Below are 71,595 nucleotides of genomic sequence, written 5' to 3'. Positions count from 1 at the left end.
CACGCAAACCCGAGAGCATTCTGTTATGTAGTTCTACTGGGGTACCGCTACCCCTCTTTAGTACCAATACTTAAAACTGAAATTCTGCACTTTGCGGATTTCACTGTCAGAACTCCACTCTCGCCTCGCGTTGAGTCCATTTTGCGTCTATTTCGCCTCAAAACAACTCCAACTTGTCCCTACACTCTCTAGATGTGTCGATAAGTCTTAAATGCTGAAAACTCAAAGACAACCAAACATTAGGGACACTACACCAACCTTTCAATTTATTTGACTTAAATAATTTGATGGCTCTAAGGACACAAAACTTAAGATAATTGCTTATTTTAATCAATTTATAATTATATAAATTGCGTAAAATATACTAACTAATCTCGTAAAGTTAAATGATACATTTAAATTCTAAAATTAAAAAGTCACTAATTAACCCAAATCAAATATATTAAAATATCAGATAATAAAATTAATATTTTTATAGTAAAATCAATAAATTAAAGGGACAATTGCTTATATACTCCTGAAAAGTTCCCGACTTTCCAATTTACCCCTCTTAGAAGGCTAATATTGAAAATACCCATCCTACGTTCCAACCTATTTCTAATATACCCTTAGAGTTAAAATCTGTTAAGTAACTCTGTTATCTCTGTAAAATTACTATTTTGCCCTTTCAAATATACCCTTCCACCATCACTGTCTTTCTTATTTGCCCTTAAAGTCAGGGGCACAAAAAATGTTTTGACTTTTGGTCTTTTTCAATATACCCTTCTATCGTCACCAGCCTTTCTTATTTGCCCTTAAGTTAAGGGCAAAATTAGCATTTTAATTTTTTTTAACTGTGGTAGATATTTAACTCACGTTTAACTCAGATTAACTTAACAGGAGATAACTGCGGGGGTATTTTGCAATAACGATGGAACATGTGAGGGGTATTTTAGAAAGAAAAAAAAATAAAGTAGGGATAAATCGGATATTTCGAAACGTACGAGGGGTATATAGACAATTATCCCTAAATTAAAATGTCAAATCTAGATAAGTGATAGTTGAGGTGAGTTTTATATATGTTTATCTAAAATAAAAGGTGAGAGATCAACTTGAAAAATAGATAAAGGTTAGGAGTAATGCTACAACTACACTCTAAACTCTAAAGTCGGGTGTGCATCTTGTATCCACTCCATTCTAAAGTCATTTTTGTCACATCAATTTTTTAAATTTTTCACTAAAATCTAATTTGATTTTTATCAATCCTAGAATTAAGGGTGTAAGATCTATATCTTCTTTTGGTGTGTACCACGAGCATTTTTTAAAGGATTAATTTCATACAGGTCTTTATAAATATAATGAATGACAAACATATTTCTATAAAATTTAACATTTATATATTATCTCTACAAAAGTTCTAATATTTTCAAATATATCTCTCTAGTTTGTTACCGTTAGAGAACCGTTTATATTTTTAATTTTACCATGACAAATATGTCTCTCCAAAAGTCATAACAGTATAATATATAAGAGATGAAAATATCAAAAACTAATCATAGTTAAGTATTTAACTTATGGATAACTAAATTTTTCTATCGAATTCTAACGACATGAATATATTTAAAAATATCAAAATTTTTATAAAGATAATATATAAAAATTAAATTTTATAAAAATATATCTATCATTCACTATATTTATAAAAATTTATATCAAATTAGCCCTAATTTAAAAGTGTTTTAAAATATTTTTTTTTTTAAAAAAGGGAAAACTTCAAAAACCCCCCTGTGGTTTCGTAGTTTCTCACTTTGCCCCCTTGTGGTTTAAAATGTATCAATTTGCCCCACTGTGGTTTTATTTTTCTCTTTTTCTTATCAATTTCATTATTTTTTTTCCTTAAATCAGTAATAAAGTTAAAATTAAAGGGTACTAAAGTAAATATTTGATAAATCTAGATGGATATCTGAAGTTTTTTGTATATAATTTAACGAAATATTAACGAAAAAGCTACTGAAAAGATAAAAATGAAATCACAGGGGGACAAATTAATACACTTTAAACCACAGGAGGACAAAGTAAAAAAACTACGAAATCACAGGAGAGTTTTTAAAGTTTTCCCAAAAAAAAAGAAAGAGCAGAGACAGGGCAGGGTCCACAAAATAATATTCTCCGTAGGAGGGCAGTGAGTGAGTGAGTGGGCGTGGCAGGCAGCTCACATGCTCGAAACACTCCAAGATCGCTCTGACAGACAAGACGACGCCAATGCCGAGGGAGGGAATCTCCGCAGTCTGCCTTCCACCATCTGCCCCCACGCCCCCCGTCTTCATTCACCACCCATGCTACTCCCTGCACCCCGTGCATACTTTTTCACCCATAAGCTTCTCTCTCAGTTCCGCTCGCGTAGCGAAAACGAACGAACGAACGAACGACCCCCTCTCTGCTCACGCGCATAATAGATATCAAGTAAAACCTAATAAATTATACCACATACACTAACTAAGAAGATACATATATATATACTTTTACAGGACCACAAATACAGATTTAAAAAATAGTAAAAAAATAATATAGTGAATATCAGATGAATTATACACTATGGATTGTGCTTAGAACCTTTTGAAACGGATGGGCTTCAGACTAACTCTTCTAATACAATATTAGTAAATGACCGGTTTAATAAGTAACAATGCAGAATTAGTTTTAACTAAGACAAAATTTCTCTACGATTTCATGCGCGTCTGGCGATTTCGCCGCTCATTTTCAGTAAGACGCATTATAGGGTCATCAGTGTTAGATCGCTCGAATTTAATCACGCAACGCGTAGAAAAATTTGCTGACAATTTCATAAGAAACAAATGCTACTATTTATATGACCAGCGAAAATTACTACCTTGTTAGCTAATATCTTGTTTAAGTTAAGATTCACGAATAAGAATGAGATGTTAACAGAGCCGAACTCTCAGTAAAACATGGTGCATGAGATGAACGAATGCACCGGGTGCATGGTTAAAACTTTTTAGACATGTAGTGGGTGACACTCACATGCCAACCTTTCACTTTCCCTTCGCCATGAAAAATGTTCCACTTTTTTATTTTTCTTTTTTTTTATTTTTTCACTTTTATACCTCCAAGGGCTCTCAAACCTCTCTCTTTGTCTTTTTCTCTTTTTTTTTTTTGGGGGAAAACTTCAAAAACCCCCCAGTGGTTCTGTTATTTCTCACTTTGCCCCCCTGTGGTTTAAAGTGTATCAATTTGCCCCACTGTGGTTTCGTTTTTATCTTTTCGGTAGTTTTTTCATTAATATTTCGTTAAATTATATACAAAAAATTTCAGATACCCATCTATATTTATCAAATATTCACTTTAGTACCCTTTAATTTTAACTTTATTACTAATTTAAAGAAAAAAAAAAATAAAATTGATAAGAAAAAGAGAAAAACAAAACCACAGGGGGGGCAAATTGATACATTTTAAACCACAGGACGTTAAAATGAGAAATTACGAAACTACAGAGGGTTTGTTTAAAGTTTTCCTTTTTTTAATCGGCCTCGTTCTTCGTGCACTAAATTCAAACTCTACACTGTGGTTGGGTGAAGGGTTTCGTATGTAGGAAAAATTCTAGAATGCAACGGGTATATTAGTGACGTGGCGTAACAAACCAATCAAATTAATCTTTTTAAGAATATATGTTCCATCATGATTGTAAAAAAGTATTTTTATTATACTTTTGTTTAAAAAGAAGGAATGTGATTGACTTGTTATTGATGACGTGGTGCAAGTGTGACAGTGTAGACCCCAAACTATTATGGGGAAAAGCGGTAAAAGAATAATAATATATGCTCATTTTATATATGAGAAAAGTACATGAATGTTTGACTTCTTTGGATGATGTATGTAATCCACTGTTTTGTGACTGATGTTTAATATAATTATTATTTATATATATATAATTTATTATATTTTTATAAGTAAAATTTTTTTCATAATTTATACCAATAATAAACATAATTTTGAACGATTTAAATTAAAAATACGAACAGTTCATATATACTTGTCACTTCCATACCATCAGAATAAGTCCGTTGTATTCGTTCTATTCATAAATAACAGAATGCTACATTCCTCTAAACTCTCTCTTGCACTCGAAGGTTCGAACTAGCCAGTAGAGAGATGGACTTGCTCACTTCGAGGCTGTTTGGTTTGACGTAAAATTTAAAAAAAAAAAAAATTCTGTGGAAAAAAAATTTTTTATGTAGTTTAGTTGTTTGTTTGTAGGAAAAAAAAATAGTTTCATAATAGTTATTTGATTGAAAGGAAAAGAAAAATTTGATGAAAAATTATTTAATATATTTTTTATTATATATATTATTTATAATAATAATTATATTATATATATATATATATAAATATATATATTATATTATAATTTTTATATATAAATTAAAATATTTAAATTATAATAATATTTACGTAATATATAAGAGTTATATATTTAAAAATATTAATAAATAATTACAAATTTATAAATAAAATATTATATAATAATATTCTATATAAAATAAATGAATATATATATATATAATGAATATATATATTATATATATATATAATATATATATATTATATATATATATATATATATATATATATATATATATAATGAGTCCGGCTGCTATGCTATTGATAGCATCAAGCACTTAGTCCTATCAGGTTTTCTGCCGTTAGATTACCCCTTTGATTATTTTTATCCGTTAGATTATACTATTCAACCAACCACCCACTCAACCCTAGGGGGCCCATATCATCCTAACCGCACATCTTTTAATCTAAGGGCGGAAAACTTAATAGCATCAAGTTATTGATGCTATTAATAGTATTTCAGCCTAGTTCTATATATATATATGTAATGAGAGGGAGGTCCATTGTGGACCTCCTTGTAACGCGGTCCACGAGGCCGAAGTGGCCTTGTCGACCGCGCCATCCTGTTGCTCCCCTTCACGCGGTCCACGAGGCCGAAGTGGCCTTGTGGACCGCACCATCCCGTTGCTCCCCTTCGCGCCAAACGCCACGCTATTTTCTTGTAGCTTTTCGTTTTCCGAGGACGGCAAGCGGAAAACAAAAAGTCGAATTTTTTCGAGAAATCTGTAAAATAATTTTTTCAAAAAAAATTTTACAGACAACCAAATAAGGGAAAAAAAAATTTTCAACCGAAATTTTTTTTTTCAAAAGGATTTTACAGGGATCCAAACACACCCTTCGTGAAATAAGACTAGCACTGTTCAGGCTTGACAAGTAATTTTGCTTAAGTCCGTGACAATCTAGACGATTACTATGCTTAATTTTTACCATTGTTTCCATATTATTCCCTCACCAAACTCTTTTTACTCTGTTGAACGCTGCAAAAGAAATTCAAAGAACATGTGGGGCCACCGACCGTCCTTAGAGCAAGTGGTAAAGGGCTTGGTGGTTGGTATCCGAGACCTAAGTTCGAATCCTAGTTGATTCACATTTCTAGTTAAGTTTATTTCTAAATGAAATAAACGAAGCGAGTAGCGTGCTCCGTGCTCCCTATCTCTCAAAAAAAAAAATATTTTTCCCGAATTTTCTTCAGATCTTTCTACAATTAAACTTGCTCAAAAAAGAACATGTGGGGCCTCCATAAGTTTGATAGATGTGTTAGAGACACACACACAACCTTCAGACTTAAGAACATGGAAGTTTATGGCTAATTATAGTAGTTTATTCAAGAAACTGAGATTAGATTGCAACAAATATAAAATGTGGAAGCTTAGCTCAACTCTGGACCCTCTTTTTAATTTTATCTTGTGCCTGATGCCCTACACCCAGATAACCTTTTCTGAAACCTATATATATATATATATATATATATATATATATATATATATATATATATANCTCTCTCTCTCTCTCTCTCTCTCTCTCTATATATATATATATATATATAACTAAACTATAATACTATCAATAGCACCAAGCTATTGATGTTATTACTTTTAACCTTTGGATTGAGAAATGTGTGGTTAGGATGATATGGGCCCCCTAGGGATGAGTGAGTGATTGGTTGAATGGTATAACATAACAGATAAAAATAATTAAAGAGTTATATCTAACGGTGGAAAACTCGATAGCACCAAATCCTTTGTGCTATCGATAGTACCCCAGTCGGACTATATATATATATATATATATAGTAGGGCTAGTATACTTTTATGAGTATAGAGTCCTTCGTATTCATAAGTTGTTTTCGATGTTGGGACTTCCGAATCGACGATCCACACCGTTTTTTTTTTTTTGAGAAATGATGATCCACACTGTTAAACATGATCTAGAGTATTTGAAACTTTTAAAAAATAAATTTTGTAATTTTTCGAAATCATTATAAAATCCATCAATCAAATATAAAATAAACGGTCAAAATCGAACGGCGTCCTAAAAATGGATGATCGGATCCTTCAATTTAAAGATCGAGGTCATTAATCTTTATCTAGGTAGTGAATAGAATTTTTTATCAAAAATTAAAGCTATTCCAGTTCTTTTACACCGTTAAACTAGTAAGTATCACATACCGACCGTTAAAAATTATCAATTACGAAGTGATGATGAGGTGGATTTTCAAATCCCACATTTTAAAAAATTATAAAATTCTATAAAATTTTTATTACCTGTCACTTCAAATATTTTTAATAAAAAAAATACAAAGTTTCACAAATTTGAATTAATGTTTCATAGGCATTTAGAAAAAATACTGTAAACCAAACATACCCCTAAGAATTTGATTTGTTTAAGTAGCTATTACTCGCTTAATTATTTTCCTGGTTAATGAGGTTCTACTTAATACTGTTTCATAGGCATTTAGAAAAAATACTGTAAACCAAACATACCCCTAAGAATTTGATTTGTTTAAGTAGCTATTACTCGCTTAATTATTTTCCTGGTTAATGAGGTTCTCCTTATATAACCAAAATTTTCGAATAAAACAGTATTAAGTAACACACACACAAAAAAAAAAAAAAAAAATCAGCTCCAATAGAATCAAATAATATTAATATTTACAAGGAGACCCCACAAACTTTAAACATGCTTAATAGTACAAAATATTTTATTCTTAGCTAAACTGCACTGGTGGTCCTCAAACTTAGGCACCGTATATTTTGGTCCCCAAAGTTTAATTTGTTACGATTACTAACTCAAATTTTCTAAATTATTACAATCATCTCGCATGGTCCAATTTAATTGGTTAGGCAGTGATGTGACGATAATATAATACTAATATGATAGTATTATAATCGATGATATTGTAGAACTAAAAAACTGTTCATTACTATCGTATTAACAAAATATCAGTATCTAGTTAGTTAAGTTGGACCGCAGGACTTAATTGCAATAAATTTAAATTTTGATACTAAAAATCATGACAAATTAAAGCTTGAGTATCAAAATAGCATGATAGTTAAAGTTTAAGGACCAAAGTTGAAATTTAGCTTTTATTTTTGAGAAATGCTACCTATGCACACTATAGAAAGGTATAAAGTTTACCCCCATATGCTTTTTATGTTCCATATTTTTTCACTTATCTTGTCAAATTTTTTAACCTAAACTTCATAATAAATTTATCAATTTTTGAATCCAAGGATATAAAATTTCACCACTATAAGGAGGGTACAAATAACATTTTTTTTATTTTTTAGATAAATTACACTTTTGGATCTCAAATTATGAGACGAATGATACTTTCGTCTTCAAACTTTAATTCGTTGTAATTTTTATCTCAAATTTTATAAATTACTATAATTGAATTTTAAAATTTAATTCAATTGACTAAATATCGACGAATAGTTAATATAATTGCATACAGATCTTTATAAATATAGTAAATTATAAATATATTCCTGTGAAGTTCAACATTAATAAGTTATTCCTTCAAAAGTCCTAATATTTTCACATATGTCCCTCTGGTTGGTTACCGTTAGAGAACTGTTAGAAAACTGTTTATATTTCTGATTTTGTCGTCGCAAATACGTCCCTCCAAAAGTTATAACATTACAATATAAGGGATAAAAATATCAAAAATTAACCACGATAAAATATTTAACTTATAGTTAAATAAACTTTTCTAACGGATTTTAACGGTAGGGACATATATGAAAATAATAGGACATTTATAAAAATAACTTATAAAAGTTTAACTTTATAGAGATATATTTATAATTTACTATATTTACGAGAACTTATATACAATTAATTTTTTTTAATTATTATCGCATCATCAATTACAGATTTTATCCTCGCTGTACAATCCCTACACCACAATAATTGCAAGGACTTCTCCTGTTTAGCCTTTGACTTTTTCCCTCTCTCTTTCAAATTTTTTTTATTAATAAATTTAAAATATTATAATTATAAAAATAATTTATTAAAAATTTATTTATAAAATCAGCCTTATGCAGTAAATGAATCGCCCGTTTTTTAAATATAATAAATTATTACTCATCATTTTTCAATGTATTTTAGAATCTAACATTTCATAAATATAAATATTTAATAAAATCTATGAATAATTTTTTATTTAAAACTAAATAAAAATATCGAATATCTATCCTAAGAATTAAAAAAATTCTATTGGCCTAATTGCCCAAACCCTCCCCTCCCTTCTCTCTCTTCTCTCTCTTTGATTATGTGCCCATCTAGAAATATCTTCTTAAATACATATTTTTATTTACTTAAACATTTATAATATTTTTAAAATGTATTATTTTATTAGTTAAATATTATATTATGTCAAACTATATATATTATTATATTCTAGAAACTTAAAAAATTAGTAAATTTCCCGTCTTATCCTAAAATTATAATTCTCGTAAAATTTCAGTACTCAAACTTTAATTTATTATAATTTTTAGCTTAAATCTGTAGAGTTATTACAACTAAGTAATATAACCTAATTTAGTTGACTAAATATTAATATATATAGCTATTGTACTGGTTATACAATAGTATTACAAGTGATAATACGTAAATAATTAAGATGCTATAATATTTTTATATTAAAAATGTGTTAAAATTTAGTCACCTAAATTAGATTATAAAAATTCACTAAAATAATTTTGAAAGTTCGAGTCAAAAATTATAATAAATTAAAATTTTAGAACTAAAGTAGTGTAATTTATTCTAATGTATATGATGAATGATACATTAATAAATTTATTCTTATGTTGGAAACTGTCCCTACCAAATTAAGTAGACCAAGTCAAATTAATTAATTACTTCATTTACTTTTACTCAACCATACCACCAACTACAAACGCTCCATGGTAATAAAGTTATTTCCTTTTTTTTTTATTTTTTTTTTGAAACCTGGGAAACTGTTGCGTGGATCAGGTCCATAGACCGGGACCTTCAATTATTGTTGTTCGTTGTGTGAGTACAAAATAAGGTTTGTACCATTAATGAGTTTTAATACATAGATCTCTTTCATTGGTCTTATTTAAGTGGTATTAATTAATCACATTTGAGAATTTACATTTTTAGGTTAGGGGATAGGGATAGGAATAGACACTTATCCCCCTTTTATACCCAAACATTAATTTTTTATCCGAGAATAGTAGTTCTCGGTTATTCCCGTCAACACCTCCATTTTCTATATAAAACTGCCTAAAATTGTTCTTATACTCGGGAACAACCTAATTTTCACCCAAACACTATTTTTCTTATCCCCATACTTGTACCTATTCCTGTAATAGCTAGTTCTTGCTTATACCCAAACTAAACGGTACCTATGAGTGTGAATATACTAGCAATTATATTTATTGTAAACATTAATTATTTGATGCACTTTGTTTCAAAATACTAACAATAATTTTTTCTGTGGGAGATATTTGAAACATTATTATTTTTAATATTAAAGATTTACTTTATATTATTAATTTGATATTTGTACTAACTTTTTCAATTTGCTTGATTTGGTTTAATCATCGGCACTTTGATTTTAAAATTTGAATTCACTGTTTATCTTTATAGATTTAGTTATATATTTTATATTATTGTTGCAAAATTTTAAAATTAAAGTATTATCGACTGATTCAAATTAAATACAATGAAAGAGTAGATACTAAAATTAAAATTTTGAAAAATTAGATAATCAATTCAAGATGATTTACTGTTCAAATAAGTTCTATATATTTTCAACAATAATTTATTTATTTTGATTGTACCTATAATATCCTAGTTCCAACCTTCTAAACTAGTCTTATTATATTAAAAAAATATGAATTTAGTATTAAGAACCCTAAATTTAAACCCCTTAACCTCATGATACTACGGTGTATACACCGCGGTCCATGCAATAAACTTCTCCAGTGTCATCATTGAGGAAGCCTACATTTGTAGCAGCTATAACACTGGTCCACAACATTTATGTTCAACCAAAGAGTTTAAGTATATATCGGCACAGACTATATCTACAGTACGATATTGTGTCAACAAAATATCGGTACGATATAACTCATGTGCCAATAGCACAACTTAAAATTATCTTTTCTTTAAATTAGTAAAAAAAAAATTTCAATAAAATTCAAAAGACTTATTAATACATAGACATAAAAAAGTAATTATAATATTTTATTGCTAAAGAAGATAAATTTTTCATGCAATTGTATGTTGGCATATATATATTTCTTATGACGAACACGCAAAGTATCATATTATACCTGCAAATTTTTGGTATAATTTGGCATTAGAGCACTTAAATTCTTAGTTCAACCAATCATAGGGGCGTTTGGTCTAACTTTTAAAAAACGCTTTCGGGCTGAAAAATAATTTTCGGCTCAATAGAACGTTTGGGAACTTCCTTTTAAAATCTGATTATGTTTTTTAGAATCAGAAAACTGATTTTGAATGCCCAAAATCAGAAGCAGAAAAAAGTTACTTTTTGAAATCTGATTCTGATTTTGAATTTAAACTTCAATTTTTTATTTTTATTTTAATTTCAATATTTAAATTTAAATTTAATATTTAAATTTAAATTTAAATGATTTATTTTTGAATTTTTAAATTTTAACTTTTAAATTTTAAAAAATAGATTTCAAATTTTAAATTTTAATTTTGAATATTTAAGATTTAAATTTTAGTTTTTCAAAATCACTTTAGAAAAATCACTTTTATCTAAACTCTGTCAAATGCTCTATAGTTTTTAACCAAAATTATTTTTCCAAACTAAAATCACTTTTTCAAAAATTACTTTTTCAGAAGCTAGCCCTATATATTCTCTTTGAAAATTATTTCATTGAAAATTAAGATAGAATAAGTGAATTTCAGCAGATCAATCTAATCGATTAGATTTTGAAAAACGTACAATAAATTATTTTACTGAAAATTAGGATAAAATTATTGGTGGGAGACATTATATCACCTAGGATTAGCGTAGGCGTTTTAGATTTTTTTTTTTTTTTTCCGTCAAGGACAACAGTAAGCCAGCTCAGCAACAACCCTCCTGCAAATTATTTTTAAAAAGAAAAAATGAAAAAAAAAAAAAACTTCAAAAACAAAAAACCCTGTGGTTTTACTTTTCTCACTTTAGTACCCTATGATTTAAAGTGTATCAAATTTGTACCATTTGGTTTCGCACTTTCTCACTTTAGTATCATGTGGTTTAAAATGTATCAAGTCAGTACACTGTGGTTTAACACTCTCTCACTTTAGTACCCTGCGGTTTAATATTTAATTCGGAGAAAAATAAAATTACAGGGTACTAACTTAATACAAAAATAAAACTACAGGGTACTGACTTGATACACTTGAAACCACATGGTACTAAAATAAAAAAGTACAAAACTATAGGGTACTAATTTAATACACTGTAAATTATATAGTACTAAAATAAAAAAGTGCGAAACTACCGGAGGAGTTTTGAAGTTTTCTCAAAAAAAACAACCAAACCAAACAGTCCTCCCCACTCCTTCCCCACAACTTTTGTCCTTCCCTCCTCCCTCTACTACAAATACACACTCCCCCACCTCAAGAAGGGAGAAGAAGAACAAGACCAGCAGCAGGTGAGGGGAAAAAAAAGGAAGGAAGGAAGGAAGGAAGGAAGGCAGATATCATTATAGAACAACAATGTCGGTGGGGCTGACAGCAGCGACAATGCCGCCGGTGGTGAAGAAAGTGGTGATGTTGTTGACGATGGTGACGGCGGGGGTGGTGCTGAGCGGGGGCGTGGGTGAGGGGGCGACGCTGGCGATGTACAACAAGTGCAGGGAGACGGTGTGGCCGGGGATACAGCCGGGGGCGGGGAAGGCGGTCGTGGCCAGAGGCGGGATGCGCCTGCAGCCGGGCACGGCCACCTCGGTGCGCTGCGCGCGGCCTGGTCGGACGGGTCTGGGGCCGCAGGGCTGCGCTCGACCCCGCACCGGCCGGGCGGCCTGCGCCACCGGCGACTGCGGCGGCTCCCTCTTCTGCGACGGCGCGGCGGCTCCCCCCCGCACCCTCGCGAGGATCCCCTCGCCCAGACCCCGCCAGTCCCAGGTACCGTCCCTTACCCGCCTCTCTTCTCTCTCTCTCTCTTGTGCTCTACGTAGTTGTGATTTTTTAGTTTTTGAACTTTCTGAAATATGGCGGAGGGATGGCGATGCACAGCTCGCTGTTTGTGAGCCGGCTCGTATTCACTCGAAAGTGCCTCAAGATTGATCGCGTTTTAATAAACAACCGCGGCGAATACAAGCTGAATATCCGAGTTGAATTTTGCAGCTGGTTTTTACATAAACGAGTGAACATATTGAGGTCAGCTCATCTCATCTGTTTCAGTTGCGGCCCGCGGTAACACGATCGAATACGTATATTATTAATTTATATTATATATGCAATGATTAATTTTTAGCTTAAATATAATATAAAGTCCAACTTAATCATAAACTTTTTATTTATATGTAAAATTTTAACTACTAGATCAAAGTCAAATTGATAAAATCTTATAAATTTATTTTTACACGTATTTTTAATAATTTTTTTAATTTATTATTCACGAGGCAACTCATGTTCGGCTTGACACGAGTTTAATTTTTTTGGCTCCATACACCTTAAGCAAAAAGTGTCTATTTTCTAAAATAATATTAAAAATGTTAAAGATATTTTAAGTTCTTATAGATTCTTAGATTGAGAAGACATAAGTTATACACCCAGCAAAAAAAAAAAAAAAAAAAAAAAAAATTTCAGTGTGGAGCTCTCCAACAACACACCTTTTTAAAGAGCCTCTATCTACCGTAACATGGAACATTTATTTTTGGAGCAATTGCTTATATACTTCTGAAAAGTTTTCGACTTTCTAATTTATCCATCTTAGAAGGCTAATATTAAAAATATTCTTTTTATGTTCCAATTTATTTCAAATATATTTCTAAAGTTAAAATCTGTTAATAAATTCTGTTATTTCTATGAAATTACTATTTAACCCTTTTAAATATATCCTTCTATCAGTACCGATTTTTCTTATTTGTCCTTAAGTTAGGAGCACAAAAAGTATTTTACTTTTTGATTTTTTTAAATGTACTCTCTACTATCAATAATATTTCTTATTTGTCCTTAAATTAAGGATAAAATTAGTATTTTAATTTTTATTTAACTTATGTTTAATTCAAGTTAACTTAACAAGTGATAACTGTAGGTATATTTTGGAATAACGGAAGAACATATGAAGGGTATATTGGTAATAAAAAAAAAATAGAGATAAATAAGATATTTCTGAAGTTTTGAAGGGCATATAGGCAATTATTCCTTTATCTTTATCTAAGGATTATAATCCTTTTCTCTAATTTTTTCTTGCGTACTAAAAATACTCAATGAATCATTGTATGAAAGTAAAACTAACATGCAGCCCTGAATCAGGGCTCCCCGTTGAGGCGTTGTTTGGGAGCTCTTCACTGAAGTTTTATCCACATAGCATTCTTTTTCTTAGCCCCATTTTGAAAATGACTCAATGAACTTATTCTTTTTGATTTACACTCTCTTTACATACTAATTGTTTTTACATACTAATTATTGTTAGAACAATTATCGCACAGAAAATCTGATTGTGATTAAAATCTAACTAATTTTAAGATGAAAATAAATAAATCAACTTACAGATGATCGCTAAATCCAAATAAATATTTAATTGATCCGGAAGCGTGCGAGGCACTGCCCTAAGACGTATTCCCGTCCTTACGTGCGGGATTAATCGGAAACACCGCCCCAAGATACGATCGGAACTCCTCCTTCTACGAGCACGATCGCGGAAGAGGTTGACGAAGACTCTTTCAAACCCAGAAAGAACTAAAAAAAAACCTCTCTTTTCCACTTGTTGTTTTTAACCACTGTTCATGTTACCCTATGGACAGTAGACCAAACATATATATACACAGAGGGGAATGGGAAAAGTTAATGCCAACATTAACTTTTCCTTAATTAGGCCCTTTAAGTGGAATAAAGAAGGAATAAATTAAAATTAAATTCATCTAATTAATTAACATAATAAAAGACAATTAATGAGAACAAAATAATTATTAAATTAAATAATATTTAGAGATTTTGGATTTTATTCCAACAATTATTAGATTTACACTCACTCTACTTACAATTGTTTAATTTAGCTTCTATTTTTGAGTTATTTTGGATATTTTGTTAAATTCAAAATAAGCGCCGACAAAAAATGCACGTGATCAAGAATTACTTTAGCTAAAAGGGTGATCATGTGCATCTCTGGTGGGTGTTTCATTCAATCAAAATTTTTAAAATTACTAATAAAATGAGCAAAATCAAACTATTAATTAGTAGAGGGGTTTTAATAAAATAAAAAAAATTAGGAAATTAGGGGGTTAATTTAGAAACAGATTAAAGTTCAGAAGGTGCATGTATATTATAGCCTAATTTTGATACTCCCTTATTGTAGATTTAGACAATCGATCTTTGTAAATTTTTTATATCAAAGAGATTAATAAAATTTCTGTGAAAATATTTTTTTTTTGGATGAATAAAATATAAAGTTTATTTTTCAATTTTTGGGTGTGTTAGGAGCATTAATCTTAAAATAAAAAAAAAAGAGAAGTGCTTATTGTACCCTTATATGTAAGGTGTAAACTATACATCTCACTCATTTTATGGATCAAAAAACCTTTTTGAGCTTTTAATGCTAAGAAAAAAGTTGATGCGATTAGTGAAAAATAGTGATGTTTGGATGAGTATGGTGTAAAATTTATATCTAGTTTATAAATAAATGTACATATCACATTGCTCCCTAAAATATGGTATAATTTTCTAAAATAATACTATCTATATTTAGATTCTACTTATCTAAGAGTTAATATGAAAAAATTAAACGAAATGTTTAAACACTTTGATGGGTGGGTGTAAGATTTATATATTTTTTTATTTTTAACTTGAATAGTAGTGTGTGATTAAATATGAAATTGTCGGCTTAAGTTTTTAGAGTAATCGGTTGTTAATTTTTGCGTGGACGGCGGGGGCAGGACTTTTACGACGTGAGCCTCGTCGACGGCTACAACATCCCGATGTCGATGACGCCGTTCCGGGGGACGGGGGGCCGGTGCGCGTCGGCGGGGTGCGTCAGCGACCTCAACGAGGTGTGCCCCGCGGGGCTCGCGGTGCGCGGCGGCGCCGACAACCGGGTGGTGGCGTGCAAGAGCGCGTGCTCGGCGTTCGGGGCGCCGCAGTACTGCTGCACGGGCAGCTACGGCAGCCCGCAGCAGTGCAAGCCGACCGCGTACTCGCGGCTGTTCAAGACCGCCTGCCCGAAGGCCTACTCCTACGCCTACGACGACCCCACCAGCATCCAAACCTGCGGCGCCGGCGCCAGCTACATCGTCACATTCTGCCCCCATTACCGCTGAGCGCGAACAATTACTATTTAGGTCTAGTTTGGAATTGCGTTGCCGAAAGGTGCCCATTTTTATATTTCGAATGACCAACACAATCAAAATGCTATAAAATGGTAGTAGGAACTCCCACCACAGATGAAGCAAGCGGTTAACATTTTGTTGGTCTTTTGAAATATAAAAGCGGATACTTTTGACGACGACCTAGTTTCAAACTAGGCCTTAGATCTAGTTTGAAAATGTGTTCTCTCGACGCAACGACCTTAATACTTTATTAGAGCACAAAAAAAAAAAAAAAAAAATCATAGATACTTTATATTTTCTATGCTTTTTAATGGATAATATTGCAAAAATGTTATAAAATGGCTGCGAAAATATCTACTAGAGTCATGTTTTATTGTCAAATTAATGCTTCTTTAGTCTTAGATTTTTGTAGCCATGAGGTTTTTAAGTCTAAGTAAACTTTAGAGCGTAATTTAAGAGGTTTTTTCGAAAAAACTCTATTGCTCTAAAGTATTAAAGTAGTTGCGTAGGGAGAATACATTTACAAACTATGTCTTAGTATTGGTAATTTGTAGTAAATTATAGTGTTAATTAGCATTGTAGTTTTAATTACTATATACTGAGAAATGTTAGAACTTGTTTACTATGGACCTGATCTTATCTACTACCACTGGTAGGCCTTAATATCTTTGATTAATTTTATGGTGTTGTGTTTAATTCCTCTTGAATCTTCTTTTATGAAGTTTCTACTTGCTCTTTCTTTGGTAAAAGTATATGGGATTTTCCTAACCTATATCCATTCTAAATGGACTAATCCAATGTTTGATAGTTTTGATTAAGGTACTTAAAAACCTTTTTACTTTATTTGATATGAACCATTTGGTGGTTCTTCAACTTCAAAAGTTTGTTTTGGCATTTATTTTAGGGATAATTTTATACAGTTTTCTGTAAATATACTGAATAGTATATATATCATCACTGTAAAGTTCAAGTTTTTATATTTATTACTTAAAAAGTTTAGTGTTGTTTATATTTGTCTTTTTAATTTGTTACCGTTAGTTTACTGTTTATTTTTTAACAGAAGGTAAGTAAAATGTTAATTTCGTCATCACAAATTTATTCCTCCAAAAGTTTTAACCGTTAGAATCATACAGAAATATCTTTCTAAAAAATTTAAAACTAAGTTATTCCATCATTATTGTGACCTCTTCGCTACCTCTTATCTCACTTTTTTTTTCTTTTATTTATCTACTACTAATTTTCCGGTGCTCAACATGGGCCGGCGAAGTAACATGCGATGTGAATGAATAGGGACCAAGAAATTACGATTTAGGGCCGAGAAATTACGATTTAGAAACTAGTGTAAGGAAGAGGGAGAAAAGAAAAAAAGGAAGAGGGAGAAAAGAAAAAAAAAAAAAAAAGTTTTCATTACTAAGGTCTTGATCGAACTAAGATTTTGATTCAAGAAAGAAGGTATAATATTATAGAGGTAAAAAGGTTAATTTACCTCACTCATTAATTAAGATTAAGTATTTTATCTATAGTTAACTATATTTTTCTAACAGACACTAGCAACAGGAGTATATTTGAAATAGTTAGAATTTTTTTAGGAACAAATATGAAAAATTGAATTTTGTAAAAGTATATTTACTATTCGATATGTTTACAATATGCTGTATAAAATTATCCCTTTATTTCAACAGGTTTAGTGTACATCACATAATTTATGTTGCTATATTTTTTGACTCTGCTTAGGATTGCGAGGAGATTTGCGACACTTAAAATGAAAATGTGTGATGTTTTCATACATAATATCATATTTCATATATTGTAATAAATCAGTTTTATGGTTAAATTTGTTTAATTATGTTTTATTTACTAGCGTTGAAGGACGTGTTCATAGTTGCAACAGAAGAATTGTTGGGTTACTCAAACTAACAGAATTAGTAAATATTGAAATGAAATTTGTAAAATGTTTTATACAATTTTTTTTTTAAATAATTTAATATTTGAACTAGTTCTAAATCTTTTCTATTTCAAGAGGCCACGAGTTTGATACATGTACCCTTCATTTTTACTATATATATTTTTGTTGAGCAATATTATTGATATATTTCAAAGTAGAGTGTATATCTTAGTACATCATTTTTATTCAAGAGTTATCATCCATTATTTTCCACATTAATTTTTTTAAAAAAAAATTTATTTATATTTTTATAAATTTTAGAATGAAGGATATAAGATTCGTATTTTGTTTGGAGTGTACAAATAAAATTTTTATGCTTGTTTATTATTATTGTTTTTGGGTAACAACTTTTATGCTTCTTTTTTTTTTTGAAAAAAAGATAGCATGTTACCCACTTCATTCGTTAGGAGTAGGAACTAGACTATATAGGTGAGCTAATAGACCTCAGTCGAGATGAAAAAAAAAAAAGAAAAAAAACAAAAAAACAAAAAAAAGGAGTGGAGGCGTTAAAGCTACTTTGCCCCGATAAATTTTTCTCATAATTTCTTCAAGTATTTGATCTTATTGGCCGCTGCAAATGAGTCCGCATTAGCCTTTCTAAAGATCGCATTGTTTCTAGCAAGCCAAATAATTCACCAGCAGACTATCAGGCCGATCAGCCTAGAATAATTAAGCTAAGTTCTATATCTAGACATTCAATTATTCCAAACGACCGTCATACCATCCTCCAAATTCATAAACTGAATCTCTTCCGAGACTGTCACTGTTTATATATTTTTCATATTTACTTTTCTAGGTTTTTTCTTAAACACAAAAAAAAAAAAAAAAAAAAAAAAAAAAAAAAAAAAAAAACTCATCCAACTTCTAATTTTCTGTCTCTGTCATTTTCCTTGGTAAAATATCTTTATGCAGACCAGCAATATCATCAGAATCTCTAAAAGATTGNTAGAAAAATATAACCCGCCCCGAATCCGCCCCGATCCGCCAAGTAAATGGAGCGGGAGGCGGGAGACTCTTTTCTTCCTTCAATCTATCCCGATCCGTTAAAAATCCGCTCCCGCCCCGCTCCCGCCCCGATCCGCCCCGAATGGAGGGGTAAGTGGAAGCCGAAAATAAAATGAAAAGTAACCCGCCCCGAATCCGCCCCGCCCAGATAAGAAATGGAGCGGGAGGTGGGGGAACTCTCCCGCCCCCGGATTCATCCCGTTTGCATCCCTAACTAGCCCCTAGATTCTTTGAAAAAGATGAAACATTAAATTATGTTTGGTGATGTTTCCAACTTTTTCTCATTGTTTGTTTTCATTAATTAAAATCAATCAAAGGGTGGGTGGGTGGCTCATTCCCAGGAGAACTGTTTGAGGGTGTCAATTAATTACATTACATTACATTGGGACTGTGCTCACTTTATAGTGCTGTGCTTTCTTTTTTCTCAGGACTTTTTTTTGCATTTAGATTTCTGGTAAATTTTTATTTTAACAATAATTCTGTCAAAATTTAATTTGCAAAAATGGCCATGGGCATATCACGCAGGCGCCACGTGGACAGGGCCGGGCCCGTGTGTTAAGTTGAACACGGTGAACCATTCACCGTGTTTGAACACGGTGAATGATTCACTGTATTTAGTACGTATTTTTTATATATTGAAAAGATGAATAAGAAATAGGAATGTCAATAGATATGGATATCCGAAATATTATCCGAATTTAAATCCGAATAAATTTTATATATATATATATATATATATACACTTAATTTATTTTTACTTATTTATACAATATATAAAATATTTAATAATTTTTATTCCTTAGATCTTCATCCAATCTAGCGGGTTTTAAAAATCTATACCGTTGGATGAAGATCTAAGAAATAAAAATTATTAAATATTTTATATATTATATAAATAAACAAAAATAAATTACGTATATATATATAATTTATTCGGGTTTGGATTCGGATAATATTTCGTTGACATCCCTACTTATTTCACTTTTCAATATACAAAAAATACGTACTAAACACGATAAACCATTCACCGTGACACGGTGAATGGTTCACCGTGTTTAGACACGGTGAAACCCTGGCTCCAGTCCTGTCCACGTGGCGCTGACGTGGCACCTCCGTGGCAGAGACATGACCATTTTTATAATTTTAAGTTTGATAGGACTATTTTTAAAATAAAAATTGCTCGGGGGGCTATTTGCAGAAAAAACCCTTTTCCTCACCAAGAAAAACAGCTTTTTGTCTTCGAAAAAAGAGTGCTTGGTTGGGAACAAAAGTCAACAGGACATGGCCATGCTCTCACAATAAAATAAACTAAAATGGGTTAATTTTATACAGCTTCCAATAAACATATAGAGTATTAAATATATTTTTATAAAATTTAATTTTTTATATTTATTTTTATAAAAATTTAATTATTATACTTAATTAAGAAATAAATGTTGTCAAATTTATTTCTTAGTTATTAATCGTAAGTTTTTTTGCTTAATTAAGAATAAATTTTTATTTAATTTTGTGCCGAGATTTTAATCTCGGTTCCATTTATGTCCTTAAAATCACAAATTTATATTCGCGCAAAACTAATATCAAGGACCGAGTTATTATTAGGTTCAATCACACTGTACTACGTAGCATTTTTCTTTTTGTTTTTTCATTTGCTCTTTTTAAAACAATTGAACTATTTTTTTCTCACTAATCACCACACTAATCTTTAGGATTATTTTCATTTCCTATGCTGTACAATTTTTGTTTTCTCAAAAACTGAGGTGCAATCAAACTTTATTATTATTATTAAAGTTATGGTGGACAACACTAAAAAACGGGATCAAACTTCACGGATTATGTAAAAAGAATATGTTCACATTGCAAAAAACAATCAAAATAAGAACAAAGTAGAAAACGAAACCAAATGAGTTATTGCAGATCATATAAACATCACATGATAATCATCATCTCAACTTATAGTTCTTCAGAGAAAATTTCCTTGGGGGGGTGGACACGGTTCCCCACCAGCTGTTTAGTAACCGAACTATACCTACCGTCGCATACCCACGAATGAACAAATTGTTCGCTCGCAGGCTCCGAACAGAATATCCGACAACAAATCGGCAACAATACATGAGCGAAAATGCTCGGCTATACATACATCCCCCTGTTGTTGTAGTCTCTCTCTCTCTCTCTCTCTCTCTCTCCTACTACTGATGAGGAGAATTTTAGTTGTGAACCCTTTCGATTCACTCGTAGGGGTTTCTGAAGCTCCGTAGAAGTTCCGGTATGTCGTATCCCAGCATATCGTCCACAGTTTGTATCATCTTCGGCTTGAGCTTCTCAAACTTGTCGATATTGTAGCCGCCCAACACCTCTCTGAAGTGATCGACATTGGGGAAATCCCCGGCAGGCAGATGATATTCCCTCTGAACCTGATTAAACATTCAGAATGCATATCAACTACGAGTTAAAAACTTTATCAATCAATAGTATACCATGAATGAAAATTTGATCACAATGTACACATATTGCAATGACTGTATTTTAGCTACCACCTGGGTGGTACAACAATAAGTAAATGATATTCATGTACGAGCAACAAGAGAAAAACAGTGTGATGCTATGGGCCGACAGGTACAGAAAACTTGTACACGATAAACAACGGAAGGTGCTCTTACTTGAACTCGAGCTATTATAAACTAATATCATGTGCTACAGTATCGGATTTATATCCTTCACGTGAATGAAAGAGCAGAGTAACTCAAGTAGTACAAGCTACAGAAATATCATTTTGCACCGTAGACTTTGGAAGAAAGGTAAGAACTTAAAACTCGAGAAGAATATAAAAGTTGGTTAAATGATTTAGAATACGGTATGGTACTTTTGGACCACGATTATCACTTCATAGCAGCAAAATTTCCAAGAAGTAGCAAGAAATAGAAGGCTGTGGATATTCACACAATTGCACAGATATCCTAATGATTAGTTCGAAGGGAGTGTCTAGCATAATACTTCAAATAGTTTAATACCTTCGCGAATTCATCTTCTAGGTTATCTATGAGTCGCTGTTGAGCCTTAGCCTTGCCCATCATGGCTGGCATCTCCTTCCTTAGGTGGCTGACTATGTAAGCATGAATCTTGGCTGCTCTTGCACGTTTGACAAATTCATTTATCTGCAATCAAATGAAATGAGTTACCAATCTGTAATACCCCTAGTAATAATAACTAGGCTTGAGCATTTTGGGCCAGTGGTTTTTAGCCTAACGAGTTATTATTATTAGTGAGTCGGATCATTACATTTGGTATTAGAGATGAATAAAAGCCGGAAGTGTAAGAGCGAAATGCTATGCCAGACAAAGTGTTACACTATGGGGTTGATAGGAGTCACACCTCTTGAACCCGTAGGAGCCACCCCCAGAATCTCACATTGCTTGATAATTCTAATTTATATGTATGATTGGATTTGGATCTGACGAGGACATCAAGATCTAAACGAGAGGGACTTGTAACACCCCTAGTAATAATAACTAGACTTGAGCATTTTGGACTAGTAGTTTTGAGTCCAACAAGTTATTATTACTATTAGGTCAGGTCGTTATATAATCCACATTCAACTGGTAGTTAAATGAATTTTCTAAAACTAGATAAGATGGAAAGTTACCCGGCGGTCACAAGCCTTCTTGGGAATGTCTTTCAAATCCGAAAGGAGATCATCTTGTTCTCTCTCAAACAGCTCCTTCCCAATTGGACCGACAGCTGCTTCGTTTACTGGTTTGTCATTGAACGATCTGTAAATCAAGTATTTAAAAAAATTGATAAGTTGACAACAAGAAAATATTTTAGTGTAACAAAGAAACTAATGAATTGTATGGAAACCTGCGGTTCTAATCATCTTTTGTGAATATATGATGTGAAGCGCAACAAAAAATGGTTAAGATGACCTAGTGCAATGCCGAGCACTTCTAAACATCTTTTAGCTGGACAAAGTTTGCTATACAGCCCAAAGGATAGAGGCACTCTCACAGATGAGAAAATAACAACGAAAAGAGGAACAAAAAGAAAACTAGAAGATGATAATAGAGCTATCAATTCTACATACCCAATGTAAACACGCACAACTTCTGGGGTATTTAGAACTTTACCCAGCGACCACATTAATGCACCATATACTCTCATAAGCTGTAAGATGAAGACAAAGAATCATCACTTAACTGATAAAGAAAAATAACTATGTACATCAGTACATGACTACTAAAATATACACAAGACGGTGCAAAGTTATGTTTTGATTATGCAAATTTGTACCTGCTGAGTATCAACCTGATCTGCCTTATTTAAAACCACACGTATCTTGTCATCATGACCACGCAGAGATCCGATGACACGTTTGAACTCATCACTGATATCAAGCTTATGTGGATCAAAGAGAAGAAGAATAAGGTCGCACTTAGCAGCAAACCATGATGTAACACCAGTAAAATCATAGCTACGTTGTGTGCGTTGCTTTTCTCCGGAGAGTACGCCAGGAGTATCAACAAATGTGATGTGTTCCAGTAGCTTCAGAAATAAATACAGGGCAATGGTTGGTTTCCAATTTCCATATTAATTGATTTTTCTACATGTAACCAAGACTAGACCTTACCGCATGTGGCATCTGGGAACACTCAAACTTTGATAGAAATGCAGTTCCAAATGTCGTAAGACCACTGAAAGGCATGTCTGCTTGAACAGCAATAGTATTCCCAGGAATACTCCTTTCATCAGGTCCAGACTGAAAAGGACAGTAAAATTACTTAATTTAGTTACAATAAGAAGTTTCCTTGTGACAGAGAGAGTACAATAGTACAATTAAGTTAAAATTCTTCTGAAAACTGGTAGTCATGGAAGTAGAAGCTACAAAGAAAAAAAAGGGACTAATTATAGTATCAAATACATGGTCACTTGTATGAAGAAAACAATGGTCGAACATAAACAAAACATCTAATATTAATCACAACACTCCTAATTTGAGAATGAGAATCCATTCCATCCCCTACGATCCATGGATGCAAATACCCGAGCATTAATTGTTCGCCGATTCAAAGATAATAGTATATGAGCTAATCTAAATATGGTCTTACTCAAAAATATAACAAAAGTACAACCAATTCTGCCAATTATGCAAATTTTGTATGCTACTTTATGTACTCAATATTGTACCTATTCACCACATATTCATCTGCTGCCCTATAAAATTGCTCATGTTTACATGGCTCAGTGAAAATATCTTCTCTCCTAAGAACAGTCTTGGTTGGTTCTATTGTATAATTCAGGTTTGGGATGGAATCACCAAACTGGACCATTATCAACATAGCAAATTTCTGAAAATTCACATCTAATTGGATGTGAATTGAACTCAGGCAAAAGGTCCCTTCCTTTTCTTCATTCATCATTTCATCATTTTGAGGCATTTAATCAAGAATGACGCTTCTGTACATTGTATACATAGTCATCCATTATGTCCATCCAACAAGTGCCAGCTGCGTGCTGTAATAGGGGGTTAGTGGACCACATCACGGTGACCTGACCACCACAAAAAATGATTTCCACCGTTTGATAACATGCTTGCCAAAGTCGTAACAAAGCATCCACTACAATAAATCCTTTTTGCAATTTTTGGCATAATTTCTAAACAAATGTCACAAGCAATAAGCTTAACCTTTACTACTTTGATTTCACAGAATTTAAATTAATAAACTAATCCATTATTCTACTCTTTCGTTTGTTTACAGTCAACTCTCCAACTTTCAGATCAGGTAGAAGAATGACATTGAAAATATGCAGAATAGATATAGCCAAAGACTTCATGTTTAGGTGTGGATTTACCATGACAACTACAAATCTGTCAGTTGTAGGCTCTGGTCCAATATGAGCACCTGCATTGAGTAACACAAACTTTAGAAGGATTAATTAGGCAAAACAGCAGCATTTAGACCAAACTAATAGTCCAGCAAGCAATAAACCTGGATAGCCACATCTTAGCAGATGCTTAATAAATGTTGTTTTTCCTGTAGAATATTGACCCAACAGCATAACCATGGGCTTGGCATCAAAATCACTATTTGTCTACAAATGGAACCAATAAAAAGCATTAGGTAAAAACCATTGGACCCAAAACACCTTATTAAAACAGTATATGCTTATAACAGGAGCCGAAGCACAATTTACGCACCAACAAAGGAGAAACAAAATCGTTGAATCGGTATGTAACTTCCAAAGGCTTCAACTTTTCAATATATAGTCTCTTTAATCCGTCAATGATTGAAGTAACCGAGCTCAGAGGGATCTTGGCATCAAAAGAACAATCATAGAAATTAGAATATTAGGTAACTGCAGAATCAAGCATGACTATACAAATAGTTACCAATGGAACAATCATAGAAATTACAATATAAGGTGACTGATCGAATGGGAGGAGTCTGATTCAACATGTAATGCAAGTCATATGAGATCAGTGCTCCTTTATACTTATGAAATCTTTAGAACAATATCCTTTGAACTAAAATTTGGTTAAAAGATGGAAACTTATCATTAATAAACTAAAATTTGAACAAAAACAGCTTTGTCCATAGCCCAACAAAGAGTAGAATATTGACTTCAAACACACATATATATATATATATGTGTGTGTGTGTGTGTGTGTGTGTGTGTGTGTGTGTGAGTGTGAGTGTGTGTGTGCGCGTGTGCGTGTGTGTGTGTGGTAAAAAGACAGTTCAAGCCCATAATAAAAAAGACAAAATTAATAAAAGATGAAAACTTATTGCCTAAAAAGCTAAAATGACAGAATGATGACCGAAAAAGTACCTTCTTTGTTGATTTTGAGCTAAACCACTGTACTGTTGAAGGTATTTGGGGCTGAGAACTACCTGCACCAACACAAAATTACTAATAGATAGAAATATTCAACAAACTGTGTATTCTACCACAACATGTTCCTTACCATCCAGATCAGGATCACTTTTCTTCGGTGAGGGCTTAGATTTCTGGAAAGTAAATTATTCACAAGTTAGAGACTCACCATATAGACTTTGAACAATAGCATCTTACATGAAACAGAGAACAGTATCATAGACTCACTGCTAGTAGAACATCTAATCCTTCCATTATGGGTGGACTCAATTTACTCAAATCTGCCGAAATTGTAAAAAAGAATGTAAATCCCAAGTTCAGTAAGTAAGGAAGACTCTACTATTGCTTAAACGAAGTATGTCCATTTACTGCAGTGTAAATGTTATCAAAGATTAATGAATCTGGTTACGAAATAACCTGCATGATGAAGGGTGTCTTGGGTAATCTCATTCCCTGCCTGTGCAAGCGTAACAAGCTGTGCAAATCAAAGAGAAATTAATGATTAAGGCAAACTTGACCATTAATTAGGAAATGTAAAAAGCTAGATTATGGGAAAAACCTGCATTGCAGTAATGAATTCGTTGAAGCCAAGAAAACCCTGTCGTTTGGAGTCTGCAATTGCCCACACCTTCATAAATAATTAGGCAAAGATAAATCAATTCAAAGTGACTTTAATCACAAGAAAAGCAACAACCATTGACAAGTAATTATCATAAATAAATGAACTCAAATTAGCTAATCTAAAAAAAATATATATATCAGTATATAAGAACGAAAGGAAAAAAGAAATCCTTCAAGATATGTGTCAGTGAATGATATCCAAGCATCAACCTCAAAAATATAATGCCCCTTCCTATCAGCAAGTACAAAGTGCTGATGGGAGTGTTTGACAAAGGTGGTACCTATGATTTGAACAGTAACACCATAGCACTTTGATTGGCATCAACTTTACATTTTACCATAAAATGAAGTGCAGGACTCAGTTTCACTTGCGGCTTTGTAAAGTTTTTTGTATATTTATAATCTTAACAAGGACAAGAAGATTTTTTTTGTAAATCCTTTGCACCTTAATAGCTTGTGTACATCAGTCCCAGATGTCACAAGTTTCCACGAGTGAATCCTTGATCTCTGCTCTTCATCACCTTTATTACTCTTCACCGACATTATTTCCGACTTCATCACAAGTGGCACATCGTCCATGATAGAAGGTGTGGTATCTTGTTCTTGTGGTTAGGATTCCATCATTGGGGTGTCATTTATGAAGAATTTGGCTACTTTCTAAGGCACTCAATAGAGGTTAAGACCTATTGGTTGAAAGAAAAAAAAATTTAATTACCATAAATACTGGATTAAGAAAAGGCTCCATTTGGTACAATATTCTTCTTCCAAAACACTCTTCTGCATCCCTAGTTTCGTCAAAAAGGCTCTAAAAGAATTACTCGATGATACAATTGGATCTCTATATGATGTCCTAACACAATGCAACAATAATACATTAATAACACCTTACAGCAACCCTGGAATCATATTACTCAAGTTTCGAACGAAGGTTTCTTATCTTGGATAAACCTAGTTTAACCAAAGATCTTGAAGATATACAGTAATCAACATACTGACATAGATCGATTCTAGTGGTGAGTCCACGCATGAGCTCTCACAATATGGGTCATCTTTGTAAAGAAATTCAATTGATTCTAGAAGTTGAACATAGAAAGTACTTAATAAAGAACTCTACCACACCATCCTCTTTGTGATGTTTCCAATGGCCACCAAATTAGTGACTAGATGTATTCATCAGTATATATACCAAATCCTTGAGGTAAATTATCATCATCAAACAGATGAAACCAACTTTATGCATTGCGAGCACTTTTAAGAATTCTCGGACCTTACACATATTTGGAAAGGATACTAATCTATTCACCATTCATCATCATCTTCTTTCCTTCTGCTGCTATCCGTCTTTCCAGCTTCAGTATAATTGTTTACTAAATCCAAATATTCCCTGATTATTGCACGTTTACTGCATTCCACCTTGCATCGTATGGAATTCAAGCCACTGAAATAAAGTTAGAATACCTCCTAAATCATAAATCATCATATTGCTGGATTCACAAATCCCAAGAGCCTCAAATGGGGAAGGCAAAAGGCATTTCCCTGCGAACGCTTTACAACTCTTCTTTACTTCCCTCTTTTTACTTATTTTTGGTTTGCTACAACCTACGCTATTTTCATACTTCAATTGTCCAGTTTATCTTCATTAAATCTATCAAAGCCACCACATTACTCCAAAAAGCGGAAAAAGAAAAAAGCTCATCTGCATAGCCAAACAGAGTGTGATATTGGCAAGGATGAAAGTGCCGTGGCACGGAGTCGTACAGGAAACTTGCCGGCACGGTGCGTGCCAGCAAGTGCCGATACATGCCGGCCAAAAAAATATATGTGTGCCGACACGTAATGGCATGAAATATTTGTTTTCTTTAGCAATAAAATATGCCAATTATTTATTATGTATTTTTATCAAATCTTTTGAACTTTGTTGAGAAAATCATATATATATATATATATATATATATATATAGTATTTTGGAAGCATGGTTCCAAATAAACCACAAGACGCCACGTCGCGCAATTTCATAGAAGGTTCCAATATATCTTGAGAATAGTATTACTTACTGTGTTCCAGTTTATATATATATAATAAAAATTTTAAACCCTTAAACTATTTATATTTTTAAATTAAGTTAATTTATACAAATATTCAATTATTTAAAAATTATCCTTAACTTTTCAAATTCTTTCATATTAATTAATGAGGTTGTTTTTTTAGTTTTAAAGTCAAAATAGAAAAGAAAATTTTTGTATTATGTAAACAACATATAGCACAAAAAAATTTTATCGTTCTTACAACTTAAAAATAAATTAAAATTTATTTATTAATATTGCATAAAAATTATATTATATATAATTATAATATTAAAAATAAATGACATTAATTTAATAAAATTTTAAAAATATTGTTATAACTTAGTGCAAAGCATAGGTTTGTTACTAGTTACCTACTAATTTTAAGAATAGAGGGTTTTGAGTTGTATCATCGGCACGGAGGCTATATCGTAACGATATTTTGCTGGCACGATATGGGACGGTGGATACAGCCTGTACCGATGGCACTTTAATCCTTGGATATTGGTAAAAAATCTCGATTCAAGATTGCAATACATGCGGTGAGAAAGTAGGATTAGAAAACATTTAGTCGGTTTCCATGCATAATATCACGTTCTGTATATCGCAATGTGTCGGTTATGATATATGTTTTACGGTCTAACCGGAAAATAGAGAAGCATACCTCTATATACTTTCGCTTCAACTTTGTTTTGCCTACTAGCATTGAACGGGCCGTTGAACATTAAATGCGCAATCGGAGTACAGCAAAAAGGACAATATGATATTGATATTGATCATACACCAACACATAACATCAAAATCAGCAACAAATATATCAATCACCTGTTTGAGCTCCGGCCGCGACAACTTCGACATCCCGAAGAACTTGATCGCATCGGGCCCTGTGATTCGCCCATCCCCATCTACAAACGCGGCAAACCCCAAAACCCAAAAAGTTAGGGCACGAAAATGATGAGGTTACAGAGATCCATGCTAAAACCCTCCCGAATACCTGAATCGGCGAAGGAGAACCATTCCTGGTAGATCTTTTGGTCCTCTCTCGAGCACGTACTCACCGGAGACGATCCGATGTCCATGGCGGTGGGGATCTTTAGAGAGAGAAAATCAAGAACTGGAGAGAGAGAGAGAGAGAGAGAGAGAGAGAGAGAGAGAGGGAGAAGCGAGGGTTTGAGAACAGGGGAGGAGAGAGATGGTGATGAAAGAGATTGGGATGGGGAATTTGGGGGAGTTAGGGGGGAATTTGATGGTCAGCGGATTTTGAACGACGAGCGCTCGAGTTGTTGTTTTTTTTTTTTTTTTGAATTACATTTTGTGTAACTTTTGAATCAAGAATTTAAGTGCTGTCGTACGGAATTGTGTCAAAAATTTATCGATATTGTACGACATGATGCGTGCCGGTTATAAAAAATATTTGTGTATCGATATATAATGATATAATATTTATTTTTTTCAGCAATAAAATATATTAATTATTTAGTTTATACTTTTATCAAATATGTTAAATTTTATTAAAAAATATTTATTAATTTTAAAAATATAGGGTTTTGAGTTGTGCCATCGACACGGAAGTTGTATCGTATCATTATCTTACCGACACGATAGAACACGGTAGATACGGTTTGTATCGATGGAAACTTTAATTTTTTTCTTAAACATTAATTTTTATTTGTTATGATAAAATACGAAAAAAAAAAAAAAAAACAAACTATAAGCAAATATTTATTTTTTTAACCTTTTTTTTCTTTGATATTTAAAAATCTATATCTTATTCTCTCAAAATTTCAAAAGTATTTTCAAGAGTTCAGAGCTATATTTGATATTTTATTCTTTCAAAACATCAAACATAAAACTAAATTTAAAATTGAGTCTTCAAATCAAAACAATAAATCAAATTCAAACTAAAACTTAAAAATTAAAATTTACTTCAAAATTTTAAAAATAAACCATAATTTTCAATATAAATATATTAAAAAATTAATATTTAAAAGTGAGTTGACAATTCTAAACATAAAAATAATTTACAGTCTAATTCGAATTCAAACTATAAAATAATTAAATTCTATTTGAATCTATAAATTTAGTTTAATTTAAAATTTAAAATTTAAAATTTGAATGTAGAGTTTGAATTTAAATTTAAACTCATAGATCCAATATAAAATATTTAATTGAATATATTTTAATCCAAGTTTAAATAAAAAGTCAATTTCTAAATTTAAAGCTTATATTTTAAATAAAAATTATAGTTAAAAATGTTAAATTTAATTTGAAAAAAAAATAATTGAGATTTTTTCAGACAAATATCCATTATGTCCGAATTCAATTTTCAATCCGGCATAAAAGGTCATATTAGAAAAAGCGTAATTGCGAGATTTTTATTCTATTGGAGAATCGAAATCGGAATGAAACTCTGTTTGTTGGTATTTGATGCGCCAAAATTCTATTTCGATTTTCTCCATTCCTAAGTTAAAAAAATAAAATAAAAATAAAATAAAATAAAGATAAACCAAACATGCCCTAATTAGATGGGGACATGGTTTGGTGCAGTGGCAGTTTGGCACATTCCAAACTCTTTTGCCCCCATTGTGGGTCCTTCCCAATATAACCTAATTGGCTCATTTGAAAAAACAAAGAAAATTGTTATAATTTATGGTTTAAACTTTATAAATTTAAACTATCGTGATTAAGTCCTACATGCTAATTTAGTTAACTAAATATTTATATATCATTGACATAAAAATAATATAATATTTTTATTATTGTGTGTTATCAATCATAATATTATTATATTATTTTTTTATATTAGCAAAATATGAGTTGTGGAATTTAACGGTAACAATTTATAAGGTTCACCGACCGTCTCTAGAGCAAGTGACAAAAGATTTGGTGGTTGGTACCCAAGACCCAAGTTCGAATCCTATTTGATTCACATTTCTAGCTAAGTTTATTTCTAAATGAAATAAACGAAGCGGATAGTGTGCTACCTATCTCTCAAAAAAAAAAATACAATTTAGAAGGTTCAAGATAGGAAATTGTAATATATTATTCCTCTCGTAGTTGAAGACCACCAGTGTACAATTACATGCCTCTCGTTTTGCTTAATTTACTAGAAAATATTGTGATTACAAATAATTTATTTGGTTATATGCAATTGGAGGTGAATTTTAACAATTTATTCTTTTATATGTGGTGGTGAGATTACTTTCAATGTAGAAAAAAAAAAAATTTATTTAGAAAGTGATTAGGGAGGTACATTTTATTTAAAATTACTCTTTTCTACTACTGTAATCTATTTGGATATAGTTCTGGCTACTACAGCTGTGCCTCCTAAATGTATTTTCAACTATAATAATTGAATTCAAATGCATCAAAATACTAAAGTTGAATTTGCATGTAATTATACCTGTAGTTCTTTCTTTTTAAAAACATGAAATTTATTCAAAAAAGCCGGCTAGGATTAGAACGTATATTATTCCTGCGAAAAACACCCAAAACGTCTTTACCTAAATTCGAAGCAAGCAGCGACTTTATGATTACGACGTATATCAATCCAGGAAAAAAAAAGCAAATACCCAAAATGCAGCTAAATTCCAAAATGTATACATTGTCATATTTACACTACATCATCAGCGACAAGTTAATTATATCTCTCTTTTTGAAAAAAAAAAGTATAATAAATTTTTTTTTTAATTAATCATGATTGAACAAGTGAACTCAAATGAGACAATCCTATTGATTGGAAATATTGCGTCAGCAATATAACCAGTACATTATAAACTTTTCCGCTAAACTCGGGGTTTCCTCAGCCAATTCAAATGAAAAACTGACCTGTGCTTCCAGTGAAATTAGTCAAGCAATCAGCCGCCAATTTCATGTAACAAATATAATAATATTTTCTATAAAATAAATATTTATTATATTTTATTAGTTGTGTTCGTGTCGTGTTCGTGTTTTAATATTTTGGAAGTTGCGAAGTTAACATGTTCGAATTGTTTTGCGTTGACCGTCTCGTGTTTCGTGTCAATGTCGTAGTATAAAACAGCAAAATGTGATTTTTTTTGAATCATAAGCTGATAATGTGATAAATGTGCGTTTGGCCTAGATTTTAAAAAGTGATTTTAGAGCCAAAAACGATTTTATCTTTAACAGAACGCTTGGCAACCTCCTTTTCAAATTTGATTTTGATTTTTAGAATCAATGTTCTGATTTTTTAGAGTTCAAAATTAGAAACAGTTAAAATCTGCTTACTGAAATCTAATTCTGATTCTGGACTCAAATTTTAAATTTAAATTCAGAATTTCAAACTTTATGTTTGAATTTTAACTTTTAAATATTAAATATTAAATATTGAATATAAAATATTAAATTTCAAATCTCAAATCTCAAATTTTATATTTTTAATTTAATTAATATCTTAAATTTCAAATTTAAAGCTTTAAAATAAAAATATATTGAAGTTTTAATTTTTAAAATTAAAATCTTAATTTTTAAATTAGAAATTTTTACATTCGTTGCTCCAACTCCCAAGCCACAAGGGTTAAAGGGTTTTAAGGGTTGAAGATCGTTGGCGGAACAATCACCTCCGACGGCCCCGCGCGAAACGAAACCGATGCTGCTCAAATCCGTCGCATCCGCCATTAATGGCCGCGAGCTCCGAAGAACACTCTCCTCCTCCTCCTCTCCCTTCACGGCGGGGGTGCGGTGCTCTTCTCATGGCCGCCGCAGAGTCATCGACGTGGCCGCCAAGGACGGCGAGCTCCGCGTCTTCCTCGTCGCCGGCGAGGTCTCCGGCGACGCCCTCGCCTCCCGCCTCATGGCCTCCCTCAAGAACGTCTCCCCCGTCCCCGTCCGCTTCGCCGGAGTCGGAGGGTTAGTTTCGTGTAATCGCGTCCCCCTTTGTGTCTGCTTCTGTTTCTGTTTTCAGCTGCAGTTGCATGTTTGACTCTGCATGTGATTCTGCGCTTCTGCTTTTAGTTGTAGTTATCTGTACGGTGTTGGTGAATTTGAAAGGTTTGAAGCTTCTGCTGTGGCGGAAAGTAGAATAGTGAGCTTCAGCTGCAATTAGAAAAAGTTTGGAGTTTCTGCTGCAACGAAATGTAACATAGCAGTTTTCAGGTGTAAAGGCAAAAACTTCAAAGCTGAGTTTTTGATGACTCTGTGTTTTTTTTTCTGCTCTAAGTTGCAGTTATGTGGCTTCAGTTGCAATTGGACAAGTTTGGAGTTTCTGTTGCAGTGACATGTGGTATAGCGATTTCAGGTGTAAAAGCAAAAGCTCCGAAGTGGAGCTTTTGATGACTCTGTGTCTATTTCTGCTCTAAGTTGCAGTTATGTGGCATCAGTTGCAATTCGACAAGTTTGGAGTTTCTGCTGCAGCGAAAAGTAGTATAACAATTTTCAGGTGTAAAAGCAAGGCTCCAAAGTGGAGCTTTTGATGACTCTGTGTCTATTTCTGCTCTAAGTTGCAGTTATGTGGCATCAGTTGTGATTAGAAAAGTTTGGAGTTTCTGCTGCAGCGAAATGTAGTATAACGATTTTCAGGTGTAAAAGCGAGGCTCCGAAGTGGAGCTTTTGATGACTCCATGTCTATTTCTGCTCTAATTTGCAGTTATGTGGCTTCAGTTTCAATTAGAAAGGTTTGGAGTTTCTGCGGCAGCGAAAAGTAGTATAGTGATTTCAGGTGTAAAAGCAAGGCTCGAAAGTGGAGCTTTTGATGACTATGTGCCCTTTTCTGCTCTAAGTTGCAGTTATGTGGCTTCAGTTGCAATTAGACAAGTTTGGAGTTTCTGCTGCAGCGAAAAGTAGTATAGCGATTTTCAGGTGTAAAAGCAAGGCTCCGAAGTGGAGCTTTTGATGACTCTGTGTCTATTTCTGCTCTAAGTTGCAGTTATGTGGCTTCAGTTTCAATTAGAAAGGTTTGGAGTTTCTACGGCAGCGAAAAGTAGTATAGCGATTTTCAGGTGTAAAAGCAACGCTCCAAAGTGGAGCTTTTGATGACTCTTCTGCTCTAAGTTGCAGTTACGTGTCTTCAGTTGCGATTAGAAAGGTTTGGAGTTTCTGCGGCAACAAAAAGTAGTATAGCGATTTTCAGGTGTGAAAGCAAGGCTCGAAAGTGGAGCATTTGATGACTCTTTGTCCATTTCTGCTCTAAGTTGCAGTTATCTGGCTTCAGTTGCAATTAGACAAGTTTGGAATTTCTGCTGCAGTGAAAAGTAGTATAGCGATTTTCAGGTGTAAAAGTAAGGCTCCATAGTGGAGGTTTTGATTACTCTGTGTCCTTTTCTGCTCTAAGTTGCAGTTATGTGGCTTCAGTTGCAATTAGAAAAGTTTGGAGTTTCTGCTGCAGTGAAAAGTAGTATAGCGATTTTCAGTTGTAAAAGTAAGGCTCCATAGTGGAGCTTTTGATGACTCTGTGTCCTTTTCTGCTCTAAGTTGCAGTTATGTGGCTTCAGTTGCAATTAGAAAAGTTTGGAGTTTCTGCGGCAGCGAAAAGTAGTATAGCGATTTTTAGGTGTAAAAGGAAGGCTCTAAAGTTGAGCTTTTGACGACTCTGTGTCTATTTCTGCTCTATTTTGCAGTTATGTGGCTTCAGTTGGGATTAGAAAAGTTTGGAGTTTCTGTTGCAGCGAAATTTAGTATAGCGATTTTCAGGTGTAAAAGCAAGGTTCGAAAGTGGAGCTTTTGATGACTCTGTGTCCTTTTCTGCTCTAAGTTGCATTTATCTTTATAGCATTAACTGGTAGAAAAGTTTGAAGCTGCTACTATCACGGAAAGCAGAAAATTGATTTTCAGGCCTAAAAAGCTCCATTTTGGAGCTTCTGATTCAGCGACATGGATAAGCTGTTAGGAGGAACTTAATTAATATAAATTGCTTCTACTAATAGTACAACCCAAATATCATTTTCTCAAATAGCACTATACTTTATAGCAAGGCCAAACAGGTTCTAAGTATCCTATCTTTTCGTCTTCTTGCAAACTCCTATTTGGCTACACATAAATTGCCAAATTGGAGTCCAGTTCGCATTTCGCTAATTTTCAGTAGGACTTCCATAGTGTTTATGCTAGCAAGTAATATCTTTTGTTAACAAACAAGTGCAGCTAAGCTCTTTCTTACTGGAAAATGATAGGAGTTATGTAAGTCTGGCTGATGGAAATCTGATTAGGTCTTTTGCTGCATTGATGTATGAATTTATGTACGTATCACTAGTTGTATGTTGTCAATTTGTTAGTTGTATTTGTTGATACTTTGATAACCATGTCTGCATAATCTTGCACGGTTCATCTCAAAATAGCCATCTTATGTCTGAAATACTCTTTTATTGATTCAGGTCATTGATGCACAAGGAAGGCTTGCAATCTATCTTTCCCATGGAAGAAATTGCAGTGATGGGTTTGTGGGAATTGTTGCCACACCTAAATAACATTAGGGTGAAGTTGTGCGCAATCTAATCTTTTCTCCTTGTTGTTACTACTCAATGTGCTTTAGTGTGTCATTGAAACTCCCACTCATATAATGAACTTATATGTCACAGATTAAGCTAAAGGATACTACAGAATCAGCTATATTATTCCAACCTCATGTTGTTGTGACAGTTGACTCAAAAGGATTCTCTTTCCGCTTTTTGAAACTGCTCCAAGGTACGAAGGAGCTAGTTAATTAACTTGTGCATATGTTTCCTTTGTCAAACTTGAGATATTATTATCTTGTATCATGTAGGGTGAACTAAATAGATGATGTTATACAGGTAGATACATACAAAATACTAACAGTCCTGTACATGTTCACTATGTTGCGCCATCATTCTGGGCATGGAAGGGTGGTGAAACTAGGCTTACGCATCTACGCCACTTCGTGGACCATATCTTGTGTATACTTCCATTTGAAGAAGAAATATGCCGATTAAATGGATTACCAGCTACATACGTGGGCCATCCCTTGTTGGAAGATGTCGTATTCTCAAGTAAGGTAGGAAGTCTTGTCATTATCCTTTTTATATTTTCAAGGTAATTTTTATTTACCTTGTTGTTTTCATATTAATCGTTTTTTATTTAATTTCCAAGTGTTGTTTGCAAAATTATTTAGTTTTAATCTTATTTTGTTAGATATATGGTGAAATGTCATCAACTTATTGGTTGGTTGAAGATTTTTCTCCAATTCAAACTTGAAAGCAAGTAAGACACCACGAAGAAAACCTTATGGAAGATGATCTTGTCCAATTTAAATAATGTTGTAATAAACCCTGCTGATCGTTCATGATTGAGGGGAAAAAGAAAATGTTCTTCAATCTGTTCAGCAATTTTCGGAGAACCTTTCCTTCTGCAGAACTGCTGCTTTTTTCTCCTCTTTGGCCTTTTCTTCCTTCTTCAACACTCGTGAAAAGATTCCATGTCAAAGAGTGACCAAATAAAGATACTAATCTAGTACAAAATGACACCAAACTACCTAATCAATTGCGAAACATTAACCATTGTTTTGGTTATAGCCCTGACGAGTGCATGACTTGAAACCTTGTTGTCAGTTGTAGTGAAGAAGGTACTTCCTGATTTAGGCTGTGCCATAGCTCCACGAATAAGGGTTCATAATTTAATGATAAATTTCTATATCTAAATTATGCATAAATTGATCAGACTTTTGATTCATGTGTATATCAGCAGATTAAGGATGTTATTGTTGCCAATTACCTGAAGGATTACCTGTAGGTGGATAAAGAAGGAGCTGTTTATAAGTACATGCAGATGCTCCCTTTTGAAGTTGAACTGTTTAAGTTATTAAGTTTGCATCTCAACGATTAAGTTATTGATTTTGTTGATCAGTCTCTACCCTCTTGCAGATGTCACTATATTCCTGTAATGTCTCTTTAAAATCTATGGAATGAAGGATGGGTTTCACATAGTAGTTTGTTAATAATAGGTACTTAGCAGCTTCTTTTTTTTTTTTGTCAAATTATATTTAAAAGACATGTTATTTCTTCTTTGTGAGCATGAAGCCACTTATACATCCTGACCCAGTCATTCAATAACACAACTCAAATTTCTGAACATATCTCTGTCCGCATGGTAAGACCCTCACTATAACATATAGTTATGGAATCAAGGATTTAAATGCCCATCGGCATGGACTGTGCCTACCATGCCATACTATGCTAATAAAATATCAGCACGATATAGTCGTCATGCCAATGGAACAGCTCAAAATTCTCTTTTCGTTGAATTTAGCAAGTAGTTATATCAATAAAGTACCAAAAAATTATAAAGATATATAATAACTATAATATATTGATGCTAAAGAAATTAAATATTTCATGCCATAGTGGGTACACCGGTTAATTTTGTGAATGACACACTTCAACACGGCACGACATGCGTTGTGCCGTACTGTGCTAGCAAGTGCTCGGCATTATGCTATGCCATGACACTTGAATAATTGTGTGGAATAATTCTTCATAATGTTCTATGTAGTTAGTAAAGTTGTTTTTTTTGTGCTAACAATCATTAACTTTTTTCTTGGCAACTATAGGTCAACAGTACTTTTGTTGCATAAGTAGAAAATATTTCATATAATTTACGGGTCTGTACTTCCCAATGTTTTTGCCTTATAAAGCGAGTATTTCTAGATTCTACAAATCTATGCCTAACTCACTTGTCTATTCAAATATTTTCTAGTTTTTTAGTGCAGTTTTCTTGATGAATGATTGAATCACTCTCTCTTGTTGTTTAGACTTAATTATCTTTCTTATACTAGCAATGTTTTTTGAAGCAAGCGATGGGTGAGAAGTTGGTTGCTATTCATTGTAGCCAACAGAATGTGGTACTTAATTATAGATTAGCATTTCTTAGTAACTTGGGTTAGTAGATTGCAGTATTATTCCTAACATAATGTGGGATTAACAAAATGGCATGAACAAAATAGGAATAAAATCTGAAATGTTGAAAGGCAGCTAACTAGCTTCTTTCTTTGTTGAAGAGTTTATTTTATCTTCTTTAGAGAGTTTAGCGCCTGTAAGAAATCAACTTGATGGTTGCCTTAATGTTGGAATCTATTTTATAGGAGTTGGAATCATCATTTGATAAATGCAAGTTTCAAGGAAATGTTGAAGCTTTTCGACAGGAAAATGGATTATCCTCAGGTTATTGACTCATCTGCTTTCATCTTTATTTAATGCTATTGTCTGTGAGATGAGTTTATTTGGCTGTGTATTTGCCAGTCAACTTAATACTTGTAATGGACTTAGTATCCAATGATGATGGGTGTTGTATTTCTGTGATATAACACCTAATGGTTTCTTGCATATCAACTATATTTCTCCACCCAGGAAAACAAGTGCAGTAATTCTATTATACTAGTGCCACTATACTTTTTATTTTTCTTTCATGCAATTACCTCAGTAAGGGGAAGAATAACTGCATGGATTCGGTGACTCCTATGCACGTGGTTGAAGAGGTGAGAATGCCTAATAATGCTTAACTAAGTAATTGTGCCATTAGATTTTGCAAATTAAACTGTGATTCCAGTTACTGAGAAGTGCTTACTATCGCTATTGTGAGTTTACTTGCAACCAAGGTTTTACTACCAGTTAGTTGTCTGATTGTTCATTTTACAATTATGCTAAAAAATTGTAATTGTCGTCAATTATATGGATTGCCATCCTCCTCTTGGTTTTGGTGGTTCTTGGACTATTAAATGTTGGCATGACCATAAATATGATTTGAATTGTCAAAGTGAAAATAATATATTATAATACTGCCATAAATACTTTTCCTGGTACTGCTGTCTTTAAGCTTTCTTGATATTCTTCATTCTTTAAGCAAATTATACCTTAATTTCTTATGCTTAAAGCAATTAACTTTTCTAAATCGTTTCACCTATGATGCTACAGTATGGTGATTCTTATGCTAAAATTTGACGAAATGTCGCCAATCGATTCTTTCAAATATTAAAATTAAGTAATATTTTTCCACGTACCCCTCCCAATGCATGTATATATACCCTCCTAGTTCTTTTTCCCTCTTTATAGTTCTTAGACAGAAGGATAGGTGGTATTTTATATGTCACAAGGACGCCCTTCTGTTGATGAATACTTGAGCTTTTTCGCTTTATGTTGCTCTGCTTGAGTCGCCCTTTTGTCTAACTGTACTTCTAGATTCTTTTTGACATGCTGTAACTCTAACATTTTTCAGGACATGGCTTACCAACTAAGTCTTTCCATCAATTGAAACAAAATTTATATTTTACAGAGTCCACAATCATTACCTTACTACCTGGAAGCAGGTTACAGGAGGTTACTCGCATGCTTCCCATCTTCTTGAAGACAGTGGAATTCCTAAAAAATTCAATCCCTGAGCTCTCAACTATCATTCCTGTCGCACCCAACTGCCGTGTGGAGACTTATATTAACAACGCTATTCGGACGTGGCCTCTTCGCGCTATATTGATACCTGGGGAATCAATAGAGAAAAAGTATGAGGCTTTCAGGGTGAGCTTACTATTAAGTCTTTAATGCATGCTAGCTAATTTATTTTATTGAATTACACATTCGTTGTGACCAGTTCAAGAGTTAATATTTTCTGGCTTTCTTTAGAGCATATAGCGTTTGATATAACCAAGCGTCCATGTCAAAGCATCAATTACGGATATAAGTATGATATTTCCATTTAATTATAATAGTGATTATATAGTTCATATTTCTGATGTTTCTACTTTTTGTCATCAAGTGTTGTCCATGCTTTGAGGACAGAGTAGTTTCCCAGACAATTCAGTTGTTCTTTTTCATTCCCTGGTTTGGGAAAAGCAATGTGTTGCACAACTTATCAATTTCTGCACATCATTGCTCGAGTAGTTTTAGTTTCTGCCTATTTTCTGTTTTCATGCAAGGTCGTATTTTGCACTATTCCGAGTTCTTTGATGTCTATGGTAAAGAAGCTACACATCATTATTATCCACTTTCGATGTCCTAATAGTAATAATAATTACTCGTATTACAGTGAGGTGCCTTTTCTGTTGCTGCTAATGCTTTGTTGCTGTAGGCTTAGCTGGTCTGAAATCTTTCACAATGTTTGGCCTATTTGATTTCATTGAACATAATCTTTTTCTTCTTTGAAATTTTTTTTTTTTTTATTTGCAGGCTAGTAGAGCTGCATTATGCACTTCTGGTTCAGCTGTTATGGAGCTTATGCTGGCAGGACTTCCTAGTGTGGTTGCGTATCGAGCTCATTTCATCACGGAGTGTATTGTCAAATTAAGGACGAAGCTAAATTTTATTTCGCTTCCCAACATACTTTTGGAGTCAGCTGTTATACCAGAAGTGCTTTTTCGTGCTTGCACATCTGATAATCTAGTCAGAAAACTTAGGTGAGTTTCTCTCGCTCATGCACTTAATAATAACTTTCTCCTTCTAATGTAATTTTTTTTATCCATATTTTAGGACAATTATGTTTTGTCGCCTTTGTACCAATTAACCATCATACTGTAAAATACCTGGAAACAAGCAACCCATCTTTATTGTCGTATAATAGCACCACAATATTATCATAGCAGAATCACAAAGTTTTATTTTTCAGTATCTAACTTTTTGTAGTATGGTGGTTTGAAGGCTCTATTTCCAAGGCAAAAGCATTATTGCAGAATGCAAAGATTTCTTGCCTGCCTGTTTGGGTTTCCCTGGGTTTCTCCAATGATCCTTTTTTTTTAGTTTTCTGCAATTTAAGTACACTTGCAAATTACGAAATGAAACGATTCCTTTAATTATATAAAGTAGATGTCTTCTTTGTTAAGACTTTTGTAGACTATAATAAGTTAATTTTGTTTGTATCGTAGGACCAATCGCGTTGTTCAAATTTCTGTAGTTTTATATATATTGACTAGTATGAAAACGGAGCTAGTCTACGTGCGGCCAAGCTAGTGCGTGGCGTATACATGGGTAGATGAATACTTCTATGGGAGTATATGCAGTTGATATAAAGTGAAAAAAGTAAGAATAATTGACATTACGCATGTTTGCCACTAGTTTCACATCTAGATTTCTTTGAGAAAACTAATGCCTATTTTCGTTTGTTCTCGCTCCAGGGAAGTACTCTTCAATGACGAAGTTCGTCGACTGCAGATTTCATCTGCTGAAGAGGTCCTTCAAATTCTGCACAATCCGATCGCGCAGCGCAGCAATTCAATACTCGACCAGTTAGGTTTTTCCTCGTATAAATGCTGCCCTAGCATGATTGCCGCATCAACGGTGCTTTACGCAGAAAAGCTGCAAAAAAGCCATGGGTTAGACTCAAATTTTGCTCCTTAGATGTTAGAGAAAGATTAATCATGCAATAGTATTCTCTTTTTTCCGTCGCAATTCCTGCAATATCTTGGATTTGCATCAGATGCCCATTTCCTGCAATATCTTCAAATACTTGTTAGTGCAAAAGTTGCATTTGTGTTACTTGTCTACAACCTCCGAATCCGAATATACTTAAAATTTTTTAGGTTTGTTTTTCACAATGGTGCTGTACACATTGTTTTTATTTTTGATTTAATAGCAGATAAATGCTGTTTACTGTATCCATTATTTTCCTTAATTCTTGTAGTAGTAAGAGTTGTTGCTTGTTTGGAATTTGACTATGCTAAAATAAACTACCATTCATTGGTGACTAACAAAGCCTGGTGTATGAACTAGTAGTCGACTAAAATTAAATAAAATAAAAAGTTTGTTATTTTGAAATGATTTAAAAGTTTAGATTTGTTGCGTATATTTTTACCAATACATCACTTGTTTGTCTGTTTTTTTTTTTTTTTTAGAGAAATGTAGCATACTCTAGGCTTTGATTATGTTTTAGCTAAAAATAAGAAGTAATTAGATTTCGAACTTAGACCTCGAATATCAATAATTAACATTTCGTATGGTTTGTTGTTTTTTTCTCTTTGGTGGGGGAGTAGCATTTTTCTTTTTTTGGTTTCTTTTCATTCTTTCAGACTTTTTTAAAAAATATATTTTTTTAAAAAAATTCTAATAGATCAAATAATCTTTTTAAAATTTTATTTGGTCAAGTAACTCTCTTCTTGCCTTGTCACTTCAGTGTCATGTTGGGCAAAAATAATTTATCAATTTTTAAATTTTATTAAAATCGACGAATGATTTATTCTTTTTTGATTATTATTTGCTTGATGTTGAGTGGGACAAAATAGGATTATTTGGCCGAATCAAATTTTGATTGAATTATTTGGTCAATTATAATTTTTTTAGGACAAACTTCAAATACCATTTATGTGGTTTCACACTTACTTATTTTAGTACCCTGTAATTTTAACAGTATTAATTTAGTATTTTGTGGTTTTTTTTTTTTTTCGTTAGCTTCTTAGGTAAGATGTCGTAAAATTATATACAAAAAAACTTCAGATGTCCTGTCTAGGTTTATCAAATATTCACTTTAATATCTTATAGTTTCAATTTTATCATTGATTTAATAAAAAAATTCGATAAAAAGAAAAAAAATAAAATCATAATGTACTAAATTGATACATTTTAAATCACAATGTACTAAAATGGGAAAGTGCGGAACTATAAGAGTGGTATTTGAAGTTTATTTTTTTTTATTATTTTTTTTATTTAGAGTTCATTTTTTTTAAAAAAAATCTCATTTTCTCTCGCTTTCTCACTCTTTTTTTTTTTTATTGTGTGTGTGTGTGTGTGTGGTGAGGTATATTTCAAATATATACTGAAGCTTGAGATTTGTGTGGCTTAGGTTAAGATGGGGTGTTCGTCTCCCCCTCCCTCATCATCATCATCATCATCATCATCATCATCTACCACTCCCTCCTCCTCTTCCACCACTTCACCCCCCCACACACCACTCCTCCTCCTCACCGGCGAAAATGGCGACCTCTTTCTCCTTCTCCGCTTCCGCCCCCGCCCTCCGCTCCCCCCGCAACCTCTCCAAGCCCTCCCCCCTCCCCAAATTCTCCATCGTCGCCGCATCAAACCCTAACCCTAACCGTAACCCTAACCCCAGCAGCAACGAACCCTCCCTCCACAGCCGCCTCCTCCGGGCGCTGGCCCCGGCGGCGGCGATGGCGGCGGCGGCGGTTCCGGTGCCGGCGCTGGCGGAGCAGATGGAGAAGGCGGCGCTGTTCGACTTCAACCTGACGCTCCCGGCGATCGCGGTGGAGTTCCTGCTGCTGATGGTGGCGCTGGACAAGCTCTACTTCACCCCGCTGGGCAAGTTCATGGACGAGCGCGACGCCAAGATCCGCGCGCAGCTGGGCGACGTGAAGGACACGTCGGCGGAGGTGAAGCAGCTCGAGGAGCGCGCGGCGGCGGTGATGAAGGCGGCGCGCGCGGAGGTGTCGGCGGCGCTGAACAAGATGAAGAAGGAGACCACGGCGGAGCTGGAGCAGAAGCTCGCCGAGGGCCGCCGCCGCGTCGAGGCCGAGCTCGCCGAGGCCCTGCAGAGCCTCGAGCGCCAGAAGGAGGACACCATCCGCGCCCTCGACTCCCAGATCGCCGCCCTCAGCGACGAGATCGTCAAGAAGGTCCTCCCCCTCCCCTGAATTCTTTCTTTTTTTATCTTCTTCAAAAAATATAAACCCTAAACCCTAGATTTTGGTACTTGGTATATTATTGCAATGCAATGCAAATACGTTCTTCTTGTTGCTGCTTCTTGGTTATGTCTCCCTACTGTCTATTGATCTGATAAAAAGTTGTATATTGATGTTGTTGTCATTGCCTGCAAACTGTTTGTGAAAATGCATAGTAGGAAATACTCTAGAGTGCAAAAGTTTATATTACTGATGTGACGTTCCTAACCAATTAAATCCTTCTTATTGTGTTCAGCCTAAGGATTAAAGTGTCTATCGGCATAGACCGTATCCACCGTGTCGTATCATGCCAGTAAGATATCGACACTATACAATTCCGTGCCAATGGCATAACTCAAAATCCTCTATTTTTGAAATTAGGAAGTAACTTTCTCAATAAGGTTAAAAAAATTTAATAAAAATATATAATAAATAATTGGTATATTTTGTTGCTAAAGAAAATAGATATTTCATGTCATTACGTATTGGCGCGCATATATTTTTTGTGGCCGGCACTCCTCAGCACGATGCGGCACGTACCGTATTGTATCGTGTCGGCAAGTTTTCGATACGACTCCGTGCCACGACAAAATCTTTAGTTCACCCATCCCATCATATTTATTAAATTTTTTTTTTTATTATGTTTTTTTCTTAAAAGAAGAAATGTGATTGGCCGAGGATAGATGATGTGGTGTAAAGTTACAATGTAGACTTTCTCGCATAATAAAATCGGGTTGTCATAGAAGCCAATAATATTTCTTCTTTTTTGAGCGAAAAATGCAGTAAAAATATTTTTCTAATAATCATGATCAAATGTGTGAATTTTATAAGAGCAATCTGATTGATTGGAAATAACACATCATCCAATGTGACCGTCACGTTCTAGATTTATGTGATGAAGTGCTATGTGGATAGGATATGAATCTTACACTTTATACACTAATTAAAGAATCAAATTTTACTAGTTTTGTCATAATATGTTTAATACTAAGAATTCGAACGAAGTGCTTTTTTGCATCTAGCCCATGCACAAATTTGCTTTTTGCAAATAGCACCTGCAAAATAATAATTGCATGAATGGCAGATGATCAGCTGTGGTGTTTAAGTTGGATATGATAATTCATTTATCGCGATTTAGAACACAGCAATAGAATTACCGTATTCTTTCTGAATTCTTTTTGACTTTGCAAATTAGAAAAAGTTGAAAGGATTGCGATAATTTAACGAAGAGAATACAGTAATTCTATTGTCGTGTTTCAGAACACAGTAAATAAATTACCTGTGTTTCAGAACACAGTAAATAAATTACCGTATTCTACTTTATATTTTTAGCTGGTTCTTCTTGACTAGCCAAAGAGGGAATCATTCTTGTAGGTATTTCTTTGTGAAAAAAAAAATAAAAAAAGTGTACAGAGACCTCAATCTATAGGAGGATATTCTAACACAATCCTCTCAGTCCCTCTACTATTTTTTCACTAAGGCCAATTTTAGTTGAAAAGAAATATGATATTTTATTAAATTTATAAGGGAAAAAAATAAATTTTTTTGAATCACAGAATGACAATGTAAAAATTAGTTAAACTACGGGAGACGATTTGAAGTTTATCTTTTTTTTCAGAGAGAGGTGGCAAGCTATCCACTATGTTTATTAGTTAGAAATATAAAATAAGTAGGCTTCGAATTTCAGATATATGATACAAATCATCAAAACCTATGCTTTCCTTATTCTTCTATAAGGAAAATAACAAACAACTCCTTATCCATGTAACAATGCCCATACATGTAGTCATATCACTATGGGAAATGCTTATTGTACACTCAAAAAGAAGGATGTAGATCTTACACCTTAATTTTAGAATTAATAAAAATTCAAATGAGTTTTACTACAATAAAAGAAAAATAATGTGACAAAGTAAAAAAATTAATGGTTTTTGGATGGTATAAATGTAAGATGTACATTCCACTTTGAAGTTTATCAGTAGTATTGCTCATTCTCAAATGCAATTGGCACTTTCAACTTCATCTTTTTCATTCACATCTCAAATTAATTTTTTTTTCTTTTAAGTTTTGAGTAATTTTAGTTAATTAAATTGAAATTTTTATTAAAATTATCGACTATGCTATTGATTTTTTTTTTTTAAAAAAAAGCTTTGCTCATCTTTTTTGGTAACTAAAACTACAACAATTAAGGACTAATAATTGATGGAGCAATATTCAGGGGCCTATTTTTGCATGAAGGGGTCTCAGTACATTTTTACCTTATTTAGATGACAATGAATTAATATATTAAGACAGTGCACTAGAAATAAGCATAGTAATATTATAAGTCTTTATCACAAATTTGATACTTGGATACCACAAATATTTAGAAGAAATTTTTATTTTCAAAAGTTTAGAAAATTGAACCTAAAAGTTTACCGCTCTCTGTTTACGATTCCGGTTCATTTTGATTCCCATTCAGATTTTGGTTGCTATTTTGAATAAAATGCATTCTAAATTCTAAGATTATTTTACTTAGGCTTCGTTTGAAATTGCGGAGAGATTACATTACGCGCGGTGAGAAAAGACGATGAAAAAATACTCTGTTTGTTTTCATACGTAATATTGCATATCACGATAAGTCGGTTATGATATATTTTTATGATATATTTTCTACAGTTTCACTGGAGAACGCAGAAGTATATCCTTATATACTTTTATCCAACTCCATTTTATCTAATAGCATTAGATAGGCCTCAATACCAAACTAAGTCTTAAGAGTTGCCTTGGCTGCTCGTGTGATGTTGTGGCTAGACTGTACCGACACGTGGTACGAAGTCTTACTGATAATGTATCAACAAAAAAAAAAAACTTTTTTCGAGTTTTTTCAAGATCTTTCAACGATTTTTTATGCATACTGTAATAATGTAGATCTTAATCTACAAACGCTTGGAGCAATATATTAGTTTCATTACATAATATAACTAATTCATAGTGAAAAAAGATTAAAAAAAAAGGAATTGAGATGGTTTATAAAACTCTTTGTAGTGTAGGAATACACAAAAAAATTATTTTCATAAATAATTTTAAAACTCTTTGTAGTGTAGGAATACACAAAAAATTATCCCAAAACGAGGTTTGGAAAAGTCGGTTTACGCATACCCGGTGCACGCAGTAAATTTTCCCAAAAAAAGATTTTCACTTATTACTATGAAAAATGCTACCACTATACCCCTGTATTCGAGTGTATATTTTACACTCTAACATTCAAAAATTGGTAAAAGTCATTTGGGGTTTTAATTAATTAGAATTCTTTTTGCTTATTTATCTCTTAATACTATTCAAAAATTTTAAAATTGTCATAAAATTATCAAGATATTTTTTTAAAATCTAATTTGATTAGTAAATTCTAGAATAAATAGAGATATTTGAAGGAATATTTTAAAATTAATAAAGATATTTTGGTTCCTCTGGAGTAAAATTCGCTTCCACTTCGACCTCGCCTAAATATAATAGTAAATGAGAAGAAAAAAAAAACGTTTAATATGTCCCAAAGCTATCTCGTGCTACCGCAAAAAAAAGAGGAGGGGGTCCACCTTGCGCCTCTAAATTCGTCTAAAATTTAAAAATGTGTCGACCACATATTTTATGCGGTGTGGCTCAATCAATCACAATTGCCTCTTAAGATACATCTTTCCTATCATGATTTATAAAATAATAATATTATTATACTTTTATTAAAAATATATTTAATTGATCATATATAATTGACGTGATGTGATATGGGTTGAATCGTTAGCGCTAACCATTATTTTCAAACATTTAAGCTATTAAAAATACACAATCAATTTAATTAAAACGTACATATACATCACCTACGGATTTTGATTGTGACTCAGCTCAATTAGTTTCATGCCATTTCGAACATAACTCGATCCAACCCGACCTCACGCTATTTCGAATGTGACTCGGCCTAACCTGGCCTCCCACCACGTGGAAGGATACTGATCTGTTTAAGCCAAACAATGTAACTGCTACAGAGAACACTTCCTCCTGCTTTGCATAATTGCACTTATGGGTGTGCAAAACCTGTTGCAAGCAATAATGTCTCTAGGCTAGAAAAGGTTAGGGGTTTTTTTGCATTTCACCCCCTCAAAAAAATTATTTTCACAAATCACACCACCGATTTATAATTGCAATTTTGATTCTATTTCCGCTACGCAGGCATCACGTAAGCGTTACATGAGCAAAAGTGGGGGTACTGAAATAAGTTGAACACGGTAACTCATTCACCATATCTAAACATGGTGAATAGTTCACCGTGTCTAGTAAAAATATATATATATTGTAAAAAAATATAAGTATTGAACATGAAAAATATAAGTATAGAAACATAGTGAATGATTTATTGTGTTTAACTTAACAGTCCTTCTCAGCCAGCTTGCATGGCTCTGATGTGGCCTGCGTGACGCTAGTGGGGCCAAAATTATAATTATAAATTTGATAGGACTATTTATTTATTTATTTATTTTTTTTTTTTGAGGGGACTAAATGTAAGAAAGTCTCCATAAAAGTTTAAAAATAAAAATATCGTATAAAAATTATAAATGCATAAATTATCCTATATTACATGCACACCCGCTATGCGAAATATTTTATACGATATTTGCAATTTTTTTTGAGGGGACTAAATGCAAAAAAAGAGCCCTAAAAATATGGGTACTATCCCGTCAAAGGCCGATGAGCTCATGATGTTGTGCGGTTCAATCACTGGTTCGCACCACTCTCCGATGTCAAATCCAACACACTCTCCTCTTCTTCGTGCTCCTCTTCTTCGTCCTCTTCCTTCGACCTAAACCCCTCCTCCGATCACCTCAATCCATGGAAGCTCTCGCCACAATCGCACCTGCACCTTCTCCAACCTCCGCCAACCTCCGCCTCCTCCTCCTCTCCTCCCCCTCCCCCCTTCCTCTCCGTCTCCGTCCCCATCCCCTTCCTCTTCCCCATCGCCATCGCCATCGCCGCCTCTTCCTCTCCTCCAAACCCTCCCTTCCTCCCCGCTTCTTCGCCTCCCTCGCCCATGGCGACCACCACGATCACCACCACCATGGGCATGGGCATGGGCATGGGCATGGGCATGGGCATGGGCATGGAGGGGAGATTGAGGCGATTGGAGGGGCGCAGAGGGTGATCCTAGGGTTCGCGCGGGCGGTCGGGTGGGCCGACCTCGCGGAGCTCCTGCGGGAGCACCTGCAGCTCTGCTGCTGCTCCATGGCGCTGCTGCTGCTCGCCGCCGCCTGCCCCTACGTCGCCCCCGGACGCTCCGTGAAGCCGCTGCAGAATGCGCTCATCGCCGTCGCCTTCCCTCTCGTCGGAGTATGCGGAAATCTAGCGCCTTTTGTAAAATTGCATGGAAATTTAGTACCTTTCTAAGAAAAAGCTACGTTTAATGTCGAGAATCGACTATGGCAATGTATAACACTTTGTACAATTTTCCATAACCATGCTTTACCTGAAGGGGTTTAGTTAACAGAACCAAATGAACTAAAGGGAGATTATTGCATCAGTGTTTCGCGAAAGACAGAAACTTCGTAGTTGGCTGAGTACTATTATACCTAGGGCAGCCTGCTCAGCAACTTAGAATGGCAGCTTTGTAACTTGGCTGAGTGCTATAATACCTTGGGCAGTCTTTTGCTTGTGAAGATTGATTCTACTTACTAATGATGTTGAAGATGATTTGGAGCTTGATGATGAGTGTAGTGAGGGTGAACTACTTGTAGTGACGCACTAGTTACTAGTTAGTTTAGATATCTAGTCGCTTGCTATCGCTTTGATGTTTCAGCATGAGCTTTGATGTGTTGCTAGATGGTTATCTGCTGCGATCGTGTTGAGTAAATTATAAAATTTAAGAGCTGATTTAGAGATTTAGACAGACTTTTTTGTTTATGTTTCTTAACTTTTTGCATAGATGCTTCTGCTATTTGTAAACGATGTATGTGCAAGTCTGGTTTTTTTTGCCATCATATATGTAATTTCTGAACTTGTAGATATTTATAAGGTAAGAGAATCATTTTTGTGCTTAGAATATCTCTAATAAGATATTTTCTGCTTATATTGTAGGTTTCTGCAGCACTTGATGCTCTTGTCAATATTGCTGGTGGAAAAATAAATATCCATGTCCTCATGGCTCTTGCAGCATTTGCTTCGGTATTTATGGGAAACGCACTGGAAGGGGGTCTACTTCTGGCAATGTTTAACCTGGCCCACATTGGTAAACTTTTTGAAGATTCAATGCCTGCTTCTGTAATTCTAGAAACGTAAAATCATTCATTCATTGTGATTTCAACAAGTGGGATTTGCCTTCGCAGCCGAAGAGTATTTCACGAGCCGATCAATGATCGATGTGAAGGAACTCAAGGATAACCATCCAGATTTTGCACTTCTATTGGATTCAGATGGTGATAAACCACCTCAATTTTCAAAACTGAGTTACACTAAGGTTCCCGTACATGATCTTAAAGTGGGTTCATATATACTGGTCAGGGCTGGTGAGGTTCGTGCACAGGAATGCTTTTAGTTCTTCTACTTCAGTTTGGTGTTTCTGAAAAATTTCTTTAAATCAGATACTATGCCATTCTGCGAGTTGTGTGGTAGCTTTTATTTCTATTGCAGTACATCTTGCTACATACCATGTATAGTTAAACAAACTTGGTGGCGCAGGCACTATATTTGTTATTGTGGTGTAAACTGCCGCCCATTTTACAAGATGCTTTTGCCAAATCTTTAATTGGTTGGAATGAATAAAATTTGATAGGGTCTTACTTAGAAACCTGATGAATAATCCTGCTTAAGATTCAGCATTTAAAGGTGGATTGATGAGAGAATCAAATTAATAAAGGCTTCCTACAAGCCATGACTTCTTTCTTTTTTGTTTTAGTTTCCCAAATCATTTGTTTTCGAGGCAGGCTGGAAGCAGGATTATCACTCCGTTTTGCTCATCTTAACTAAATGCTGATTCTACAAAAAAATTTTTGACGCAATTTTAGTTTGAACATCAGAATTCTAGTAAAAGAAATAACAAAAATAAAAAAGAAAACAGAGTTGCATTGAGAGAATTCCCACATACTGAAATATTGCAGTAGCATGGACTTTATCAGTGGCATATATCATGAACAGGAAGTAAATGATCAACTTCACCTTACTCCTGTTCTGCATCAAATTCCTATGCAAACCTGTAAGACCTTGTCTTTTGTCATGTTGCTCGGTAGATGCATATCCAATTATACGCATCCAGAGGTTTTACCCTCTGCAGTTCTACCAACCCTACCAGGTAGAGCAATATCACACATCCATATTTGTCCTACTGTAGGTCTGGTTCTGCGGCCTTCCCCAACTGTTCGAAGGCCTCTTCTCACACTTGACATATGACTTCATTTGCAGTATGCATATTTATACACCTATTTATTGTTAATTAAGTAAGATACTGTATAATGATATAGACTATAGACTATAGAGTAGACTGCAGAGGAATGATTCATATCTGCAAGTTATTATCTCGAGAAACACTTGTGAAAAGTAAGTAAGATGTTTGATATAAGTCTTAGTGAGAATGATGAGACCAAAGATTTAAGTGACAATCGGCATGGGCTATGCCGTTGTACTGTGGCGACATGATATCGGCACGTTATGACTCCTATACTGATGACATGGCTCAAAACCTTCTTTTCTTTGAAACTAGCAAGTAATTACATCAATAATGTGCAGAAGATTTGATAAAGAATATATAATAAGCAATTGAATATATTGGTGCAAAGAAAATATTTCATGCCATAGTGTGTCGGCACACTATTATTATTATTTTTTTTCAACAACACACTTTTGGGTATAACATGGCAAGCACTATGCCGTACCCGTGCAACAAGTGCTCAGCACAATCCGTGCCACGGCACTTAAATCCTTGGATGAGAGATGGGAGATTAGCTTATTGTTTCTCTGTATTCTTTCCTTCCACCTAATATGTTTTTCTAGTCTTTTATTCATTTTGTATAATGTTGCATATATGTAATTCTTTTTTTCTGTATCATGATTTGTAATTTACTTTGTGATTTTCTAGTTTATATTTGGCATAATTCCGCCTATCAATAACACATTTCATGTTTTGATTAGGCTGTACCAGTTGATGGGGAAGTTTACCAAGGATCTTCTACAGTTACTATTGAACATCTTACTGGTGAAACCAATCCATTAGAAAGAAACGTGGGAGATACAATTCCAGGTGGTGCCAGGAACTTGGACGGCATGATGATTGTCAAGGTAAGCTAGAATTTTCATTGTAACTAATGATGGAAATTTCTAATTTTCCATCAGTTTTGTTTTGCTTTGGAGTGCCACATAGATCCCGGCTAAAACAGAAACTTTGAACCTTAGCTATGTCCAATGTAGGCAACTATTAGAGATTTTGAAAAATGCATGATAAACTGCTCTAAAAAGTGGTATCTTATAGGGTTGAAGTTGAGCTTTATTTGTATGAAAGCTCCATGCTTTGAAATCCTTTTATGGTTTAATAATTCGGGGGGAAAAAAGAATGTTGATTGATAATCAATCTGTACTTTTTTATGTCTGATTTATCTCTGTATGCTTTGTAAGCATAAGATCATCTGTGTGGTGTGTTTTCACTTCGGATATGCCCCTCTTTGTAGTAGTTTGTCACACATTCTCTTGCTCTCTTTCTATTCTTTGTGCACGAGATTATCATTTACTGTACTTTATGAAGTTGCAAATATTGATATTTGTATTTATGTAACCATGCTTTAGGTAACAAAGTCATGGGAGGATTCAACATTGAATAAGATTGTTCAATTGACTGAAGAAGGTCAATTGAACAAGCCAAAACTTCAAAGATGGCTAGATGAATTTGGGGAGCACTACAGCAGGGTTGTTGTAGCTTTATCACTGGCAGTTGCTCTTATTGGGCCATTTCTTTTTAAGTGGTCCTTCATTGGCAACTCAGGTACTCCTATCTCAAATATGATTCCTGTGATACTAATGGTGCAGACATAATCCTCTGATCTGCTTTTAATTAAGTCATAATAGATTTTTCATATGATCTTTTAAATCATGTATGCAGTTTATTGTGAATCTGCTATTTTTTGCAAATAATATGGCCGTTTACGGAAAAAACTGCACCCTGAAGTTGTAATGGTTTCATTTGGCAGAGTTTTAATGCATTCACGATGCACATGGATATAATATCTTACATTTGATCAAAGATGTTTTAACATTAATGAGCTAATTTCATACAGGAACAAAACTAACTCTTTCGATATCTGTGAAAAAAGGAATGATGATCACGCCTTTAACATTATCTTCTCACAATAGAATGTAGGATATGTGGTTATGTACAATTCAAAAATACTATTTCCTTCTAAAGGTAAAGTTTGCGTCTATATCGTTAAAGGCTGCCATATTTGTGATGATGCCTCACTTCTTGACTTTCCATTACATAATGTTAATGTTAACAAAAGGCAGAATGATTTGTGTATCTCCAACCTATTGCACATGTACTCTCATCTAGTATGTTCATCAGTTTGAGTTTGAACTTGATCTTTCAACTAACCTATTTGATGCGCTAAGAAGGTCATATGTATGACAAAAGACTAAATTTCTAGAAATGTAGAAATTATAGACCCGACTGAAACTAAATGAAAAAAGGTATTACTCAATTAACACGCCTACTTCCAAATCACGTTCAATCACTTTATGCAGAATCTTACAATTATTTCAAACCTGTCGGACTGAATGTTTTTAGGCATATACACGTTATTTATGTGGTTTATTCAAATTTTGTAGGATGAAGGTATATACAATATTCAGCTATCATATTTATTATTATCCATATTTCTTCTTTCTATATTGAACATGGCATCCTAATGAGCCTGATGCTACCTGTCATGTAGTATCCAGGGGCTCACTTTACCGTGGGTTAGGGCTTATGGTAGCAGCATCTCCGTGTGCATTGGCTGTTGCTCCTTTAGCATATGCTACTGCAATCAGCGCGTGTGCAAGTAAGGTGATGATTACAAAAATTATTTTTTAGTGTTTGATTTGTTTGGATCTTTTGATTCGTAAAATTTTAGTGCTGTTGTAATCGTCCTTTTTTTAACTAGAAATTCAGATTTTATGTGTTTGCATGAAATAAAAATTGATCTATTATGTAATGTTTTGTTTCTTCTGTGATGGAAAACTTAAATATTTTAAAATACTTCAGTGAGATTTTCTCAGATAAAAACAGCACATATTTCTTTCTTCTGTAATGAACAGTATTAATAGGCTGTTGAGGGAATATCAATCGTCATTTGTTTACCGATTTCGTATGTCAAGTGAAGGCTATTGAGCCAATATCAATCATCCTTGGTTTACAGATTTTATATGTCCAGTGCATAATCATTAACAACGCTAAGATCCATGATATCACTCTTTCTTTCCTGTAATTATTGGAAAGTGTTGTCTCTTTGCATCTTTTGACAGAGATCACTAATAAGTGTTTTTTATTTTAATGCACTTTTATTCTTCGAGCCATGGTGTGCTAAAGTTTTGCAGCCTCTTCAGAATTAGAGTAACTAATATAGCAAAATATGAAACTACTAATATAATTAATATCTATATGACATTTTCAAAATGGTCGTTTAGTGATGAGCTTTCTCCTGTATTTATCTTTATTTTTGAAGGACTACGTCTGTATGATCACAACTCTGTTCATCTCGTTCTTCTCTGTAGGGAATTTTGCTGAAGGGTGGACATGTGTTAGATGCCCTTGCTGCTTGTCAATCCATAGCGTTTGATAAAACTGGTACCCTAACAACAGGGAAGCTTATGTGTAGGGCAATAGAGCCCATTCATGGGCACTCAAAAATTCGGAGTAGATCTAAAGATCCACCTTGTTGTACTCCGAATTGCGAAAGTGAAGCTCTAGCTGTAGCAGCAGCCATGGAGAAAGGAACTACTCACCCTATTGGAAGGTAGAATTGTAGCACTCAACTTGTCCGAAATGGTATGAAAGATTTAAGAATCTGAATTTAAAACATCATATTAACTTCTTGCTAGCAGTGATGTGTTGCTAGCTGCCAAAAAGAGATGCATTATTTGTGTTTTAGATGGATTTTTCATCAGCTATGAAAAATTGATAAAACCAAACAAATGATAGCTGAAGCAGCTGGAGTGCTAGTGTTTCTTAGCACAATAGTTTTTTTCTAGGTTGTAAGGCAACTAGATTAGATCAAGAATATGAAGTGAAGAATAAGATTGATGGATTATTCAAGGGGTGTGAATTTACTTTTAATCTGCAGAACTTAGTTTCTTCACTCTAATGCTTGTATATGAACAATTATGTAATGTAGAATTTTGCACAGACTATCCTTACTCTCATTTTCTCATTTTCGCAGCTTTAAGGTGATCATAGAGACGGCCAAGAACTTTTAACTTTTTCCTAATTTTGTTTGTTTATCCATTCATTATATTTTTTCTTCTTGTATTTTTTTTTTCCTTCCTGTTAACCTTACAGTTAATCTTCAGTATTGTTATTTAAGATGATAGTTCCATGTTATGTAATGTAACCATATATGGTTCTTCTGCTGACCCAGCTAAGCTTTTGTACGGTGGTTTAGGATGACGGTTTCATGTCATATAATATAATGTTATCTTATATATTGATTTCTGATACCTGCTTGATGCACAGAGCAGTTTTAGCTCACACCAGAGGGAAGGAGCTACCTGAAGTTGGTGTGGAAAATTTTGAATGTCTACCTGGTAAAGGACTTTTTGCGACACTGACTGGTCTAAAGGTACACATACTACTTGCCTAAGAGATCATTAGCTTATATAAATGTAGCAAGCCATGATCTCTTATAAGTACTACATTATTTTGATATATTCTATTGAATTTATTTAGATAATTTAGATAATTTCTTCGTTGATTTTTGGGGAGTGATGTATACCTCATGCCTTTGTGAGCTCTGGCAGTAATGAACTATTTCATAGCTGGTTGTTTAAATTTTTTTGACTAAAATCTTTAGTAAGAATCTTCTACAAATGCTTCTTAACTCTGGTAAAAATTGAATGCCTGTTTCTGTTTGTATTATTCAGCTATTTTTATGTCGGGAGCCTTTTTTTTCCTCTTTGAAGTGTCGGATGCCCTTAAATATGCTGAAGCAGTGCCGTTCCTTTTCACGGCATTCGAGTGAATAATCTATACTGGCAAACATGATCTAGAGATTGCAAGTTTCTAGAAAGTGGGTTTTGAAAATCATGGTTTTTTCTACATTGTCTACCAAAAGGTTGTGGTTTGAGAATTTGCAGTTTTGATAGCTGATATGAGGCACTTGTTAAATGGTGTTAAACAATGCAGACTAATTGAACTTTGGTTAGAAAATACATTTTAAATAGACCAACATGAACAACCTTGATTTTTTGAAGATTCATATCCTCGATTTTTATAAGGTTGTTCAATTTTCGCTGTTCATTCTTTGTCCATTTGATACATTCGAAAATATTGTCCAATACAATAGCTTCTGGTTCCTAGGGACTTCAAATATAGTTTATCATCTCTGGTGGTATGAATCATCAATTCGACTGCCTCAACTCTCAGTTGAAGTGAAAGCGTAAACACCCTGGGATTATGAAAGGACCTTAGCCTAGCTTTTGTTATACACGTGTACACTTATGTAAAGGTCTTGTTTTGACAAATTCAATCGTCAGCCCCATCTATAATGGTTTGGTGGAAGATAGGTTTATTCAATGAGGGCCTCCCTTGGTAAGACAACTAGGGCTGTCAACGAGCCGAACTCGAGCGAGCCAGAGACAGCTCGAGATCGGCTCGAAAGTGTTCAAGGTCAGCTCGTGCTCGGCTCGAACTCGCGACGAGCTCGAAAAGTCCAGCTTGTGATCGGCTCGCAATTTATTCGAGCTAGCTCATTTTCGGCTCGTTGGCTCGATTATTCAAGGGTACCTCGCCGGGGAGGAAATTGAGCAGTGGTGGATTTCGGTCTGATCCGATACGATAAAGAATATCCCTCACATTCTGCTAAAAAAAACCATACGAAAAAGGGGGAAAAAAAAGATGAAGATCAATGGAAGATGAAGAACAAACCTGCTGAAAACGCCGCTACCAGAGCTCCATCGGGATATGCGAACGGCAAAGAATGCGCTGCCGGGAGTGTGCGAACGGCGAAGTTGGAAGAGCGCTGTCGGGGGGTCTTCGGGCGTAGTCGCATAGAGAGAGAGAAAGAAAGAGGCGGCTGTGTGTGTGAAGTGTGAAAGGAAAAAGGAAAGAGGAATTAGGGTTAGGAAGAGGGGAAGTTAAAAGTTGATGGAATATTACCCGTTAGATTTTGATCCAACGGTTGAAATTCTAAATATAAGTGGGCCTCTTTATAAATAAGTTGGGCTTTATTTTTAAGTTGGGCTAAAAATTTTAAAAAATAATAATCTATATTATTTATTTATATACAAATATAATTATATATTTATATATATAAATTATATTAATATAAAATAAATGTAATTGAGCTGTTATCGAGCCGAACACGAGCGAGCTGACCCTAGCTCATGTTTGGCTTGTTTATTAAACGAGCTGGAAATCCAACTTGTGTTCGGCTCGTTTACTAAACGTGCGAGTCGATCTCGAGCTCATTTCGAGCCAACACGAGCTGGCTCGCGAACGGCAAGCTGGATTGCCAGCCCTAAAGACAACTAGTTCTCTTTAATAATTGTGATTTTTTTTTTGGTCGGGGTTTTTTATTTTGTTGGGGGGTGGGGGGTGGGGGTGGGAATGAACGTGTGAACTTTCTCAAGACAAAAGGCACTTGCTCATCATATTCTGCTGACCAGTTTTCTTGTATACCACTTTGTTGATCACGTTATGTTGGGTGCTGTGTCATAGACAGTTTTCTCTTCAGCTGAGAAATTTTATAAACAACTAAACGATCTGTGTTGCTTTCATGTATTTGCTGACTTCTGTCGCCCCTTTGTGGTTGTCATCAGAATCAGCAGGGTGATGATTTTTCTGCTGAACTCAAAGTGGGAAGCTTGTATGTGCAGTAATTTGACACTGCATTTTCTTTTTTTTCTTTGTACAGTCCGGAAACAGTGACAATGAATTATTGAAGGCGTCCCTTGGTTCTGTGGAATACATTGCTTCTTTATGTAAATCTGATGAATCTGAAAGAATAAAGGAAGCAGTAAAATCTTCTGCATATGGTCCAGATTTTGTCCAAGCTGCTCTATCAGTCAATAAGAAGGTAAGACATTCCCAGTGTCCAATTTAGTGTGGTCTGCATCTTTAATATTATGTGTACTACATGTTCAGCAATTAACTGACTAGGTGAAGTTCTTTGTAAATGTCGGATTAAGCATCTGAAATAGTTTGTACACTTTTAGGTTATCCTCTATCTCTCTGTATTGTTTTTCTAAACACAGTTTTACTTATTTATTAAGATATATAGAATCCTATCTCAACACTTCCTACATAATTTAATGAGTTTCAAGAGGTAACTAGCATTCATCAGCCACAATTTGTCAACACCTATGCTTTGGTGAGTAACAGTTTAAGAATATCTAATTGTATGTTCAAATGTAGTTTTTGAACACTTTTACGGTTAATTCTCACCAATATAATTCAATTCAACATTCATTATCTTATTCAAACCTTTGATCCTCATGGAAGTCCTTATTAAGAAAGAGCCTAAATTCATAACTTAGGATCTTATGGTTGGTTTATCAGACCGTGTGGTTGCTCAACTTGACTGCTTATTCATCTAGTATGATGACTGTCATTCTATGCATGCAGATTTCAACCTGTTTGACAAGTAGCGATTGCTTGCTTAGGTTGACTTGTTTATGTTAGAGATTTCTAAAGTTGGCTACGTTAGGTTCTCTGTCGCACCCCTCCAACTTTCTATCCCAGTTCAACCTTTCCTGAGTTGGTTAGCTGTTTCATTGCTTCTGATGCTTGCTTGCTTGCTTCCTTTTTCTTCTTTGATGTTTGGAAGGTGATTTCATTTTGAACCATGATCTATTAGAGTCCATACCATGAAGATAAGTGCCAAAGCCATGCCGTGCCAATTATGGCTTGTGCAAGTATGTGCATGATACTTAAATCCTTGGTCCCAACTAAATACTTATTAGAAAATAATGGAAAGCTGACATGATTTGCCATCAATTTTTTTCGAAATTATTGTGGACGCCTCTAATGAATATCGACCCTAAATTAGCTCGTTTGATTTGGTTTCAGCTAGATTTGCACAGAATTAACATGGTAGAAGCATTCTTGTTTGTTAAAATACAAAAAAATGAAATAAAAAGGATCTATGCCAAAAAAAATAGAGCAGCTTAGCTGGGTTTCTATGAGCCTAAAATTCCACCTCCTTGAAGGTATTGTTACCGGTTTGGAAGGATGCAGGTTGGAGTATTGAGGGATTGAGAGGAGTGACGGTACGGTAGAGTAGGGAATGTCAAAAGAAACTGTAAAGAAAGATACAAAGGAGTTTTGTGGGATTCATGGTTGTATATTCTGGCACCAACCAAGTAGCTAACACGCATAGACATTACCGACCAATGCCTGCATACGCACCAATGCTAGGTAGCACACTAACTGGTGGTTGGTAATTTTACTGTGCATCAATCATATATTCTAATTGGATTTTTAGAATTGTCAAATTAAGTTGCATCTTATCGGAGCTTATTTATCATATATGTGTTGTATTGTAATTGCATTGCTAAACCTATTCTATCTTTCTCTCGATCAATTTTTTGTTCAAACATGCTTTTCTGATCATGTTTAACCTGTTTTAAATGATTCTAGTTGGACTGGACTCATTTTGACCTAGATCTTGCTGTGATTAATTTCTAGTTCTATAGTGAAGATTGAAGAAGCCTACTATATAATAAATTCGCTGGAAAATCGTCATAATTCTTGCAATATGTTGTTTCTTTGGAAGCCTTTCTTCGAAGTTGCTTGGTTAGTCATCCATGTTCTCTGTGATTGGTACTGTTTGTTTCAGATAACCCTCTTCCATTTTGAGGATGAGCCTCGTCCAGGTGTTGCTGAAGTTATATCTACTTTAAGAGACAAAGCAAAGCTTCGGATTATGATGCTAACTGGGGACCACGAGTCTAGTGCTTGGAGAGTAGCTAAAGCTGTTGGCATTGACGAGGTGTATTGCTGCTTAAAACCAGAGGACAAACTCAACCAAGTAAAAACTGCTTCTAGAGATCGAGGTTATTCCTTTTTTTTTATTGTTATTGAATTCTTTCTATAAGATTAAGTGGTTGATTGATGAGAATATGACATATTTTATTGCTAGTCTTCCCGTCTTTAAATATCCTGTAACTGCTTAAGTGTAGTCTTCATTGTAAAGATATTTCATTATATTTGTTATTGTTATTGAATTCTTTCTATAAGATCAAGTGGTTGATTGATGATAATATGACATATTTTATTACTACTCGTCTTCCCCTGTATTTAAATATCCTGTAACTGCTAAAGTATAGTCTTCATGTAAAGATATTTCATTATATTTGTTGTTCACTCTATTTGAGTTATTTCACAAGTGTTGATTTCTATCAACCAGACGGTACCTAATGTAATTGTCCTATACCTCTCAAAAAGAACAAGTATATATGATCATTTTGGTTTATTACCAAGTTTATTGGGCATTAATAGGGAGTACTTTGTTTCTGACCTTCATTCTTTCAGAAAGTGTAGCAATAGAAATTCTGTATGCTAATCAGTGTGCATATCTTTACTCATGCCATCAGAATCACATCTTGCCTATTGTCTGTACTGTGTTTTCCTTATTTTCTGTAAAAGCAATGTTTCACTTCAATATAACTGTCTGCTTTTTTTTGGATAAATTGAGTGAGTATTTAGTCTTCCATTAATTAGCAATTTACCAATGTTCTTATGGATCTCCTCTCTCTCTCTCTCTCTCTCTCTCTCTCTCTCTCTCTCTTTTTGCAGGTGGAGGTTTGATAATGGTAGGAGATGGCATTAATGATGCACCTGCTCTCGCTGCTTCAACTGTGGGCATCGTGTTGGCCCGAAGGGCTAGCGCGACTGCTATAGCTGTTGCAGATGTGCTATTGCTACAAGACAACATTTGTGGCGTTCCATTTTGTATAGCTAAAGCCCGCCAAACTGTTTCCCTGGTACTGTTTTATGAGTTTCGGAACTCCAAATTTTACTACGCACTCCCGTTGTATTGTTTTTCAGCTCTTTCATATCTTAATTTACGTATTGCAGGTCAAGCAAAGTGTTGCTCTTGCCTTAACTTGCATCTTTTTTGCTTCTCTTCCTTCTGTTTTAGGGTTTCTCCCACTTTGGTTGACGGTATGCTTTCCTTTCCTCTTTATCTCGCACACATTTCATTATAGTTACTCGTAACGCATGTCTACTAAATCTCAAAAATTCACCATTTGTTTTGGTTTGCTAACTTATCAGGTACTCCTTCACGAGGGAGGAACGCTTCTCGTCTGCTTGAACTCAATCCGCGCCCTTAACAACCCGACGTGGTCATGGGTCGAGGATCTTCAGCAGCTAGTCGCCGGAGTAACAAAAGCTGTAGCTGATTTCCTTAAGAAGCGGCCTCCCCCAAATTGCGTTGCCGAGGCGATTCCCCTGTGAAATTTGTGTACCTGTAACCATACGCGATTGTTTCGAACCACAATCATCATCATTATCTTAAGGTGTTAATGTTTTAATTGTTTGGTTAAGAATGTAGCGCAGAATCCTCTGCCTGTATCAGTAGAAACTGAGCTATTTGTAAATAAACCAACAAAAAGGGAAAAAGAATCTGTTGACCAGTGAGAGACATTTTCCGGGAAATAAGTAAATATTATTCGAAGCTTTTTTGTATGTGCTTTGGGTAATGAATTGATCAGATGATCTAAGTGGTTTTTATGTTTGGTTTCTCGAAAAAGTATGAAAAAAAAAAAAAAGAGAAAAAGTTTTCTATGAATTTTCTAAAACTTTTCACCCGTTTGGTTCCAAAAAAGGCCAGGTTTCTGGAATTTTTCTTTCGTATTTTTTAAAGAAATAGTGTTTATGTTTTTTTGAAAAACAAAAATGTTAATTTTTCATGAAATAGAAAGAAGGTTTTCAAAAAATACCTTAGTTTCTTTTAGAACCAAACGGACGGAAAATTGAAATCGGTTTTTTTTTTAATGGAAAATGGTTTCTTTTGGAAAATTTGTTTTCTATACCTTTAGACGAACCAAACAGTTAGATTCAAAGTGATTGTAATCTGAAAAACATATTCCTCCATGTAATATCCATTTATTCTTAAGACTCAAATAGAAAATCAAAAATCGAAATATGAATACCAACAACCTAAACAGGTGAAACAGGCATATTGAAAGGTAAATTTACTTGGTTAAAATTTGCTGAGAAAGGCAAGTTCCAAAAATCGTGAAAACACGACCTACAGAAAAAAAAAAAAGAAAAAAGAAAAAGAAGAAGAAGAAGAAGAAAAGCATTGGATGTTGGAGCGTGATTGGAATTTTATACATCAAGCGAACGCTTGTATTTCACATCAAAAACAGATTGCAGCTGCAGCAGGTGATACAAAAGGATCGTCGAAAACGCTCTAAGAACGGTATTCATTACATTCACAGCTTTATTTTCGTTGAATTTTGTGAGCAAGTTTATAATACAATAACATTGGGTAAATTTCATTTTTGGTCCTCGAACTATGAGGCGCCTGACATTTTGATCATCAAATTTTAATTTATTGTAAGTTGTAACTTAAGTTCTCTGAATTATTGCAATTAAGCCCACAAATATTGACAAAGTATTGCTGTAGAAATAAATAATTGTATATTCGACGAACTCATGCCTCGATATCAAAATAGGAAAGAGCATGGAAGTTGGAAAAGTTTGTTAAAAAAGCACAATACTACAATACATCCAAAAAGTAATAAAAATCTTATACCCCGTATATTAAGTAGATGAAAAACTCACACCTATGAATAAGATAGGTGGGATGTAAAATTTACACCAAAAAATAAGAATATCATTTTCTGAAACAAAAAGAAAGAATAAACTTTTATTTGCCCTCATATAATTTTAGCTCATTTTTTACTTTGTCGTCATGTAGTTTAAAATGTTACAGTTAATAGTCACGTGGTTTAGCTCATGTTTACTTCATCATCGTGCAGCTCAAAAATGTTAGATTTTATTAATCCTGAAATTATAAAAAAAGTTCACTTTGCTATCCTATTTAATTATAAATTTTTTAAAATAAAAACAAAAATAAAAATAAAAATAAAATGCAACTTTTTGAAGTACATCATGGCAAAGTAAAAAAACAGTTAAACCACAAGGAGGCAGATTGAAGTTCACCCAAAAAAATTTTAAAAAAATTGTGCACAACTACAAAATAGTGACAAAACACAAGCAATGGAGAGAGAGAGAGGAGAGAGAGAGAGAGAGAGAGAACACAAATGACTGATCCAAGCAATCGAAATGACACTTGTGATCAAGCAAATGAATACATTTTTCATTAAGAGATTCCGAAAAACACACAAACCAAATCTCAATCGTTCTTTATTTCTTCCCATCTAAGAGGAGGCAAATAAGTTCCTATGAACTACAAAAAATTTTGCAGGCAATCTACGACATTAAAGCAGATGAGTGCAAAACAAATATCAAAGTTGAACAAAAGCGGTATTCGATAACTCACCGTAAAGGAACCCATGTAGCTTCATTAGGAATATCGGTAACGGTCGCTCAAAAACTAGGTTTTTTTTAAGTTCGTTAAAGCTTGAGGAAAACAAACTCTTCGATGGCCGGAATCTGCCCAATCTTTTTGAGAGTTTCGGCATTGGGTTGTTCGTCGACGCCAATCGCCATAACGGCATGCTTGCGAGGGGCGATTCGACCGACGCTCATAAAACTGACGTTCACATTCTGCTCGCCCAAGATGCTTCCGACTGTTCCGATCATTCCGGGCTGATCGACTTGGCGGCAAAGAATCAAACTTCCTTCCAAGCTGACATCCACTTGGAATGATCCCACTTTTGTCAGATGAGGTATCCCGTCTTTAACCCTCCCTTCCACGCTAATCTCTCCGGTCTCAGACATGGCGCTCGCGAATTTGGACTCGACATTGGCGATCTGGACTTGAATGAATTCGAGAGGGTTTTCAGGCGAACCGTCGAGCACGACCCTCTCCTCTATAATGCGGATGCCTCTCTGTTTGGCCGTGAAATCGGCGTTGACTAGATTGATGAAGACGCTAGAGATAGGCTCGATTAGACCTTTCGTGATCATGGCGCGGAGCAGGCGGGTGTCGAGATCGTCGGGGGCCCGTGCAGATGCATAGGTCACCTTCACCGATTTCACGCCACTGCCTCCAGATACAAGTTGCACGGCTAGCTTGCCTAGCTTTTCTGCCAGTACCACAAATGGGGCAAGCTCTGACAGGACCTGCGCGAATTGTAGAGTAAAGAAAGTGAGTTTCCATGAAACAATAATTATGTTGGTAACAACCTATTGCAGACATGAGAAACAGAAGTATTATGATCCAGCAAAGAAAATTGCTTTTAAAGGAGATTCTTTTATAACTTGATAGATATCCTACGCAAGAAAAAACTAATAGAAGTGAAAACTTAACAGAATTCACCTGAACTATGGACCAGTTTGAATTGGCCACCCAATCTTTCAAAATTTTGTTTTAGTACCCAACATTTCAATTTGTTTGATTTAAGTCGGTCAACGGCACTTTGACTATAAAATTTAAATGCGTTGTTTATTTGTATAGGTTTAATTAATATACTTCATGCAGTTCTCGCAAGTATAAATTCATTGAAGTAATTAGTCTAAATTTTGAAGTCAAAATACCGTTTACTAATCAAATCGAACAAATTGAAAGGTTTGGTAGAAAAATCAAAATTTTAAAAGATTGGATAGCCGATTCAAAGTTGTCCATAGTTCGGGTAAGTTCTGTACTTTTTAACCAAAAATAAAAGACCTCACGAGTGGGGGGTAATGGGCTTTCAACAGAAAATTTATGTACCTATAAAGCTGCATGAAAGCTGCTAGTTCAAACATATAGTACAAACAAAGAAAGGGAGGGGGGAAAAAGAGAATGCGCAGAGTTCCACATTTCTTACTTACATTTCTTAAATAAAAGGAATTTTCGGTAAACTTAATTTTACCAGTGTTTAGTAGTTCAATTACTTAAAAATTTCGTTAGATAAAAGATGGAGAGATGAATTGCAAAAGGCTTACCTCAGCAGGAACCATCGGTGCATTTACCGCAGTAGCAGCAAGCTCCCCTTTTAAGGCTCCAACAACAGCTTCAGCTACTTCGATCGCCACTCCTTCCTGGCGAACGCAAAACCTAAATTGTTAGAGAACGACACGCAAGTAGAGAGATGGCCAGGGCAAAAAGATATAAACACAACATTCACCATACCTGTGCTTCCACAGTGCTGGCACCAAGATGTGGTGTAACTGTCACATTCTCATGCAGCACTAACTTGTTGTCTGCAGCAGGAGGCTCTTCCGTGAAGACATCAAGAGCAGCCTGATTGATCAGGAAATGTAAATTTAAACACAAAACAACCAGTCAAGCATCACGAGAGCGACAAAGTCAGCATAGTTTAAATATATTTGACAAGAATAATCTTTGCTATCTACGGGTCACCCTGCTAATGAAGTCAATTTTATGTTTGGAATGACATTAGAGGGATAGGTGCAAGGATTGGAGGTATGACGGCAACACTAACTGAGATAAACGGAGATAAAACATTAACCACCGCAATGGAATAGCTGTTCCTCAGTTAGCATGGAATAACCCCACTTAACCTCTGAGTTATCCCCCTATTGTTCCCAAAACAAGCATACCCCCAGATACAGGCACTATAAATAAAAAGCTGACCTGCGCGACATTTCCTGAATCTAGAGCTCTAACAAGAGCTTCCTCGTCAATAACACCGCCACGAGCGACATTTACAATCCGAACTCCTTTCTTCATCTTTGCAAAAGCTTCGTCATTTAATATCTTCGATGTCGAAGGTGTAAGAGGCATGTGCAACGAGATGAAGTCAGCAGCAGCTAAAGCTTCATCAAAGGAAACCAATTCCACTCCTATTGCACGTGCACGGTCTGCAGCGGCATAAGGATCGTGTGCAATCACATGCATCCCTAGGCCCTTGGCACGCCTTGCCACTTCTGACCCAACCTTTCCAAATCCAAGAACCGCAAGTGTTTTCCCAACAAGTGAAACACCGACATATTTATTACGCTGCCATTTACCTACACAAGATATAGCAGAGAGAAGTTTTAGTATGTTTCAGTTTCATCATATTGCAGTGTGCTAAAAAACTGCATATGACAGATATTTAAACTTCAAAAATCAAATAGCACAGTCAAGCAATATAATGTTCATATCAAGTGGCAAACTACTCCAAAGAGTTAGAAAAAACAAAGCAATAAAATGTTCATACCAAATGTCTTGTAGCATATAATTAACCAGAAGTGTTCTCATTACAGTGTTCATACTTATCAGCTTATCACCACAAGATTCGAGCTTTTGCTTTAGAACTGTTTGAGTTTCAAAACGATAGAGATTTACTAGGCAATCAATCATGCAGGCATCGCATGAAACTACATTATGGGATTTGATTACATTATATCCTAAAAACCCTGAGCACAAAATAGATGTCTTGTAGGAAAATTCTCCATGCACTTAATATAACTAAAACTCCAAATACTGCAAAAAATAAATAACCAATGCCACCAAATATAATAGGATTAAGGAAGCTATTTAGCACCAATTTCATAATATTAATATGTCACTATATGCAAGACATAATAAAGTTCGAACACACTATATCACAAACAAATGTAATTTCGTCGGCTTCACAACCATGCACAGATCAACAAACACTTTAATAAAAAAAGTTGCCAGAGAAAATGCTAGCAATATTAAGATAAGAAAACCTACAGGGAGAAAACCCACATGAATGGCATCTAAAACTACTAATAAACTAACAAGCTTTCACATTTAAACTCCTTTGTTCTCTCTCTTCCCTCTAGAATCATTCAAAGATATCATCTTTTACTGTCAGCACGAATGCCACAAATCTCGTTCTTCAAATTTTTTGCATTTTTCCCTCTTTGTTCTTCTCCTGTTTAATCCCAAAATACACATGGATTCTTATCATGAAGGATGGATGCAAAAGAAAACCATTTTCACTACTACTACTGCTGCTTTTAACATCATCAGAATCAGTTTACTTCCAAAAACTCTAATTTTCTTCAATCAAACAGTCAAATGTCCATCATTGTAACTTTACTAGCTCATATTTCGCATGATTTCGTTTCCCGAGAATCCTAGGAGCTGATTCTTGAAGGTGCATGATCAACATAACTCCAGGAAACAACAAAACCTTTTTCACTTCTATTACTGTTTTTAACCTTATAAACAGCAGTTCACTTCCAGAAACTAATTTTCCTCAATCAAAACATTCAAATGTCCATCATTGTAACCTTACTAGCTTATATTTCGCATGATTTCGTCTCCAGAGAATACTACGAGCAGATTCTTAAACGTGCATGATCAAAATAACTCGACAGGGAACAACAAATCAGACAAAAAATTTCTCAAAACATACAAGAACAATGAGATCGCTAAAACCAGATCTAACCTAAAAACAAGATTTGCGTTATGATCGACAAAAATGATAGCATGGTGCATTGAGAAGAGGGAGAGCGAGAGGGGGAGAGAGAGAGAGAGAGAGAGAGAGAGAGAGAGAGAGAGAGAGAGACCGGCTTTGAGAGCGGCGTCGGCCTGGGCGACGTTGCGGGCCATGGCGGCGAGGAGGGCGACGCCGTGCTCGGCGGCGGCGACGGTGTTGGCGGTGGGGGCGTTGACGACGAGGCACCCGTGCTCGGTGGCGGCGGCGAGGTCGACGTTGTCGATCCCGACCCCCGCGCGGCCCACGACGCGGAGGCGCCCCTTGGACGACTCGAACACCTCCCTCCCGACCTTGGTCCCGCTGCGGACGATGAGCGCATCGCAGAGCGAGATCTTGGTGCAGAGCTCCTCCTGGGTGAGGTTGTAGGAGCAATCCACGTTCGCGAACTCCCTCAGCAGCTCGAGCCCCGCCGCCCCGAGCTTCTCGGCGACGAGCACCGTGGGCTTCGCCCCGGCCCCGCCCCCGGCAGCGGCGGAGGCGACGAGGCGGAGGCGACTGATGCGGCGGAGGGGGGCGGCGGCGGAGGAGGGGGAAGGGGAGAGGAGGAGGAAGCGATGGGGCGAGAGGGAGGAGGAGGAAGAGAGGGGGGTGGGGCGGGGGAGGAGGTGGGAGGGAGCGGTTGAAGCCGCCATTGTTGTGTGGGGGGTCGAGCTTTTTTGGATCTGTGCGCGATTTGGGGACGAAGGGTTCGGTGTATTTATATGCGGGAGAAGTGTAGGTAAACTCTTCTTTTTTTTTTTTTGCCTGCACCGGGTCTACCCGTACACTTTTTGCACCGTAATTAAACTAATTTTTAGGCTTTGTTTGTTACGCGCTGTTTAACACTAAAATTGAAAAATATTTTATTTATTCCCCTAAATATTAAGAAAAATATTTGGTAAAATTTTACCACTCTAAAAATATGAAGGTGAGATTTTCTCTAATAAATAAAATATTTAGTTAAAAAAATAATTAAGAGGTAAACTCACCTCTCGCTTATAATTACTCTCCCTCATTGTTGCAGTTGGAACTGCGGTTCATTTGGATGTAGTTTCAACTGTAATAATTTGATTCAAACGCATCGTATTAGATGTCGAATTTGCATGTGCATGTAGTTGTAATTACACTGTAGTTATAATTGCATGTAACCAAACAGTCCTTAAGTATTTTTATTTCGTAATTTTATTATTTAAAAAATTACACTAAGCTATCTTCTATTATTTCCAGTATAAAATTTAAAAGGTCGTAAAGTGATATTGTCAAGGAACAATACGACAGAATAGTACAACAACTTACGGTTCTATTACTATTCTTTGATTTGTAAATAAAAATTATTTTACTATTACGTTTAATGGGTAGATCTTTACGGTGAAACATAAATAAAATTAAAAGATAATTAAATGCAACCTTTTAAACTACAGAAAGATAAAACGAAATGCGCTAAACCAGATAGGGGCAAACTAAAGCTTATCCTATAAATATTATAAGATCTGAAAATTTATTATCGAGCGTTAAATTATATTGATTTTAATATTGGAAATCAGCGATCGAAAAAAAGTTATTATTTAATTTTTGCATCTTTGCCTTTTACATGCCAAATAATAAGTAATTATAAATATAATTTAGTTAGATTTTGATTTTGAACCCTCTATCAAAGTNATTTATGGGAAAACTTCAAAAAACCCCCTGTGATTTTGTAGTTTCTCACTTTGCCCCCTGTGGTTTAAAATGTATCAATTTGCCTCCCTATGGTTTCTTTTTTCTTTTTTTCTTATCAATTTCATTATTTTTTTTTAAATCAGTGATAAAGTTAAAATTAAAGGGTACTAAAGTGAATATTTGATAAATTTAGATAGATATCTGAAGTTTTTTGTATATAATTTAATGAAATATTAACGAAAAAACTATCGAAAAGATAAAAACGAAACCACATGGGGGCAAATTAATACATTTTAAACCACAAGGGGGCAAAGTGAGAAACGACGGAACCACAGGGGGGGTTTTGAAGTTTTCCCTTTATTTATACACCCGGTGCAGGCTAAGTTTCTCACAGAAAAAATGGAGTTTGGTGTGTAACAGAAGAAATGATTTGGTGAACCTTGTGTATAAATGCACCATATACACCACGTACTAAAAAAATCAGGCTTTTGCTTATTTACCCCTGCTATTTAAAATTTGAATTGATGGAATATAACATTAAATGATTAATTGTAAACAAAAATTAAAATTTTGAATGTCATATATATAATTTTCAAAAATTAGCTAACCATCTATGAAGAGTCAGTGTTATTCGGGTCAAACTGAATTATCGAACATAACCAAGCAAAATCAGTCGATTCAATTCAGTTTGGTTCTAAAAGTTAAAATCAAAGAAATTGAATAAACTGAAATTTTAGTCTTAAATTAAAAAATAATGTATTAACTATTATTATTATATAATTAGAGATATAATAATTATTATCTTGTATTAATGATTTTTAACATAAAATTAATCATAATTATATCTTAATTTAATAGTTTAAAAAGAATTAAACTAAATAAAGATATTTTACTAAACCAAAAAAAACTAAACAGAACCCATCAATGCTCAACCATCCTATCTCTTTGGTTCCTCAGAAAATATGAAAAAAAAAAATCGAGCAAAAAATATTTTATAAAAATTCCTTTTTTCAATTTTTCACCAGTTTGATTTCAAAACAAATTAGCTTTTTTAGAAAGCTTCTCTCTAAATTTCATAAAAAATAATATTTTTATTTTCCAAAAAAATCCAAAAACTAAAAATACTATTTTTTATAAATTTGGTAAAATTTGTCTCATAGTTTTGCTTTGAAGCAAACAGATGGAAAACAAAAAATAGAAAAATATAAGCTTTTCTATAAAAAAAAAATTTGAAAATTTATTTGGAAAACTATAAATGCCACCCATGTGGTTTTATACTTTCTTATTTTAGTACCATGTGCTTTAAAATGTATCAATTTAGTGCCCTGTGGTTTCATTTTTATCTTTTTATTATCGATTCCACTAATCTTTTTGTTAAATCAATAACAAAATTAAAACTAAAGGGAACTAAAGTGAATCTTCGATAAAGCTAGATTAGGTATCTGAAGTTTTTTGTATATATAATTTAACGAAATATTAACAGAAAAATTGACAAAAAAATAAAAATAAAACCACGGGACACTTTTGATACATTTTAAACCACATTGTACTAAAATAAAAAAGTGCGAAACCACAAGAGTAGTATTTGAACTTTACCCAATTTATTTTTACACTTTTTCAAAGAAACAAACACTCCCCTAAGTTTACTTGCCTCTATGACAAGTGTAGTGGTGTGGTGTATAAAATGTATGAATACACCAAGTTCAGGCAATGATTTCTTGCTTAAGAGGGGGTGATTTTAGGGTTTTGATTTTTTTTTTTTTTTGGAAAAAAGGAAAGAGTTTTAGGGTTGGTGAGTGGTGACTGAGTGAATAGATGTATTAAATATGTTTTGTTGTGATGGATACTCCACATTTTCCACCCACCAAATCACCTACCACTTTATGCATCTTTCCTCTTTTTTGTGGACCTTTAAGGAGTGTGCAAATTGGATTTTTTTTTTTTTTTGTTGGATTTTCTTAGTTTGTTACTAAAATTAAAATTTAATAATAAAAATAACAATAACAACAATAAAACTAATAGCAATTTGAATTTAAGGAGATTTGATTATGTATTTACTACTGTACTGTAATTTTAAATATATATATATAAAATATAATATCTAAATTAACTATTGTTTCGTCCGCAACATTAGGGGAATTGAATTACTGAACTTGACAGCTACCAAACAAAAGAAATATTATTGTGTACTAAATTAGAGGTTCTATTTTTAAAACATAGAATATTATTATTTTGCTTTTCACTTTAGGGTGTGTTTGGATTTCTGTAAAATTGTTCCG

General features: G+C 34.3%; 6 protein-coding genes across 8 annotated transcripts; 4 read left to right on the top strand and 2 right to left on the bottom strand.

Moving 5' to 3' along the window:
• LOC109711251 (thaumatin-like protein) lies at positions 11,996-16,560 on the top strand. Its single transcript, XM_020234200.1, has 2 exons — positions 11,996-12,519; positions 15,495-16,560. The coding sequence occupies exons 1-2, from the start codon at positions 12,112-12,114 to the stop codon at positions 15,873-15,875; spliced, it is 789 nt and encodes a 262-aa protein (XP_020089789.1). The 5' UTR covers positions 11,996-12,111; the 3' UTR covers positions 15,876-16,560.
• Positions 20,731-29,668, bottom strand: LOC109712178 (EH domain-containing protein 1). Its single transcript, XM_020235603.1, has 16 exons — positions 29,384-29,668; positions 29,215-29,294; positions 26,264-26,332; positions 26,122-26,179; positions 25,933-25,985; positions 25,796-25,838; positions 25,660-25,721; positions 25,028-25,141; positions 24,819-24,921; positions 24,682-24,731; positions 23,459-23,587; positions 23,122-23,373; positions 22,916-22,995; positions 22,478-22,604; positions 21,846-21,989; positions 20,731-21,248 (listed from the first exon to the last, which is right to left on the bottom strand). The coding sequence occupies exons 1-16, from the start codon at positions 29,466-29,468 to the stop codon at positions 21,063-21,065; spliced, it is 1,635 nt and encodes a 544-aa protein (XP_020091192.1). The 5' UTR covers positions 29,469-29,668; the 3' UTR covers positions 20,731-21,062.
• Positions 32,944-42,022, top strand: LOC109711209 (probable lipid-A-disaccharide synthase, mitochondrial). Of its 3 annotated transcripts, none has more exons than XR_002216538.1 (8): positions 32,944-33,258; positions 35,715-35,814; positions 35,919-36,024; positions 36,132-36,352; positions 38,435-38,513; positions 39,565-39,844; positions 40,509-40,735; positions 41,450-41,576. XR_002216538.1 is itself a non-coding variant. In XM_020234140.1 (8 exons), the coding sequence occupies exons 1-8, from the start codon at positions 32,999-33,001 to the stop codon at positions 41,670-41,672; spliced, it is 1,455 nt and encodes a 484-aa protein (XP_020089729.1). In that variant the 5' UTR covers positions 32,944-32,998; the 3' UTR covers positions 41,673-42,022. The 3 variants fall into 3 exon arrangements, 2 of the variants coding, with proteins under 2 accessions (XP_020089729.1, XP_020089728.1); XM_020234140.1 differs by having other exon boundaries at positions 39,622-39,860; positions 41,450-42,022; XM_020234139.1 differs by having other exon boundaries at positions 39,565-39,860; positions 41,450-42,022.
• Positions 43,145-44,152, top strand: LOC109712204 (ATP synthase subunit b', chloroplastic). The gene has a single exon (XM_020235643.1). It carries the CDS (start codon positions 43,241-43,243, stop codon positions 43,913-43,915), a length of 675 nt encoding a protein of 224 aa, XP_020091232.1. The 5' UTR covers positions 43,145-43,240; the 3' UTR covers positions 43,916-44,152.
• On the top strand, positions 48,664-61,829 carry LOC109711466 (probable cadmium/zinc-transporting ATPase HMA1, chloroplastic). Its single transcript, XM_020234512.1, has 13 exons — positions 48,664-49,297; positions 50,042-50,192; positions 50,290-50,474; positions 52,088-52,234; positions 52,736-52,931; positions 53,878-53,990; positions 54,698-54,939; positions 55,656-55,761; positions 58,054-58,215; positions 59,977-60,193; positions 60,936-61,123; positions 61,218-61,304; positions 61,416-61,829. Exons 1-13 carry the CDS (start codon positions 48,803-48,805, stop codon positions 61,596-61,598), a joined length of 2,472 nt encoding a protein of 823 aa, XP_020090101.1. The 5' UTR covers positions 48,664-48,802; the 3' UTR covers positions 61,599-61,829.
• On the bottom strand, positions 63,445-68,341 carry LOC109711795 (D-3-phosphoglycerate dehydrogenase 3, chloroplastic-like). The gene is made up of 5 exons (XM_020235020.1): positions 67,749-68,341; positions 65,857-66,233; positions 65,392-65,502; positions 65,205-65,300; positions 63,445-64,400 (listed from the first exon to the last, which is right to left on the bottom strand). Exons 1-5 carry the CDS (start codon positions 68,308-68,310, stop codon positions 63,729-63,731), a joined length of 1,818 nt encoding a protein of 605 aa, XP_020090609.1. The 5' UTR covers positions 68,311-68,341; the 3' UTR covers positions 63,445-63,728.

Source organism: Ananas comosus, linkage group 6, assembly GCF_001540865.1.
Source record: "Ananas comosus cultivar F153 linkage group 6, ASM154086v1, whole genome shotgun sequence".
Lineage (NCBI taxonomy): Eukaryota > Viridiplantae > Streptophyta > Magnoliopsida > Poales > Bromeliaceae > Ananas > Ananas comosus.
Note: the sequence above shows the minus strand (reverse complement) of the source record. Positions and strands in the feature narration are given on the sequence as shown.

What these genes read in the sequence shown, in the direction of transcription:
- LOC109711466 (XM_020234512.1), top strand. Translation starts at nt 48,803, where the DNA reads ATGGAAGCTCTCGCCACAATCGCACCTGCACCTTCTCCAACCTCCGCC. An exon ending in ACTACTCACCCTATTGGAAG is followed by an intron (nt 54,940 to 55,655) that starts GTAGAATTGTAG and finishes CTTGATGCACAG; the next exon opens with AGCAGTTTTAGCTCACACCA. An exon ending in CTCTATCAGTCAATAAGAAG is followed by an intron (nt 58,216 to 59,976) that starts GTAAGACATTCC and finishes TGTTTGTTTCAG; the next exon opens with ATAACCCTCTTCCATTTTGA.
- LOC109712204 (XM_020235643.1), top strand. Translation starts at nt 43,241, where the DNA reads ATGGCGACCTCTTTCTCCTTCTCCGCTTCCGCCCCCGCCCTCCGCTCC.
- LOC109711795 (XM_020235020.1), bottom strand. Translation starts at nt 68,310, where the DNA reads ATGGCGGCTTCAACCGCTCCCTCCCACCTCCTCCCCCGCCCCACCCCC. An exon ending in CCAGCACTGTGGAAGCACAG is followed by an intron (nt 65,301 to 65,391) that starts GTATGGTGAATG and finishes TGCGTTCGCCAG; the next exon opens with GAAGGAGTGGCGATCGAAGT. An exon ending in CACCGATGGTTCCTGCTGAG is followed by an intron (nt 64,401 to 65,204) that starts GTAAGCCTTTTG and finishes CAATTCGCGCAG; the next exon opens with GTCCTGTCAGAGCTTGCCCC.
- LOC109711209 (XM_020234139.1), top strand. Translation starts at nt 32,999, where the DNA reads ATGCTGCTCAAATCCGTCGCATCCGCCATTAATGGCCGCGAGCTCCGA. An exon ending in CACACCTAAATAACATTAGG is followed by an intron (nt 35,815 to 35,918) that starts GTGAAGTTGTGC and finishes TATATGTCACAG; the next exon opens with ATTAAGCTAAAGGATACTAC. An exon ending in ATGTCGTATTCTCAAGTAAG is followed by an intron (nt 36,353 to 38,434) that starts GTAGGAAGTCTT and finishes TCTATTTTATAG; the next exon opens with GAGTTGGAATCATCATTTGA.
- LOC109712178 (XM_020235603.1), bottom strand. Translation starts at nt 29,468, where the DNA reads ATGGACATCGGATCGTCTCCGGTGAGTACGTGCTCGAGAGAGGACCAA. An exon ending in AGACACCCTTCATCATGCAG is followed by an intron (nt 25,986 to 26,121) that starts GTTATTTCGTAA and finishes CAATTTCGGCAG; the next exon opens with ATTTGAGTAAATTGAGTCCA. An exon ending in ACAGATTTGTAGTTGTCATG is followed by an intron (nt 23,588 to 24,681) that starts GTAAATCCACAC and finishes TGTCCTTTTCAG; the next exon opens with TCTGGACCTGATGAAAGGAG.
- LOC109711251 (XM_020234200.1), top strand. Translation starts at nt 12,112, where the DNA reads ATGTCGGTGGGGCTGACAGCAGCGACAATGCCGCCGGTGGTGAAGAAA. An exon ending in CCAGACCCCGCCAGTCCCAG is followed by an intron (nt 12,520 to 15,494) that starts GTACCGTCCCTT and finishes CGGCGGGGGCAG; the next exon opens with GACTTTTACGACGTGAGCCT.